Source organism: Oryza sativa, chromosome 4, assembly GCF_034140825.1.
Source record: "Oryza sativa Japonica Group chromosome 4, ASM3414082v1".
Classification (NCBI taxonomy): domain Eukaryota; kingdom Viridiplantae; phylum Streptophyta; class Magnoliopsida; order Poales; family Poaceae; genus Oryza; species Oryza sativa.
Window position 1 is genome coordinate 10,530,179 of NC_089038.1, and position 72,089 is coordinate 10,602,267.

Consider the following 72,089-nt stretch of genomic DNA (forward strand, 5'->3'; position numbering starts at 1 on the left):
CCCGGCACGCCTGGGCTTCGGGCACTTGTCAGCAAAGTGGCCATGCTCGCCACAGTTGAAGCAGGACCATGGCTTTGTCCCAGTCTCCTTCTTGGCTTGGGCTGATGGAGCTGACTGTGCTGGTGCCATTGGTAGGCGCGGAGCTGCACTGCGGTTTGTAATGACCTCCCGGGTGGTTCTGGCTGCCACTAGCGCCCTGGCGGACAATCATGTAGTAGGTCCACCCTGCTGTCTGGGAGTGAAGCGCGGTCGCGGGTGACTTCCTTGGTTGGACCGGAACTTAGCTGCCTTTCTCTTCCTGTCCATTTTGTTTTGCTGATCCTCCTGACGGATGGCCTTGTCAACTAGCTTCTTAAAGTCGGTGTAGTCTCTAGAGATCAGCTGGTTGGTAAGCTCGTCATCCAGGCCGGCTAGGAACTTCTCCTGTTTCTCTGCGCCAGTGCGGACATCCTCCGGTGCATATCGCGCTAGGCGATTGAACTCATGCAGGTACTCAGTTACTGTCCGGTTGCCCTGGTGGAGTGCTCGGAATTCTCTCTTCTTTTGTGCCATGACCCCGTCTGGCACCTGCGCCTTCCTGAAGCTGCGACAGAACTCCGCCCAAGTGACCTCCATACCTGGCGGATGGGTAGCCATGTGATTGTCCCACCAAGCTGACGCGGGACCCTGGAGCTGGTGTGTGGCGAAGGCGACCTTCTCCTGATCATTACACTGTAGAATATTGAGCTTCTTCTCTATGGCATGGAGCCAGTCATTTGCCTCCATGGGGTTGGTGGTGCTAGAGAAGGTGGGTGGCCTGACGCGTAGAAATTCCGGCAGCTTGGACTGAGGGGGAGGGGGACCAAAATGCTGCTGCTGCTGCTCGGCTTGCTATTGCATCCTCTGGTGCATCTGCTGGTGCTGCTGCTGCATCTGCTGCATCATGGCCACCATCATCTGAGTCTGATGGGCCATCACTTGTGCAAGAGTCGGGTTCTCGGGGAGCAGTGGCAGACCATTGCCAGAGGCGTTGTTGGGAAATCCACCATCGGTACGTTCTTCGCCGTTGCTGCCCTCACCTGCTGTGCGGCTGCCGTTCCTGGTGTTGACCATCTGAAGGAAGAGCAGACGGAGGGGGTGGAAAAGAAGAAAAACAGATGCTCAGGAACTAAGCTTTATTATATAGGAATTTAAACTGCAATTGTTCTGATCTGAAATAAAACACTTAAAACATCAAACATATCCTTATTAAGACAGCCACATCATAGGCACATGATGTCAACCGTCGACTGACCCTCAAGCGAACAAACCTAGACACACAAACTAACAGGCGAATAGTAAGCAGTCGATAAACTAAGGGAAAACGAGCCTAATGCTCGGAATGGCTCCTACGGTCGGTGGAGTCGAAGGCGTCCTCCTGCTCGTCGCTAGGTCCCTCTGAGCGGCTGCTGGAGTCTGGCAGATACGTCTCACCGCTGCCCGGCTCTGAGCCACTGGAACTGCTATTGCTGTGGTCGCGGCTGCCACTGGGAGTAGCAGGCAACCAACCTTCGTTGCCACTGGCTGAACCCTTGGCGGCTGACGCTGGAGCAAAGGAGAGAGCAGACGCGCGAGCTGACACTGGAACAGGAGCTGGCACTGGAGCTGGAGCTGCGGGTGCTGCGGGAACTGCGGGAGATGCTGGAGGAGCTGCGGGAGGAGCTGGGTTCCTGGGCGCAAGCTGAATGCGCACGGGAGTAGTCGTAGCCTTGCGGGGCGTGGTGCGGATCCGAACTCCTCCTGGCGCTGGGAGACCCTTCAACTGAGCGTTCTCCTTCTTCAGGCGTGCTATCTCATCCTTCAGAGCTATGATCCTCACAAGCTTCCCATCATTCAAGGCCTTGGATGCCTTGTGCAGGTCAGAGTGCATTCTGTCCATTCCCCTCATCACGGCGCACATGTGGCCGAAGGTGGTGTCGTTCTCGCCGGCTGTAGGGCGGAAGGTGCTGGCATCGTTGCCACTTGCTCGACAAGGGTGGAAGTGGTACGCCGTGTTGCAGAAGATGTAGTTGTGGCGATCGCGGTGCCTCCAGATGCCTCAACCACCATGTTAGCGAGGCAGGTGCCCACATAGCCATGAACCTCCAGACGAACATGGTGGGTAAGCTCGCCACTGAGTGGCGGAACGGTCGAGTACTCCGTCGCGTTGGGGTAGCCCACCACCAGGGTCATGCGAGCCAACTTTGCCACAAAATCGTCCATGCCTATTCCGCGGTGGTTAGGAGGGTGGTCGGCCATCTAGAGAAGACAAAGCGGTAGGATCAATGCATGCTCAAATCCAATTTAAATAAAGCAATAAAGGACTCAATTAAAATGAACAAATGAAAGCAGAATTTTGTGCATAGATCATTTTTGCATGAGAGCGAATAAATAAGACGGACTTACATAGCGACAAAATAATGAGAAATTAGATACATACTAACAATAATAATAAGAGCATAAATACCTTGCAACCCATATCCCTGAGTTAGGACCTAATGCATTCCTCCCATCAAATCCCGACTGACTGTCGAATAAATCTCAAATAATTTTACTAAAACCCTAGACTGACCTAATTTGACAAATCCCACTTAAACGAGCGACCAAGATTTTTCACTTGAACCACAAGAACAAATCCCAATTTTCCCGGAACAAATCCAATTGCAAAGATCATATGCAATGAAAAGGATTCAGAGGGCTCTTAGGTTTCCATTTGGCTTGTCCTACGGTCAAGGTCGGCTCTGATACCAACTTGTCACGCCTAGAAATTCCCGAATAGAATTCCAAGCAGAATGTGCATTAAAACCCCCGTTCAAACATTATAAAAGTCTTACATAAATGCAGCGGAAAATTAAAAGATAACTGGAGCTAAGCCTTGACTTGGACCGCAACGGGAACACCACTCCACAGGCATCCTCGACGACACGGACGAAGCCTACTCCTTGGAGAAACCACCATCTGACACGTACTCAAACTCTGGGGTTTTGGGGAAAATAGAGCAAGACTGAGTACAACCACCGTACTCAGCAAGTCATACCTGAATAGACGGTATGATGCAGGATATAATCAAAGGATAGCTAGAGAGGTTCTTTTGCATAAAGCGAGCATTTATAAACAGTAGTTGAAAGCAGTAAAACAGTTGTATTAATTACCCAATATTATCCATCCACAATCTAACGCAACACCACGTTGCAACAGGCCCAACCATCCACCTGAACTAATCAATTCCATTAGACTAGACTAGGGTGAGACTAATCACGGTGAATCTGGTTGACCACCCATAACCGCGGGCACGGCTATTCGAATAGTTTTACTCTGATCAGAGGTGTACAACTGTACCCACAAGACACAGCCCCACGACAAGTTCCCATGCGCCGACATGCCACCACGACATACCGGATAGAGGCCGCGACAGGACCCTTCGCATAATCCCCTCTAACCAAGCACACCACACCTCAGGTTTCACCCCCACTCCTCGCAAGGCAGCGGGCAGTCCCCTCTCGTGCCTAGGTGAATTCGGAAGCCGCATAGGCCATCGCAGGGCCCATCCAAACTCCATCACGCCCACCCTTGCCTGGATGCGTCAGCTAGAGGAAAGCTACACTACAAGCCCAGCCGTTGCCCACGCTGGCTTGTGGCAAGTACGAGGAATTCTTCCAGGGTTTCCCACGAACCGGTCCTTAAGTGCCATGGGCGCGATCATCAAAACCATGCACCCACAGCCCGCCATATGGTATATTTTAATTGACTAACACCAGGACGGTGGCTTTACTCCAACACCAACACTAGAACCTGAAGTCTAAGCATTAATGTGATTTCCCCCCCCCCCCATTGTGTGCTAGTTGAACTAAGCAAGGCTAAGCAAACCCTAGTCCAATCTCTAGTCATGTTATAACCCAAGCTAACAACGGAGCATATTACAAAATAGCATGGCTATAACAGTAGGTAAACATCCCATAGTAACATTATAAAACACCTATCGACAGGTGGGCTCCACCTGTCGGCGACCCCCGGAGAGAGGAGGGGCTCAGGCGGGCGGCTGGGCCTTGGCCTTCGGCCGTCCCAGCAAGGAGGGGGAGGAGGAAGGGAATGGGCCGGCGGCCCATTCGAAAAAGAAAAAGGGGAAAAAGAAAAAGAAAAGGTAGGAAATGGATTTTCCTAGGATTAAATATTGCTTTTGCTCATTTTTAATTGGTTAAAATTAGTTCTAGAGCTCTGAAAATTCCACTATAATCTTGTTAGCATATTTCGACATGTAGAACTCAAGAAAAATTCCACATGCCAAATCCGATTATTATATGCATTAATTTATTAGGGTTTCTCTCTTGCTTTTACGCTGATATTTTCTTTAGGTGATTTATAAATTCAATTTAGGTTGGGAAAGAACTTCAGGGTGTGACACCCATGTCATTCAACATTTAATGGGTGAAGACTTCTGGGCTCCTATTACACCAGGAAACGGGAGCCTAGCTTTGACTATAGCGGGATGACCGACTCCGGCTGGGATAAGAGGATGAGAACCTCTTACCATCATTATTTGAGGGGACATGTCAGGCTGCACGCCGCCTAACACACGAGCAGCGCACAGGCGCACTACCCAGTCCCATCGGTCATTCGACCGGTCACAGACCGGTTGAGTACACTGCACACCGCATTAAATGCGGCGTGGCGCGACCGCTCGGGTCGCCATAAATGCGGGTAGGTGGGCACCTGTAGGCGGACACCTAACCCACCGTACGTGGTGACCTAGAGAGGGGATCGGGGGAGCCCGACCCCTAGTCACAGGAGGGGATGGTCGCCGCCCGACCTCGGGCTCGATCCCTCCTCGGGGGAGGGCCACGTGGCGCCTGGGCAACCTTCTCCATCTACTCTCGGCCAGGGAGTGGCCGCTGCCCTACCTCGGGCCCGACTCCGCTCGGGGAGGGCCACGTGGCATTGGGGGGCAGCCTCCTCTGACGGAGTGGCTGCCACCCCACCTCGGGCCTGACTCCCCTCGGGGAGTCCCTCTAAACATGATACCACCGGACCCATATCACCGATAGTAGTCATCCATATATCAAATATTTATGTGGATTGGAGATATTTTTGCAAAAAACGGAACCTACATGATGTGAGCATTCCATTTTTGAGGTGATCTAATTCAAGTTTTACACTTCGCATTTGAGTCCCTGTAATATTCATATTTACATTTGAGTCCTTCGAGGCCAGTGGTTCAGTTCTTGTTGAAAAAAAAGTAAAAAAAAAGATAGAAAAGGCAGAAAGGTGCAAAAAAAAAGAAAGAAAAAAATGCCGCACCTAACAAAAAGAAAAAAAAGGCAGAAAGGTGCTTAAAAAAAGCTGCACCAAGAAAGAAAAAAAAATCATTCATCCTTTGAGTATGTTTTGAGAGTGCAGATTTGTGCATTGATTCATATCTAGTCCTTAGTGTTGTCGGGTGCTTGCTTGAGCTAGAGTTGAGTCTAGGCTAGGCCAGCACATTGACTAGTACTTTGAACTATTATTCAACTTTGCATTTTCTAATTAGCACAATTGCGTCCCTTTGCTACTATATATTGTGCCTCCCAAGGTTCACATAAATACTTCTGGTCAGCGCCGCTTTGATCCTTGCAATCGCCACATCACGTCCTTCAAGGTGTCATGAACTAGCCACCAGTTGTTCCATCCTTAGCTTTGCTGGTAAGACACTTGTAAGAGCTTGGTAAGGTGCTCCATTTGGCTGAGTTGTTGAGGAGCACCACTACACCGCGTAGTAGATTATTAGGCATAACCTTCATTGTTTGCGGTTGTTTTTGTGTTTGCAATAACAGGTATGAGTGGCGCTCAAAATCAGTGATACCAACAAGGTGCACGTGCTGACAGTACTTTGGTGCAACAAGTGCTAAGTTCTCAAATGGAGAAAGCGGAGCAATGGCAGTACCATGAATTATTTGAAACAAAGTTTGTGGTTAAGGATAGAGCATGTCGTACTATAAACGATAGTGAGAGTTGCAATAACTTTGTGAGTTCAGATTTGGTTGAGAAACTTGAGTTGCCTACACAACTGCATTCTCATCCATATTATATCAAATGGTTCAACTCTTGTGGTAAGTTCAAGGTAAATAGAATTGTGAGAATAAACTTTTCGATTGGAAATTACCATAATACTGGCAATTTTGATCTTGTTCCTATGCAAGCATGTTCTTTGTTGTTTGGTCAACCATGGGTATATACTAATAATGGATCGCATAATTTTGTTGCTAATACATACACTTTTAGACATAATGGTCGGAAAATGAAATTGGTACCCATGAGTTTTACTGAAATTTTCAAAGATAGTATTGAAAGGACGAAAAATAGAATCGATGAGATTTTCAGAGATACCAGGAAACATAATATTGCGATGTCTTCAACTAAGTCTGAGTTATTACAAAATGAATGTAATGTTGTGCGTATTGTTTTGGATACTAATGTTTTGCAAGCATCTGAGAATAACGAAGGTAATGAGAAAGAGAAGAAAGACGAAGAGGAAAAAGACCTATCTATAGCTCCATGCATGCTTGAAGAATGTTCAATTGACCAAGCGCCGATAATTTCTGAAGATGAGAAAAAAGGTAAAGATAATGGTGCTACAACTACTCAAGGTATGCATAGTTATGATGTGCCAACTATGTCTACTACTTATACTACGTTAGAGCAACCCATAGTGGAAACAATTGTTGAAATACCTTTGTCACAAAACAAATTGCTTGATGTCTCTTGTTATAAAGAATAGTTGTGCGATGCTTCACTTATATCGATGCCACAACTAGTGAATGAACATGTTAGTTCTATAGTTGAGCCACCATGTGTTGAGTTTAAACATGTTATTCACATTGCTAGCGAGAATGAAGAGCTTAAATTGCTATCTTCTTTAAATACTTGGGGTTATATTCAATTTGATGATCTTTGTCCACTCAACTGTTTAGAGAAAAAAACTATTTGCTAGATTGGAATTGCCATGCCCTTCTGATGTGATTTTTCATATTATTGGCAATTATGATAGTAAAGGAGAATATAATGTGCATCAAGTATATATTTGTTCAAATTTGACTATACCTCCTTTTCATGATGAAATGTATTGTCTAGAGGACCGCATGCATATAAGTAATCATCTATCTAGTTCCTCTAGTTGTTTAAATGAGTTACAGGTTGGTTTGCAAGAAGGGGAGTGTTGTGGTTTTTTGACTACATAGATTTTAGGATCCAATCATATTGCCACCAAGAAATGTTCCGCACAGGATGTTGTGATAGATAAAGATAAGTACAATACGCTCTATGACAAGGTGAAACCGAGGACGGTTTCCAATCAAGAAGGGGAGGATGATGAGGACATAACTAGCTCGGATATAACCATGACTACTTTATGTATTAATCAAATAAAGGTGCATATGTTCTACATTAGATTTACTTGTCATATATTTGAACAAACGTTGCTACACAATGAGTTTTATGTGTTTTCGTTTGCAGAGGTACTTTCTTGGGCGAAGGAAAAGAGACCGAGCGTAACTAATGCATGGATGACTAAAGAAGTTGATTGGGGACCAAACCAATACCTTCTCCAAGTCTACTTCTACCTCAGCACGTCACTTTTGGCCCATAGAAGACAAGAGATCAAGTTGTACACGTTATGGATTCGGATTCGGATTCAAGTTGTACACTAACAGCATCAACTTCAAACGGACCTAGCCGCCGTTCTAGAAGGAATTTCGGGGCCCATGAGTACTTTTTGGAAAGCTTATGGAGTCTAATTTCAGATGGATTTGGTTCCACGTCAAAATTCCTACCGAGCTGCCAGGAAACTGCAAAACAAGCCACTTATCTCATCCAGTCCGAATCTGATTTGCATTTTGGGCCTTGTAATTGTGTCGTGGGCTTAGCCCAAGGGGGTGTGCGCCCTAGGGCAACCCTAGGACGTCCTTAATCATATTTATTCTGTAGCCGTTCTCGTTTAGAGTCGGGTTTTGCTTATATTATTCTGTCAAGAACAGTTTCACCGCGAGATCGGTTTGTGTAACCCCAAATTCGAGTGCTTAATCATTCATATGCAATTTGGTTGCAATCTATCTTGTTCTTGCTTGTGTTATTCGATTCGCATGCAGGGATTAGCCTTCTCGGCGAGGTCAACCGGGTTTCGGCACGGTTGATAACCAGAGGAGACGTGGTGCTGCGATTGCGGGGCTCAGTAGCGTGTTCGTTCAGAAGCCGGATCGAGTTGTGTCGGGACTCCGCCCAAATCGACTGTTTATCAATACCTATCGGAAGATCGGGATCTAACATCCCTCATTACCTTTTCCAAGTAAAACTAGGGAAACCAAAATGGATACAATCAGAGTAATCCTTGTCGTTTTCATGTAGAACTCTATTTATCTTACCTTATCCGGAATTCCTTCTATACCCGAAGGTTGTTTCCATATAAAACATGGTATGTGCTGGGTCCTGCCGAGATTTAGTCAACTACTATTAGGTATGTAGTATCCATAACCCTGACAGTTGGAGACTCCATATCACTGCAAAGCATTAGGTGTCCTGATAGTGACTGTCTTCTTGTTGAAAATGTTGTCAACACGATTTTTGGTGACTCCATTAGGGATCGACTACACCGACATCATGACCAAGCACGAGGTAGCCTGAAGCAACATCATATCCTTCACCATGGAGGTTATCTCTAAGGATGTGATTTTGTTAACATACAAGAAGACCCGCCAAGGTGTTTTTGAAAACACTGGTTCTCTTCCCCGAATCATCTTCGATGAGGTAAATTGCGATGATGTTGCTCTCCCTATTTAAAAGCTCGTAGTGAGTACTATAGATGAAACTATCAGTGCTACTTTTAATAATAAACTTGAGGCTGTTCTGAGTTCCTTTTTTTTATTGGAGGGTTGAATCTGTTATGGATACCAAAATCGGCTCTCTTACGGCCGGTTTGTCATCATTTAGTTCTATTCTAAGTAGTAGCCAAGCCCTTGTTCATCACAACAAAACCGATAGAGTGGCTGCGCAATATGTCGGGAGTGAGGCAAGCCCTAGCTCTGTAGCCAGTTAGACTGGCCATCTTGCTTCTGGTCAGACCGGGCTCCAAGCTGGTCTGACTCTGCCGCCTGCCACTAGTCGGATCGGCCATGCCCGGTCCGACTGCACCTTTGGCCTTCGGTCCAATCGGGTCCTGGGTCGGTCGAACTGGTGCAATTGTCCCTGTGCATAAAGTTGATCCAGTACCTAATCCGCCAATACCCCCTTTGTTTATGCTAATCCACCTATTCCTCCATTTGTTCCTAATATGTACAATGATCATAATCATGTTTATGGTGTGTATCCACAAGATATTTGATATGGCAAATATAATCATATTGTGTCGTCACTCCCTCTTAGGCCACAAAATACACAACCAAGGCATGAGAATATGGAAGAACATGTGAGGAATATAATTAGAGAAGCACTCGGAATTGAGCCAAGGAATCGGGCTAAGGTTTACCAAAAGCCATATCCCTATCATTTCGACAATATCCCATATCCTCATAGTTTTAGAGTTCCTAAGTTTACTAAGATCAATGGTGACAATAGTAGAACTACATGGGAACATATAGGCCAATTCTTAGCACAATGTGGAGAAGCTAGTGTTAATATTTATTAACGACATTACTAGAAATATAATTCCCAGCGATGACGCCCGAAATATTACTCGTTATTCTTTACGGTTACAGATATAATACACAAGCGCACGGATATACCGCTATAACATTTCACCTGGAAATATTTCCAAGGTATCGTATTTATTTAATCTCAAAGGAAGATATGATAAGAGATTACTATGCTAATAATTTATGTCACTTATATAGATCAAAGCCTAATGTAGGGGTTAATCATTTCATGGATAAGAATGGGTTGACATAGAAGGAACTAACCATAATACTCTCACTAAAATAATAATCTAAGCTATATGGAGAAAGAATAAGAAAAGCAGCATTTATGTTCTTCTAGTATATAGTCATTTTAGCATACACTTGCTATTGTACAGCCAACACCCTAACTATGCACTCCTGGTATATTGAGAAACCACCGCTGATTGCCGAGTTCCTTACGACAATCCATCATGGCCATCCAACCGGTAATAGATACGGAGGAGTACCCACATCATGAAAATCTCTTAGCCCAATATACACACGTGGAGGAATACACGTACTGAGCTATCACCATTAGCGGCCTACCTCTACAGATCCGTTGCATATAGCACCATTTAATGGTGTCTAATAATCTAAGCACCGTGCTTATATTACTAAATACTATTGTACACTCTGCAGATGGCATAGAGCAATCAAATTATTCAACACCAAACCAATACCATTGCATATCTCTAGTAAGCTAGTTACATAATTATTACGATACAAATATGAACTAAAGTCGGCACTCAAAAAATTATATAAGTGAAGTAAAGTATCAAAACTATATAAAGAAAAATATTTCATTACTGAATAAAGTCTTACAAGAGAGAGATGAGCTACTAGAGCCATACTCGAAATCTCCAGAAGGCATGAAGAACTAATAGAACTATTCTAATTCTATTCGACTAGCAGTGGAACAAAAATAAACTAGAGAGCTTCTTAATTGATCCTCCTTGGTGAGTGTTGAAATGGAGAGGGAGAGGTCCTTAAATAGCCTTCCAATGACGGTTATGGCAGTTGGAATTATCGGAAATGCCCCGCAACCATCATTGAGAAGCAATCCTGGACATCTACGTGGAAGGCTGGGATGAGAGGGCTTGATGACCCCATCTCCTAGCCAATCCTGATAAGGACATCAACACCATCGATACATCCACGTCCCTACAAGTACAACTTGATGGTCCTATAACCCGCACTCGTGCACGTCAACTCAACTATCAGGTAAGTTCTTTCTTGAGTTCATGTTCCTCTTCTTTATACCCCGGAGGCGCGTGCACTCTTGTTTTACTCAGGAATGATGGAGAGGATCCAAAGGGGAGAGGATTCGCGCGGGGGTGGATTTGGACTGCATGACAGCGCCAACTTCTAAGGGCCGCCACGAGTTCAAGCGAACTCTAATTTGGGTGCGCAAGTACTTCATGGAAAGGTTATAAAGTCTACATTCAAATGGATCTAGCCACATGTTCATATCTGTTCTTGAGCGGCCTCTGTTGTTGTTTTACTCCCGACTGTTTTCTGTCCATGATGCTGCATCACCTGTTTTGGCCCAATGGGCTGTGTATTAAGTTGGGGCCATTAGGGGCGCGTCCTAGGGTTGGAGCACAACCCTGTGGTCGTTCTTCCCCTCTTCTTATACCTCTAGTCGCCGCCAAGAACACTCGGGTTTTGATGATAGAGTTAGCTACTTGCTACCGTCTCGCATCGCGCATGTTGGCTAAATCGCTCGTCTGCCTATAATCGGAACCCCGCCATATTGTGTTTTTGATAGTGAAAATTTCATATTCATCTGGCAATTCAGTGCTTGTTCTACTTGTTCTTGCTTGTTCTTCGATTGCTTATGGGACAAGTGCCCTCATGGCCAGGTTGACGCGCACCACAAGTTTGCGGCGACCATTGGAGACGGTGTATCGGTTGCTAAGGTGTAGTGTCTTTGGACGGTTATAGTCGGGCCGTGAACGTCGTCTTTATCCAATCGAGTTATCCCCTACCTCTCACCGAAAGATCGGGCACAAACCCTAGCGGGTTCACATAAGGTGGTATCAAAGCGTGGTTGATCAGTGAGAGATTTTACCCTTCCCTTCGTTATTAATTTTTTTTCCTAAAGTCCTGAAAAAGCCAAAAAAATAGTACATTAGTTTTCCATGATCCTATAAACCCTTGAGCCTTTTTGGTACTACTGCTTAGTTAAAGCTTGTTGAGTTTTCGATTGCATCGGTTGTGTTAATTTGCTAGACTTAGTGTGTAGGCGATTGGAGTTTCGAGTTCTTGCCACCGCATATCGCCATCCTCATCACTTTTGCCATCCATCACCACCATCACAGTCACCCACCAAATCACTTTCCATTTATGTTTGATTTGTGGCCGATAGCGTTTGTGAGTTGCCTTTGATCCTGCCGCCACTAGAAAGGAAATAGAACCCTGATTCGAGTGACATTCCTTAAAAGTCATACAATATATCCATGGACATCTATAGAAAATGTTACATCCGATTGCAAAATTTAAAATCACCAAATTCCGCTTGCAAAATTCTATTTTCATGGCGAGAAGCTTCAGGACCTATTCGGATAGAACCTTGGAAAAAAATTTTGTATGCTTCATATTGTGTCTGTTTGAGCTAAGATTTTCTGTGCTTGGTTCTAGTGTGCTCCTGGTTGTGAAAATAAAATAAAATAAAATAAAATAAAAATAAAAAAAGTCGCATCTCTCTCCTCAGCACTAGAGAGAGAAAGCAAAAAAAAGGAGCCGACTTGTAAACACACCCCACCATTCCCCTTTGTCACCACCTTCCACCGTTCCGTGTTATCACCACCTTTTTCTTGTTATCGTTGCTGTTTGCGTTTGTGTTTTGTGGCATCCTTTGTGGTTAGGCTCGCTGTCACGACCGGAAATAACCCAACGGGCGTTCCTTACGTGCGTGCATAATAATTCAGAGTTTAACAAGCGGAAGCATAATTAATTAATTTATTACATGGGCGGCGAAGGCCCAGCACACACAAAGACAAACGGGAAACAGCGGAAGACTAGGGCGACGACCACAGGCGCTTGACGGCAGGCACGAGCTAGACACCAAAGCCTTCATCTTCCAGGAACTCCTCTTCTGAGGTTGGGAAAAATTGAGCAAGACTGAGTACAACCACCGTACTCAACAAGACACACCCACAAGTGCAGAATAAATGCAAGGGAGTACAAGGGAGTTATAATATAAAGGGTTAGGGTTTGCAATAAACAGCATTAAAAGTCACTTAGTTGCTCAAAGCTATTTTGTAAACACGGTCCTAGGGCTATACAATATTATTAATCAAGGCCGTGAACCCACACGAACCTGCCTTAACCCAAGGCCTACGATGATTCAGACCGAACTGGCAACCCGACCCTGGGTCCCAGCTCGTCCCAAGCCAACCCAGGCCAACCATTCCACATTTTAGTTGTTAAGCAGGTTTTAAGAATTAAAACATTAACTTGGGTACATTGCTCGGCTTGCCCATAACCGAGGGCGCGGCTATTCGAATAGATTATACTCTGATCAGAGGTGTACATCTTTACCCACAAGACACATCTTCCTCACGTGTAACCACGTGCCACATACCACCACGGTATACGGACGGAAGACGTGACATAGTTTCCAACCCATCCTAGCCATAGACAAGAGTACCGACCCAACCCCACCTACGGCCGGAACCTCCGGGACAGGTAGGCAGGACTGAGCCCCTAGCAGCAGGACACCGGCCCTGTGCCATGACATCTCGACTACCGGGCCGCAGCTCGTGTAGCCTTCATTTGCCCTAGAGATGTCCATCGACCCCCGACTTCGTCCATCTCCATCCGTGTACTTTTGTTTATAACCAGACTAAGCCACAAACTAAGCCTTACCCACTAGACATGTGGAAGTACGGTAGTGCTTTGCAACAGAGGCCCGAAGACCGGTCCTTATATGGCCGAGGTGCTACTATCAAAACCATGCACCTTGAGCCCAGCCTAAAACCATTTTGAGGATTTTGAATAGAGGGGGAGGTGTGAATCCAATTCCACAATAATCCAACAATTCCATAGTGTCCAGGTGATGAGAATATCCCCAAGGTCTAGAGTTGTAAAACCACCTAATGTTGCCTAATTAACCAGCGAAGCATCTACCTAAAATCATACTAGTGGTACCATGAGTAGAGTGTCCACTAGTTGGGGTTTTGTTTAATCTAGGGTGAACAAGGTAATAATATCAATAACAATAATAATAAGGTCATAACAAAGGTAAATAGGCATGGCTAAATAAAATAGTGATAACGCGGGAATTTAAATAAAGCGGTAATGCAATAATTTAAATCAAAATAATTTTATAAACTGGGATTTAATATGTTCAAGGATGATGTGACTTGCCTTGCTCGCTTTCCCAAACGTCGGCTTCAACCTCCACGAAGAGCGGATCTTCCGAAGCTGCAGCGTCTACACGACCAACGGAAAAGAAAAGGCTTTTACTCTAATAAACTCCATATAACAAGCAGGAACAAAGCATAAAAATGGGTTCTTGACTTCTTAAGGAAAAATTAGAGACTTGAACAGTCCAATTCCGAGTTCAAATGGCCAAGTTATGGTCATTTGAAGTTTATATGCTCTTTAAATGAATATTTGCGAATTTCTTCATTTAAATAGAGCCGGGTCGAGAGAGGGTGGCCGGGGAAGGGAGGAAACCGGCGCGGGAGGTCCGGCCGCCATCAATGGCGCCGGCGAGATTTGCGGGGGCAAATCCGCCCGTTTGAACGCGAGAGAGAGAGAGAGAAAAATGGGGGGAAAGGGAGAGGGGATCACAGGGAGTGATTTCCCCCTCTTTATTGCACGCAGAGACGGCGGGAGGCGGCGGGATTCGCGGCGGCGGCAGCGCTAGGGCGCGGGCGAGGCGGCGGGAGCGGCGGGAGGAAGGGGATGACGGGTGGGCCCCACCCGTCAGCGAGGGTGGCGGGCGGGCCCGCCCGTCAGTGGCGCGCGCGCGGGGAGAGGCCGGATGGGCCGTGGGTCGAGGAGAGGGAGGGGGAGGGAGATGGGCCGAGCCGGCCCAAGAAGGAGAGGGAGGGAAAGGGGACTTTTTAGAGTTTTTCTTTTTATAAAACCATTTTAACTTTGTTTATTTCTTAATAATTATTATTTGTGCTCTGAAAATTCCACTAAAATTTATTTACGCATTTTAGGCTTTTAGGAAATATACAAAAATCCTCCAAGCCTTATTTGACTTTTAACTTTGCACATTTTAATTGTTGGAGGCTTTCACACGGATTTTAATTATTCTAGGCATAATTTAGAGGATGTATTTTAGAGTCGTTTTGGGACGTGACACTCGCGTCTCTACTTCGACTAGCCTAGGACAAACACTGTACACTATACCCTTGAGCGGTTGCTAACTTGTGGGTTGCCGTCCCCTCTTGTGGGCAAGGTAAGAGTTGGAAAGAGCTTGTGAGACAGGCTGCGAGTGAACTGAGAGTGAGCGTCTTGCAAATGCTACATCCTAATAGTTGTAGGGCTTATATTACATCATCTATTGTTTTGTTGTCCTTGTTTTCTAAACCATGGCAGGTCTAGAGGATAAAGACGAGGAGGGTGCATCTCATTAACCACACACCAAAGGCATCATCCAATATTTTACAAGGCAAGTGAAGCAGCACACAGAAAAGACTTGATACAAATTTGTAGGTGACAAACAAGAAGATTGGACAATTGGAGTCCATGCAGATCGCCACCAACACCAAGCTTACATGGTTGATGGTCGTTATCGATCAGTTTCGACCATCAATATTACCAAAATAGAGGAGAACTATTATCAGGTATACTAATCTTTTGCAGAGAATGACCATAAAGTGGAGGAGAATCGACATCAACACAAACGATAAATCAATCGGGCGATGTCGAGAATCAGACTTATGTATGAATGGGCCAAGAAATCAGAATTGACACAACAAACTGGGCCAAAATTCACAAGTCTACATAAAGGAGCAATAGAGGAGGCTACCAGCCGAAAGGTGGGCTGGTTGGGCCGGCCCCTGGTTTGGCCGAACTAGGGGGTTCGGCCGAACCTCCCGTGGCACCGATGGATGCAGGGTTTGGATGGACGGCTGGGATTGATCCCCAATGATGGTTGGAGGGTATTACCGACCATTCCAACCATCACAACCGTCATTACCTGCCTATAAAAGGAGCTCCTCTTCTCACTTCACACACACACCTCAAGCAAAGCTCTCTCATATTCTCTCAAGTTTAGTTTAGTAGTATCAAGCTAGTGGAATAGGAATATAGTAGAAATCGGGAGTCCGGAAGCCTTCGGAAGAGTTTGGATATGGCTCTAGTAGCTTTCCTTTACTCTTTTGTAAGCTTTGTACTTTTATTAGAATACTCTTCTTTATACATTTATGGTATTGAAATACTTTCCGAGCATATGAATGCCTACTTTACATTATGTTCATGTTATACTGAATATGCTGCTAGCTTATTTGGGAGATGCTTTGGTGTAGGTATATTATTTGCTTGTGCAATTACTCTATGTCATGACGATGATATTAGAGTAGTATCTGGTAGTTTAGACATGGTGTCTAGATTACGGGATATCATTATTTGGGGTTATATGCTGTGGATGAGAGGTGGGCCGCTGATGGTGACAGCTCAGTACGGGTATTCCTCAGCGCGTGTATATAGTTCTAACTTAATTCCCTGGGGAGGGTGCTCCTCCGTATTTAGCCTCGGTTGTATGGTCATGACGAGCTATCGTAAGAAACTCGGTAGTCAGGGGTGGCTTCTCGAAGTACCAGGAGGGCATCGGATAGAGGGTATTAGCTGGTATGTCGGTTAACTAGAATGTATGTATACTATGTATATTAGAAGTATTGGAATAGATTGTCTTTCTCTTTTTTTTCTATTTAGCTTAGATATTATATTATGAGAATGAGTAGCTACTTGTGTGTCACTCTACCCTGGAATATCTTAACCCCTACTTAGGATATGATTATCACAAGTAATATATAAATTATTAGTCAAGTTCTCTCTACATGATCTTACCACGGGATAAAATAAATACGATACCCTTGGAATACTCTTAGGTTAAATGCTATAATGGTATATCCGTGCGCTTGCGGATGACTCTATAACCATAATATACCAGGAGTATTTCTGCGCCATTGCTGGGAATTATATTTCTAGTAATGTTGTTAAGAAATACCAACAGAGGCAATGGTGGGCGTAATGAAGATGACATTGACGGAGAGTACGTCGAGGATAATTTGGAGGATGAATATATTGCTGACACTGAACAAGATGATCGAGATGCTCGTGATCGACGACGGCTACATAACAATCGTAGAGGTATGGGTGGTCACCCCGACGCGAGGTATGCAACAATGATGATGCTTTTTCTAAAATTAAATTTAAGATTCCTCCTTTTGATGGAAAATATGATCCTGATGCGTACCTTTCTTGGGAGATTGTTGTTGACCAAAAGTTTGCATGCCATGAGTTTCCTGAGAACACTAGAGTTAGAGCTGTTACTAGTGAGTTCACTAATTTTTACTTCGGTTTGGTGGATAGAACATGCCACAAACTTGGGATGCTTTGAAACGGGTCATGCGGGCTAGATTTGTTCCTTCTTACAATGCATGTGACTTGCTGAATAGGTTGCAACAATTGAGACAGGGTGCAAAAAGTGTAGAGGAATATTATCAGGAATTACAAAATGGGCTTGCTTCGTTGTAATTTAGAGGAAACTGAGGACGCTGCCATAGCTAGATTTTTGGGTGGTTTAAACCGCGAGATTTATGACATCGTAGACTACAAAGATTACAATAATATGACCCGATTGTTTTATCTTGCTTGTAAGGCCGAAAGGGAAGTGCAGGGACGACGTGCTAGTGCCAAGGCTAATTTTTCTGCAGGTAAAACTACATCATGGCATACACGCACTTCTCCTCCGGCCGGCCGTACTGCTTCCCCATCTTCCACACCCACATCTAGTCGAGCAGCACCTCCTCCATCCTATGACAAGTCACGTGGCCCTGCTGTTACCTCAGCGTCAAAGGCTGCTCAGCCAGCAGCGAGTGCTTCTTCAATGGCATCCACGGCAGAACAAGAGATGTTCGGTGCCACCGTTGCAAGGGCTTTGGGCATGTGTAGCGTGACTACCCTAGCAAGTGAGTTTTGGTAAAAATGATGGTGAGTACTCCTCTGCTAGTGGTTTCTATGAGGATACACTTGCTTTGCTTGCGGTTGACCATGCAGATAATGAGCCACTGGAAGAGCATATTGGGGCTGAAGATGCGGATCGCTATGAGGGCCTCATTGTGCAGCGTGTCCTTAGCGCACAAATAGAAAAGGCTGAGCAAAATCAGCGACACATTTTGTTCCAAACAAAGTGTGTCATCAAAGAGCGTTCTTGCCGCATGATCATTGAGGGAGGTAGCTACAACAACTTGGCTAGCAGCGAGATAGTGCAGAAGCTTGCACTTACAACCAAACCACACCCACATCCATACTACATCCAATGGCTGAACAACAGTGGTAAGGCAAAGGTCGCCTATGCTTTGGTATGCAAAGATGCTTTGATTTCACTTCACGATATGCAGCACTCTTTGCCCCCCTGCTGTTGCTAACATTTTGCAGGAGTACTCTGATGTGTTTCCCAAGGAAGTACCACCGGGGCTGCCACTGGTGCGTGGAATTGAGCATCAAATCGACTTGATCCTAGGTGCTTCCCTACCAAACCGTGCGCCATACCGAACCAACCCAGAGGAAACTAAGGGATTCAGCGTCAAGTTCAGGAATTACTTGATAAAGGGTATGTACGCGAGTCTCTTAGTCCAAGTGCGGTTCCGGTAATTTTGGTACCAAAGAGAGATGGATCATGGTGTACGTGTGTGTTGATGCGAAAACACGAGGCCTGGGAGATCTGCTTAACTCCAGTGCAGGTCCAAAAGCTTGTCTTTAGGAGTGTGAGCGTGCCAGTTGATTTGATCCTGCAATCAACAAGAAATGAAGACAAAGGAACCGTGGTTAAATCCATAAACGATAGCCGATCGGCTAGTTGTCGATGACATATCATTTATCTCTGAGCCGATGTCATACGTAGATCGATCGGCAGTCAGGAATGAGTAAGAAAGAACTAAATCTACTCGATCGGCTGTAGATATTAACAATATAAAATCCTTATGTCAATATATACTTAAATCAAGTGATTGGGATAAATTGGTCGCCATGCCGAGACAGTATAAATCACTTAGATCGAAATATATATTAACAACAAGATAATAGATGTTCATAGCATAGCCGATCAGATAGATCTAGCATGTATCGGCTAGTACTCCGATACTACTCTATATTAAAATATTAAAGCAAGTAAAATATATCAACCAGAAGCCTAACATACTTTATTGTAATGAGATCTTAACATAAAGGGCAGATCTAGCATGTCAATTAAGCACATGAAATATAAAGCTAAATCAGGTAAGATCGGCTGAAACCCCGACACAACCCTACTCGGCAACCAAGAAGCAGGCTAGAGATTGAGATTCTAATCACGACTTATAAGATCAAACCGAACTGATGCAGCTATAAGTACGAAAAGAAAGACAATATCTAGACAATGAAGCCGTTGGATGCTTCATAGTGGTAGATACCCCATATAGTCTAGGTCAACGTTGATATTTAACTTGATCGGTTGCCTTCTAGCAATAGATGTTAGCTGATTGTAGGTTAGATAACAATATTGCCAAAGATTATATAGAATATATGATAACTCGACGAATTACATAAACAATATTAGATTATCATAAAGATGGAAGCACTAATCCCGATAACGCAAGCCGCCATAACAAGTTTTACCTCTTAGTTGAAGATCGAAACCGATGCAGCTCAACCCGAAAGCAAGAACTCGTCGAAACAAAACAAAAGTAAAAGGGTGGCGATGCGCCGAGATTATATTGAACGTGTGTTGTTGTATTACATAGAGCTCGGGGTCTATTTATACCCGAGATTACAAAACAAGTCCATGTCGGACACGACTCTTATCTCTAACAAACTCTAAGATACCATAAGTCTTTGTGGCAGACTTTTGCCCAAACATATCTCTAAGGAAATTACATAAAATATCCTAATTAACAGATACAATTGCCTTCTCAAGACTCAATCGGTGCACGGCAATCTTCACGAAGCACATTAACTTACAATTGCCTTCTCAAGACTCAATCGGTGCACGGCAATCTTCACGAAGCACATTAACTCAACCTGACAACGTATACCATGTCACATTGTCGGATTCGGCTCAATCGGCTAACCTTGTCCGACTCGAACTATGCCAATTAAAGCCACAGCCGATTCGGACTTAGCCAATTCCTGCTCTGTTTCCAGGACGATCTTTGTTTTGGATTCCGATTCAGTCTAATCTCCATCTCCAATGACGATTACCAAATTTGGTCGCTAACACATGCCCCCCAAGTCCGGAATATTTGATAATGTTCCGGATTTGCCTTATCTCATCTCCGAGAGAATATCGCACTTGCCACTTTTCCGACCATTATCGCTCTACTTTAAATACTAACTGTCGTCCCCGAAAAATTTCACACCGTTAGCTCCTTTTTCACCGCTTAAGCCAACTCTATCCTCTCTCTCTCCGGTGATCCCCTCGGCGCACCAGGCGACCCCAAGACGATTTCCTCTCCGACCAAGCTTCCACCCGCAAAGATGTCGTCCTCCGCCAGCCCATCCATCACGCCATCAGCCGAATACGCAGAGGTAAGTACCCATCGGCTAGATCCTCTTCTTTCGCAATAGATTGGTTCTTCTTTGCCTCATCTTTGTTTTTTTCTTCTCTATCTGTAGCACTTGTCCAATCTGGTGGTGATCCCGAGTCTGTCACATGAGCATCACTATTTCCTCAATTTGATCGGCAATCTCGACCCCACTGAATTCATCATCGTTGAAACCAATAGAATCCCCTTTACATTGGCCAACCCTAATCTAGGTCACTGGAAAACACCTTCAAGTCTTGGCCATCTCTTGAGAAAACCTCCCCTGAGAAAAAGTTGGGCTGTGTGGTATAAGTGCGTATCAGCTAGCAAGCAGGTTCACTGGGACAAAATCGGCATCAGCCAGGCACTCGCCCTTACCATAGCAAATTCAGCTAAAGATGAACCCCTGATAGCTGCTGCCACATATTTTTGGTCCAACACCATCAACGCTTTCTTGTTCAACCATGATCACTGGTTTGGATGTGACCTCATCGGCTAACCCCATGAGTTTGAACACCAAGAACCAATTTGACTTCAGAACTAAGCGCATAGGTGGCTGGTCTAGCTATGTAGAAGCATATATGGGTAAAGGACCTGTCACTTCCCGAGAACATGTGGCCTTCCTACTAATGTGGCTCGAGAAATTCCTTTTTTGTGGATCAAGTTACGACCCCACAACCAACTGGTAGTTCTTAGCTGAAGCCCTAGAAACAAAGAGGCAATTTCCTTTAGGCAAGAGCCTCCTCGGCTACTTGTATCAGATGCTGAACAATGCATCGGCCAAGATTGTTGTCGGCTCAGTCGTTAGTGCTGGCGGGCCATGGTGGTTGCTGCAAACTTGGCTAAACCTGGTAGCCATGAAAGCTGTCAATCGGCCAACTGTAGCAGAAGCTGAGTTTCCAAGATTAGAGCCGATTACAGATGACGATGGAGAAGAACGCACCCATCGCAGGTGTATGTCCAATGGGGAATATGCATCCACACCAGCCGATGCTGGAGCAAAATATCGGCTGAGTTACTGAAGGATTGGTTCTTCAGTTTTTATGATGAATTTCAGAAAGATGCTCGCGTTTGGTTCCCTTATGAGGATTCAGTAAATTTGGATCTCCCAGCAGACTTCAGATTTGAAGATCTCAACTCCGAAAAATTTGATAAGTCTAGAGAAGTCTTCTCGGCTGCTATTAGTCCGTGCATCCTTCCTGTCGGCATTCATCAAGGAGGAAACATACAAGTTTCTTATGAGTTTTACCACCCAATGAGCTCTGCCAGACAGTTTGGAATGGGACAGCTACCAATCGGCTTGTTCTTTGCTGATAAAATCCAATGCCAAGGAGAGATTTCATCAGCCCTGATGATGGATCGGCTACTCAACATCCCAGGACCTCCTTTGGGCAGTATCGAGAGCATAGAGCTGGCAAGACCTAGGAGCAGAAACTTGGACAAATGGTGGGGAGAATGGAACCAACATATTTTCCATCAGTCGGCTTCTATGTATATGACAGATCTATTTCCTGATGTTGTCCCTCAGGTACATCTTTACTTTGTCAATTTTGATTGACTAATTGTTAGCCAACTTGAATCTTGACTAATTTCTCTCTTTACCTTGTAGACAACAGAATCTTCTCCTCCATGCAAGACCAACAATGGCAGAGACATAGAATATGCTCCGGGCCTTCTGCCAAACGGTGGTGTATTAACTCCTCCTGTCATCGGCTACCATGCCCCCAAGACCTCAAGTCTGATCCAAGGGCAGATGAGAGAACCGGCCGATGTTGGTAGGAAGAGAAAGACCAAGGCACCGGCAATTGATCCATCGACTCTGGCTCCCAAGAAGAAGGCCAAGAAGCAGAAACCCAAGCCAGCCGATGACTTGCCCACCTTAGATCCATCCATCGAGCAAGCTCTGGATGAAGAAGAAATCGAAGAAGATGTCGATCAAGCAGCAGCCGAATTGAGTGATATAGGAGAAAAAACACCGTCGGCTTCGCCCAAGCAAACTTCCCCAACTCCTGCTGCTCCAGCTCATTTTTCAAGGGTAAACATTTCTCCTTGATTCCCTTCTGTAGTTATTTTATTTACAGCCGATCACTTGTAAATCTTGTTTTTGTAGAAAAAGAAGACTGCTGTGAGAAAGAAATCGGCAGCAACAACATTTAAACCAGCTCCACCGGTAAGATTTTCCTATACAAATTCTTTCATTAATCTGATCATAGCTAATATTTACTCAACACTTGTCTTTTTGCAGCCTCCTCCTCCTCCTTCACCTCCTGTACAACAAACATTAAGCGATCGAACTCCATCAGCTACAGGAAGTCATAACATCGAGGAAGAAGAACAACCAGCTGTTCCTGCTATCCCAGTAAGTCTCTCTTTAACACAAGGTCTTAGATCGGCTATATCTATTTGATATTTAACTGTCTTCGAATTTCTCTCTTGCAGGCCTTAGCCGATCTAATATCAAGGATTACTTTGATGAGACAGAGGAAGAAACCACAAGCAAGGCTCTAGCCCCTCTGGATGAAACTAGAGTCATCATTGGATAATCTGGTGGCCGATTGTGGTTCAATTCGAGCACGATTTGCAGAAATCCAAGCCCTAATCCCAGACGATCTGGCAAACACCATTACTCCACCAGTATTCCTCGAGCAATACCAATTCAAGCTGGAAAAGGCTAAGCAACAGATAGCCGATCGGCAAAAACGGAAAGACATTGAAGCCACCATGCAAGCCAATTCGCAACTCATGCATGAGGAGAAAGCCAAGCTTGATCAACTCTCTGTTGGGCCGATTCAGTCGAACATAGATCGGCTTTAAGCTCGCAAGATTGATCTTATAGCTCAACTTGAAGAATGCAATGCCGAGTTGGATCTTGAAAAGCAAAAGCTAGCCAATCTTCGAAGTGCTATTGAAGAACATAAGTCTAGATTGAGATCGGCTATCAAAAATGTGGCTAACATGATCAAGTCCCTCAAAGTCATCTCTTGAACCGACGCCCAAGACATCCAAGCCATCGAAGAAGTAGATCAAATTAGACAATGGGCTGTGTCGGCTATCCAGCGTTACTTGTCTGGATGATTGGTCTTGTAATAGGATAGCTCATTTTGTAATCGGCTAAGATACTTTGATACTCCTTTTGTTATTGAACTACTATGCCGATTAATAGATCTTCTTAATTTACTAAGTTGCTCAAAAATGTGCAACTTTTGCATCTTTTTCATATATATGTGCCCCCCTAATTTTACAATGACGAAGGCATTGAAAAAATTATAATTCGAACTAAGGGTGATATAATCATATCGGCCATTGTACATCGGCAAAACTCAACCGATTACAATACAAAAACAACTAAGGGCGATATAACAACGGCCATTTCAAGGCGATGTAAACACATCGGCTATCATGTATCGGCAACACCAGCCGATCATGCATTAACCCAAACGCTTGGGTAATATTTCTTCAAATATTTGCCATTTAGCGCTCGTCCATAAACTTCTCCATCAAGTCCTTGCAACATGTAAGCTTCTTTAGATACAACTTTATGGATTTGAAATGGTCCTTCCCAATTCGGTGACCACTTGCCGAATTTGTTATCTCGAGTCCCTATCGGCAAAATCAATTTCCACACGAGCTCACCTTCAGAAAAAGTCTTGGGCACCACTTTCTTGTTGTAATGTCGAGCAACGTGTTCCTTATCCTTAGTAACTTTTGCAAGGGCTCTCAATCTTGATTGAACCAAGTCTTCCCTTTCATCGGCCATGAGATTATAATACTCATCGGCTGTCAACTCATTTTGCAACTCCGTTCTCCTTGAGCCGATTCTAACTTCCCATGGTAAAACAGCCTCATGTCCATAAACAAGTTTATAAGGAGGAACTTGGATCGAACCATGACAAGCCATCCGATAGGACCACAATGCTACGGCCAATCTAGTATGCCATTGCTGAGGATAATCGGAAATATTCCTCTTAATCAATTTGATCAAACTCTTGTTAGATGCCTCGGCCTGCCCATTAGCTTGTGCATAATATGGTGAAGAATTCAACAATTTGATACCCATGCTATTGGCAAACTGAACAAACTCATCGGACCCAAAGATCAAGCCTTGATCGGTTGTAATGGTTTGAGGAATACCAAATCGATATATAATATGCTCTTGAACAAATTGTATAGCATCCCCAGAATCAACCTTCTTCAAAGAAATCACCTCTACCCACTTGGTAAAGTAATCGGTTGCCACCAATATAATCTTATGTCCTTTGCTCGATGGTGGATTAATCATACCGATCATATCAATTCCCCAACCTTTGAATGGCCATGGCTTGATGATAGGATTCATAGCTGATGCTAGTGCTCTTTCAATTGCTCCAAACTTTTGACAATCCTGACAGCCCTTGTAATATTTAAAGCAAACCTCCAACATTGTCAGCCAAAAGCACCCTGCACGTCTAAGCAACCACTTCATCTTATGAGCCGATTGATGAGTTCCACAAATTCCTTCATGTACCTCTTCTATCACAACCTTAGCGTGATCGGCACTCAAACATTTAAGCAATACCCCATCAATCGTCCGATAATACAACTCATTATCCAACAAGGTGTATTTCAAAGCTTCATAGCGCAATTTTCGTGAAGCCTCAATCGTCCGATAATACAACTCATTATCCAACAAGGTGTATTTCAAAGTTTTATAGCGCAATTTTCGTGAAGCCGATTGAGATGGATTCTGCAAATATTGAAAAACATCATATCTCCAATCATCGGCTGTTACCGTAGCAATTTCTACATTGACATCCTTCACCATCGGCTTGTACCCTGATGCCCCTTGGGCCAAGTCAATAGCTTCGACATTCTGTTCTCGAGATACATGCTTCAAAGTCACCAGCAGATATCCTTTCATTAACTCTCGGCACTTCTCATTGTAGACGATCAATGTATCATCTTTGCACTCAAATTCCCCTGCCAATTGGCTGATCACCAACAAGGAATCGCCCATAATCTCAATAGCATCGGCTTCAACTTCCTTGAATAATTGCAACCCTTTGAGAACCGCTTCGTACTCAGCCTGATTATTGGTTGCATAGGGCTTAATAGTGTAGGCAAACTCGAAACTTGCCCCCCTAGGAGAAATTATAAGCAAGCCGATACCGCAACCATGAGTGCACACTGATCCATCAAAAAACAAAGTCCAAGGCACAATGTCAACCGAGCCGATTGAATCATCACGATAATCAACAATAAAATCGGCTATAGCTTGCCCCTTAATCGCCTTCGATGATTCATACCGAAGATCAAATTCCGTCAAGGCAAATATCCACTTTCCAACCCTTCCTTTCAGAATTGGAGCCGATAGCATATACTTAACTACATCGGCTTTACATATCACAGTGCATTCATTGGACAATAGATAATGCCGCAACCTTGTGCAAGAGAAATATAAGCACAAACACAACTTTTCCACAGGAGAATACCTTGTTTCTGCATCCAAAAAAGCCGACGACTCAAATAGAACACAACTCTTTCTTTCCCCTCAAGCTCTTGAATCAAGACTGAACCGATTGACTTCTCACCGGTCGATAGATATAATCTAAAAGGTATTCCCTTTTGTGGAGGAATCAAAACTAGAGGAGAGCTAAGATATTTTTTAATATTATCCAAGGCTTTCTGCTGCTCTGCCCCCCAAGTAAATTTTTGATCGGCTTTCAATCTCAACAATGGTGTAAAAGGTCCTAATCTTCCAGACAAATTAGAGATAAACCTTCTAACAAAATTTATCTTGCTGATCATCTCCTGCAACTCTGTCTTGTCCTCCGGAGGTTGAATCATCTTGATTGCATTAATACTTCTCTGAGTTATCTCAATCCCCCTTTCATGAACAAGAAATCCTACAGACTGACAAGCCGTTACACCAAAAGCACACTTTGTTGGATTCATCTTCAGGCCATATTTCCTAGTTCTCTCAAAAACCTTCCGCAAATCGGCTAAGTGGTCCTCTATTTCCTTTGACTTAACAACCACATCATCAATATAGACTTCCACCAACCAGCCGATTAGATCATGATATATGTAGTTCATAGCCCGTTGATATGTAGCTCCAGCACTTTTCAAGCCGAAAGTCATCACAACCCACTCAAACAAACCGATTGCTCTAGGACATCTAAAAGCTGTTTTATGAATATCTTCCTCTGCCATAAAGATTTGATTGTAACCAGCATTACCATCCACAAAACTCAATATCTTATGTCCTGAGGCAGCATCGACCAACTGATCGGCAACCGGCATTGGGTACTTGTCCTTTGGGGTAGCCTTGTTTAAGTCTCGGAAATCAATACACACTTTGACTTTACCATTTTTCTTGATAACTGGAACTATGTTGGAAACCCACTCAGCATATCATCATATAAACGTTTGACCTCAACCTTGATGGGCTCGAGCATATCGGCTTTGCATCTCCTCGGCGGCTGCTGGTATGGTCTAACCCCCAGTTTGATAGGTAACCGATGTTCAATAATCGATCGGCTGAGTCCTAGCATCTTATAATACTCCCAAGCAAAGCAATCTCTATATTCTTTTAAAAGCTCTATCAACTTGGTTCTGAATTCAGGAGATTAGTTCTTACTGATGAATGTCGGCCTTGGTCTATCACCTAGACCTATATCAACTTCTTCCAAATCATCAGCCGACATGAAACCCTGTCCTTGCTTGTCATCGAGATTATCTACTGTGTCCTTGGTGTAGACGTTTGAACCCTCCATGACGCCCTCAAAATAATAACTTGGGCTCTCCATCTTCAATTGGTTGTATATCATAATCGGACACTTTTAGAAAATCTCCATCCCAAATCTTTCCAGACAAGCAATCAATACCGTCCATCTCCCAAAAAGCTAAATCGGCACTGGCAACATTAACTGACCTGTAGGCTGGCACGATCTCAATCTTGTCGCCTTGCCATTGAAACAAGCATTGATGCATGGTTGAAGGAATACAACAATTAGCATGAATCCAATCCCTTCCAAGCAACAAGCTGTAGGAACCCTTCCCATCGATGATAAAAAATGTTGTAGGGACGGTTTTGCTGCCGACTGTCAGCTCCACGTTCAAAACTCCTTTTGTTTCTGATGGATTGCCACCAAAGTCCTTGAGAACCATATTTTTCTTGATGAGATCTTCAGCATTTTTGCCCAGCTTCCTGAATGTAGCATATGGCATCAAATTCACAGCAGCCCCACCATCAACCATCATTTTGGACATCGGCTTCCTATTGACATAGCCATTAATGTACAATGGCTTAAGATGTTGATTCTCTATCCCTTCTGGCTTCTCAAAAATTGCTTGTTCTGGTGACAAAACCAATCTTGCCGAAGCTTCCTCAACTTCATCAACATCAGCTTGTTTAGCTCCAAATTCCGCAGGTAACGCGAAAACCATGTTAACCGATGCAGTCACAACACTCTTCCCCTTAGCCAACCTTTTTGCTTCATGGGCTTTGGCTTCATCGGCTATGGCATCTTTGTTCTTAATACGCCACTCTTGCCTCAGCTTTGCCTTCTTCAGCCGATGGTTGATCTCTTGCTCAACCTCCTGAAAGCGCTCCCTGTTCCTCAACCTTTGAACTCTTCTCTTCTGATTCTTTGTAAAAATACCAGAAGGACACCATTGAGTTTTCCTGCCCTCATCGTCCTCTTGGTCATGATCTTGGTTTACTGGGCCCAATCTTTGATGAACAGGAACCCTTGTTTGCCTCAGCCGATTGCTTCTATTGTAAGATCGGCTTGAACTTTCTGCAACACCACTACATCCAGGACAATCTTCCATAGATGGCAGCCTCATACCTTCGTTCCAGCAAAATCTGAAAAACTCACAGTCCCATTGAGGATCAAAACCACCATCATCTTCTTCATAATGCCTTTCCTATTGCTTATCATACTTTCTCTGTTATTTGTTAATAATCTTAGCCGAATTTATTTGAAAGCCTCGAGCTTTTCCTCCATCAGCTGTTCGGCCAGCTGTATGTACCATATTGATAGGAAAAGGATTGCCATCGACCTTCGTCGGCTTCTTGGAGTCGTCAAACTTTATTTTTCCTCCCTCAATAGCCGCCTGAATCTGCTGTCTGAAGACTTTGCAATTGTTAGTAGTATGAGACCCAGACTTATGCCACTTGCAATACCTTCTCTTTCCTAGCTCTTGAGCCGATGGGACTGTATGACCGGCAGGAAGTTGAATATGCTTCTTTCGAAGTAACAAATCAAAAATCTTATCAGCCTTGGTGATGTCAAAGTCATACCTCTCTTCTTTTCCAGAACTTTTCACCCATTAGCATTGTATAACTTTCTTGCTTCTGACCCACTCGGATGCTGCTACCTCAGAATCATCTTCGTCGTCAGAATCATACATGTAAGGATACACATGATTGATCTTCTTGAAATTCTTCTTAGCCTCTCCAAAACTCTATTGATGCAGAGTTACCTTCTGTGCAAGATGCGATAAACTATCAAACTCTTGGGATGAGAATTTCTCCATGATTGGAGCTATCAAACCCTGAAAAGCCAAATCGGCTAACTGGGAATCAGTCAAACTCAAACTGTAGCACCTATTCCTCATCTCTCTAAATCTCTGAATATAATCCTGCACAGATTCATCATGCCTTTGTCTAATCACTGTTACATCTCTCTGAATCTCTTAATATAATCATGCACAGATTCATCATGCCTTTATCTAATCGCTGTTAGATCAGACAATTTCATCTCATGAACTCCACTATAAAAGTAGCTATGGAATTGTTTCTCCAAATCGGCCCAACTATTGATTCAATTGTATGGTAAAGAAGAAAACCAAGTAAATGTCGATCCGGATAAAGACAAAGGAAACAACCTAACCCTCAAGGCGTCAACAGCCGATGCCTCACCACATTGAGCTAAGAATCGGCTGACATGTTCATAGGTTGAGACATTGTCTTGTCCTGAGAATTTTGAAAAATCTGGAACTTTATATCAGTTAGGCAATTGAAATCTCTCGAACCACTCAAGGTACGGATGCCGATACAAGTTTCCAGTGTCCTTTGGTTTAAGCCCAAATTGCTCTCTCATCACATCTGCAATCCTATCGGCCCATGGTCTCTGCTGAGGCACCCCTTGCACTTGTTGTGGAACAGGCTCGAATTGATTGAACTGAGCAGCAAACTGAGGCTGAGCTGATCCCCCTGATACTGAACATGTGGCGATGGAGGCTGTTATTGGTAATTCAAATTGCCCCCTTGATAATTCTAAAAGATTGTCTGTATGTTGCGCATTAAATGTTTGGGAATAACTTGAGGTATCACCGATTGATCTGGTCGCACATTATGAACCAAATGCTCAGGGACAACTTGAGTTGCGACATGCTGCCTTGGCTGATTATCAGGTGTCCTCCACCTAGCCGATGCATTTAGCAAACTTTGCTATTAAATCGGCTGAGTAATCTGCTGCCTTGGTGGCGTCTGCTGAATCGACAATTGCTGTACTGGATCAAAAAAGTAGTACAGCATAAACTCGTCGAAAAAAGTAGAAAAGTAAAAAGGGTGGCGATGCACCGAATTTGTATTGATCGTGGAGATAATTTACAATGACCCCGGGTGTACATATTTATACGCATGGGTAGATTCTAGTCCTTGTCGGGTAAGGAAAAAACTTTCCTAAAGATAAAAGGAAAACATAAAGTACTTATCGGACACAAAACATGCTTTTCCAAAGATAAAAGGAAACTAACAAACTACTCCTAATTAATAGTTAACTTGCCATGCCGCATCCTCCTTGAACTCGGTCTCTTCTAGATAAGCTTCCTTGAATAGATTGATTTCCTTAACCGAATCCTCCATGAATCCAACTGCTGGCAACTTGATAACTACCATCGACCGATTCTAGAACTCTGAAGCCGATACTGACTCTAGGCCGATGATGACTTCGGGGTTTACCAAATTTCACATTTAACACTACTCCACCATCTTCGACACCTCTTCATCAGCATCGCACACGTACGGGTCGGCTCCAACTTCTCCTTCTAAAAGATTTAATTAAGCATGGGTGAGTACGAACTGTACTCAGTAAGCCACCACTACATAATGCATATAGTGCTCATAGGGGTTTAAGGATGGCTTGGTTCATTTGCATAAAGCTAGATTTTACAAACCTATGACTTAGCGGTTTTAACTTGAAACAGTGTTATTGTTGAAGTTGTCATTAATCTGCGAGGGTTCATCCACCTTCCCCAACCCTTGCTTGGTCCGATTTACCCTCACAACTAGTTTTCCACAACTTCCATCATTATGACATTCTCGCTCATCGGGCTTGGTCAGACCTCTTTTCCTAATCTAAGCAGGATTAAAATCTATAAGGCTAGTCAAGAGTAGTTGATGAACCCTGAGTTCCTCTCGACACTCAAGGCTGTTGTTGGCCCGATCTTTCGGTGAGTTGTGATAACTACGATTTGGGAGAAACGTTGACGATCCGACTACAACCGTACGAGACGTTGTGTTGCGCCTTAGCGATCGATACACCTCTCCGTGGGTTGCTGATCTTGCCGGTGCAGATCAACCCTATTCCTGCAAGCAAATCGAAGAAACAAGCAAGAACAAGATAAAAGCAATCTGATATTGCAAATAGGAATTTAATACAAATGATAAGTTGGGGTTCCGAAGAACAAGCAGACGGACGGTCTAGCCGACACGCGCGCTGCAAGCAAGTAGCAATGGCTAAACTTTAATCTAACAAAACCCCCGAGAAACCCTGAAGGGGTAACTAGCTATATATAGGGGTGGGAGGACGACCTAGGGGTGCCTAGGGTCGTGCTCCACCAGCTTGGGGCGAAACCCCACATGGGCCCCACCTGGGCCGGGGTCCCAAATGAAGTTACAAGCCCATAGGCCCATTACAGGTGTCGCAGCACCTTTTTTCTTCAGTTGCTGCCGACTGAGATGGAATTTGGCAATGAGGCTTGATGCATTGGAAAGAGGACTCCGAGAGCTTTCCATCAAGTACTCACGGGCTGAAAACGGAGGTCGTATGGAGCTTCGGCGGCCGTTTGAAGTCAGCAGTGTAGCAGGTGGCCGAATTGGATTTTGGCACTTGGAGGACTCGAACTTGATATCTTGTTGTTCATCCATGATGTGAGCAACGGATGTATCCGTAGTAGCCATGGTCACATCATCCTCCCCTTCTTCACGGAAAACCGTCCTCGGTTTTTCCATATGGTGTTCTTCACATAGTCCATTCAAAATAACCTGTTTCATCCAATCAAAACTAGAGAAACTCGAAGTAGTGTGATTAGCAATAACATGTTTCTCTAAATCCGAACAAATGAAAACTCTATGCACCAAATATATTCCTCTATCATTATATTTGCCAAAGATATGAAAAATAGCATTAATTGGACATAGCAAATCAGACTTAGCAAATAATTTCTCCTTCAAATTATCAAGCTCACAAAAATCATCAAACTGAACATAGCCCAAAGTATTTAAAGAAGATAGCAATTTACGTTCCTCAACTTCATTAGCAATGTGAACAGCATGCTTAAAATCAGCACACAAAGAAACACTAGGAATAGCATGTTCATTCACTAGTTGTGGCATGGATATAAGTGAAGCATTATCACACAACTCTTCTTTATCACAAGGAACAGCGAGTAAATCAACTTGTGACAAAGGAATTCCAGCATTTGGTTCCACTAACGGTTGCTCTACTTTTGCATGAAAAGTGGACAAATTTACTTCGTTAACAATGCACTCACCTTGATTAATTTCAGTACCATTTACTTTACCTTGGATGTCCTCTTTAGATGATGGAGGTGTCTCGAACTTGAGTGTGAACAATGGAATTGGTGGCTCTTTCATGTCTCTCTCCTCCTTTTCGTGATTACGCACTTCCTGCAAATAGTTAGTAATTGGAGGCAAAGACATAGCGTGTTTCTTTTTCATATCCTCCTCTATTTTACTTTCAGCATTGCAAGCAAGTTGTAACAAATGAGAAAGAGATGTATATCTTTGACAATCAAGCATGTCCTGAATTTCTTTGTTAAGCCCACATAAAAACCTCAATTCTTTAGCTTCTTCGCATTCATCTAAACCACAACGTAATAAACAAGCTTGCATATCATGATAGTATGAAGTAACAGTTCTGGTATCTTGTTTTAAACATTGCAGTTTGTTGAACAAAATGTCAGCATAATACATGGGAACATGAACATCTCTGAAATATCGTTTCAGGTCTTTCCAAGATTGTGATATTTTGTTATACCTACAAAGATGTTTCCAATCATTAGAAGCATGTTTAATTAAAACACTACAGGCACACATAACCTTTTGTTTCTCCGACAAGACATGCTTTTGAAATTCACTATCAACCGCTAGCTCCCAATTAATGTAAGCACGAGGATCATAGTTTCCCTCGAAATAAGGCAGTGCAGATTTGATCTTACCTAGAACATCATCACTTACCTCATAATGGTCATGTTGATCCCTCCTCATGTCTCGACAAAGATGTCGATGTTGAGCACAGCTATCCCTAATTATCTTGCGTATCCCTGCCATTGTTAGTAGAAAACAAGAAACATACACAAAAAATATGCGCGTTCCTATTAACTACTAGGTAGTGGCAGCTCAAAAATCGCACACACTCAAGCTTTTAACCAAGCTCTTACAAGATCTTACCAATGCAAGTGGAATGGTGACATACACCGACTCAACCAAGCACCCCAATGAAGGTTGGATGTATCGATGCCTTGGCAAACACTTGCGGTACGGCTGTAATCAAATATGTGGAGCTCTGGGTAGGCTTAAATATGTAGCAAAGGAATAGCAAATGCTCAAATCAGATAATGCAAAGTTGAATAATTGTTCAAAGTCAAGTACCGTGCTGGTCCTAGGCTAGAACGTACTAGAGACGCGAGCCTAGACACAAACGATACCACAAGATAGCACTAGGAACAACTCATGCACAACTCTGATATATGAAGTTCAGCTCAAACATAACAGTATTTTCTCTTTTCTTTCTTTCTTCTTTCTTCTTTTCTTTTTTTTTCTTTCCTTTTCTTTTCTGTTTTTTTTTGTACGGCTTTTTTTTTCTCTTTTTTTTTTGCACCTTTATGCCTTTTTTTTTCTCACTTTTTTTCTTGATTTTTTTTAACAAAAACTGACTCAAGGACCTTAATGTAAGATTACAGGGACTCAAACATAAATATAAATTTTACAGGGACTCAAATGTAAAAGTCTAAACCCAAAATGAAAATTATACAAAAAATGGAATGCTGAATTTATGCCGGTTCCGTTTTTCCAAACAGATCTCGAAACCGACACCAAACAAAAATTCGCCAAGGTGTTTGACACAACTCGGAACCGTGGAAGAGAGGGAGGGAGCCGGACTCGGCCAAAGGGGCGAGTGGGACTCGGCAAGGAGGTGGAGTGGATGGCAGCCGAATTTGGTGTATGGGATAAAAAGGAAACTGATTTTTAACCAATCCAATCTACTACATCTTTCCAAAACAAACTTGACTACTTCCAAAATCAGATATGGTAATTCACCTTCCTCCTCTCGTGCACGTGTCGTAGACTCTCCGGACCTTCCATTATATTTGAGATGAAGTGAATAATTCAAGTCATCAAACAAGCATAATGAAACATCCGACGCCTCGAGAGAGGAATATTGGAGACATTGCTGGGCCCTTAGCCTGCCAGTCAACTTCAGCCTGAGATGTGCCCGTCAAACCACTCGAAGGCGGCGACCAGATGTGTTACACATTCAGGAGACTTGACAAAAATGGCTAAAGATCTACAACCTCTCAAATATTCCTAACTCATACTCATGTGAATCTAGTTCCCAGGATGTGCACTAGATTCACACTTTCATCTCAAGCATGATTACACATAGCAAACACAACTAAGATGAAAGAAACTTAAGACTTACAACAACTTAATAATTACATGGCCGACCGGCCAAATAGACTTATTAGAGAACAGCGGAAGCTTGACTACCCAATCACAAGCACACCGACTAGGGGTATACCCCATTAAGTTCTCATCCTAGAAGAAGCAATCGGAACCCGCATCACTCAAAGACTAAGACTAAACCTGCAAACAAAAGGTTATATCAACAGCAAGAGTCGGTACATTAAACAAGTTAATGTACTGGCAAGCACAAGTCAATCCTACTATACTACATGTAAGGCATATATTCAAAGGAAGGCAATATGTAGTTCAATTTCAGCATAAAGCAAGTTTTGTTTTGCAATTCTTTTGTAAAGGAGTTGATGCTTCAATTAACAAAGACAAGTTTTAAGTTTCATTATTAACTTCTTCATAATTCCATCATAAACAATCTCTTATTGCCATACTTAACAATAAGTCATAATGTATCACCACATACACAACTCAACACATTTATCAATTTCAAACCAATGTCACATGATCACATTTTTAAAACATAGTCTATACTCATGACACATCACCAAAGCGCTCATGACCGTGAGCACGGCTAATCGATTAGTTTAAAGAACTCTGCAGAGTTTGTACAGCTTTACCCACATGATATGAACTCTCTAGTTTGTTTTGAGTTTGCAAGACTCCACCACACTCTTCATGTTGAATGTGATCTAGAGGTCATAACGAAGCCTTTACACTACTTAGAGCCTAGCCTTGCACCAGCACGATACGTGTTCCTCCATCCTAGGCATACTTGGAATATACCTAGAACCGTTAAGTGGCGGGCCCACGCCTTAAACTTAACGCCGTGGTGGCGGACACGATGGGAACCCACCACGTGGCACAATACCGTTGTATTGGACAGACTTAGTCACCTAAACTACCACGTCGAGGCAAATAGGAAGTTCCTCTGAATCATCGACTAATTCCTCAGAATTATCGACTAACTCATACACACCGGCCTACCAGAATGCAAGGCTAGTCCTAAATAGATTAATCAGCTTAGGCCATCCCATACTAGCACATGTGGATGTACGGATAACTTTAAATGGGTGACACAAGTTCGGTCCTTATGGGCTTGGGCAAACACTTCCCCTATCGGTATGCAACTAACACCATATGCACACCACTTGCCGCCCAAGTATAAAATCACATTTTACACATTTTAGTTCGCAAATACCCATCATATTCATTTTATTCCAGCAAGGGTTCATGTATCAAAATTCACATTTTAATTATAGATGGAATGAGCATTTGCATATTTCTAAGCATGGCTAAGCAAGTAGTTGCACATAGAGCATATATAAACCCATTTGAGCACAATGAATGTACTCTAATCATTTCTAGGGGTTCAAACAGCAAGAGGATCAATTATTCAAGGTGGAATATGCAGCAAATAGGTCATAACTACCTTAACCCAATTTCAAATACCGATATAGTCTAAGTTCACATGCAACTTTGCAAACAAATATTTTCATTCCTCAAATCATGGGATTCAATGTGTTCAAAGGATGGGAGGAGAAAACTTGCCTTGATTAGAGAATTGTTAGCACCTAATCCACTTCTTCACCGATTATGCAATTATCTAGATAAAGGACACGATATGCAATTAAACACCGAAAGAGCTGAAAATCCAAAATGCTCTAAAATGCATGATTTATGCACAGTGGGTTGGAAATGATCTAAAATGAATTTAGGTGAAATAATTCCTATTTTATTTTATTCCATTTGGGAGTTATGAATTTTAGAAGTTTTATCGGTTTACAATAGTATAGTCTTAGGTAGTGTTATGAAATACTTTTGTAAAGTGATTTTTATTAGATTAGACTTCACAGGGGTGTGGAGATGTGTTTTCTAAGACTAACACATTTGGTTTCACAATTTTTGGAATTATAATGATTTTCTTATAGATTTTACAAGTTACAACGTGTTTTAGGCATATAGTGTTTTATATGTTCATGACTTTTGAGTTATAGGTTCAGAACATGCTACTTCCTGTTTAAGTTGAATAAAAGGAATAATTCGCTTAACTAAAATATTTTTAGTTCACATGTTTATGGTCTTTACTACTATGGTTCATATTTTATAAACTAGAGATGCTCTAATCTAAACTAGCAATATATTATATTAACCTAGAAATTGTTATATGAGCTAAGTTCTTCTAATTTTAGTGGATGGGAATGGAACTATGGCTTCACTGGTCAATCAAGTTTTTATTTAGGTTTAATTAGACCTAAAGTGTATATATATACTTATACATGTTTATGTATTACTTAAACAACCCTATGTGTTTAAATTCTTATTTCACTAAGTTAAGGTTTTGATCAATGTTCTCTACAAAAGGTGACAAATTTTATTTTACTATGTTGAAGATAACTATTTGCTGGTTCTATAGAAACTTTGTTCATTTCATTTGGACTAAAAATAAATTTTCTACAAGTTTTACAAATTAATGGCTGCTCTATGTTAGTAAATCCTTATATGAATATTTAGAGACTTTTACTACACAGCAAGTATATAATCTTATTTCATAACTTGGAAATACATGTTTTAGTGATCCTACATAACTTAAGTTTATTCAAATTGAAGCTAAATTGGGTTCTACATGAATTTCTAAAGTTTAGCTTATCTAAAACTAATCATTATAGAGATAATAGTTTTAGAGGCATTTGATGCAAAGTAAGTCATTACTTTTATTTAACCTAATCAGAGAGTGTCTGATGATGAATCTGCAGTTTTTGAGTTTGTTTCAAAATGAGTTGAAATGAATTTTCTATGTATTTTATAAGTTTGTACATGTTTTATGCATGACTTATCTTAGATAAATCTTAGAGACATTATTTGTACAGTGAGTGTCAAGTTTTATATTCCTGGAATAAAGTTCATAACTTCAAGAATCTACAGCAACTGGAATCACTTCAAAATGAGCTATATTTGATTTTATATAGATTTTACAACTTTGTGCATTTTTCTGTTAAACATATATTTGTTTGGGCATTTTCCTAATTTTTCTTCAGATTTTAAAGGATGGGTCCACATGGCTGTGAGGGACCAATATGCACAAAGGCCCTTGAGTTTTCTAGGAATCAACCCGCAGTCCTAGGCCCATATGTCAGTTACTAACATTTTGCGCAAAAACCCCTGGTTTCTCGGGAAATAGATCCCGTAGTCCCCTAGTTTTAGGTTTGTATGCAAAACGATGCTTGAGTTTTAGTTTATTTACAGATTATTACTGGTCCTACTTGTAAGTGACTGTTCCAGTTGTTAATACATCCCTGGGAGTCTTTAAATTTCAAAAGCCATGCCCTTGCTCTGGACAGAGCAGAGCAGCAGCACAGCCGCGAGCTTCACAGCATCACCAGTGGCGAACAACGGCGATTCAGCTTAAGCTCCCAAAACAAAAAGTGTAGAGAACAACCGTGCGAACCTATTGGTGGCTTTCTGGCAAGATTTGGTGCTCTATAGCGGCTGTTAGGGTGTTAGAGGCGGTGGCTCAGCTCGGCTTGCACATGCATGTGGGTTTTGAGGCTCGATTTAATCGTGCATGCGTACGATAAGGACTCTAGGGACTACTAGGAGGCTCACCAAGAATCAAACGCGGCTCGGCGAAGTCTTGGCGACGGTGTACTGGTTCGGCGACGGCGCAACTGCTACGGTCGTCGTCGACGGTGTACTCCCGGGCTTCTACTGCATATAGAGGGTGCATGCTTCGGTTTAGATCAGCACAAGGTAGCTCTAGGCGAAAAAGATTGCGCCGAAGCTCACCAGAGAAGGAGAAAGAAAGGAATGGCGTCGGCGGCCAGAGTTGGAAGAAAAAGAAGAGGATCTCCCACCGTGGTCCACCTCGCGTCGATTCCTTCGGGATTCTTGATCTACAGAGGTTGATGAAGCTCGTGGCGAAGTGGCTCAGCTTGTCACGAACCGTGGAAGCTGGGCGACGAGCAAAGGCGAAGCAGCGGCGTCCAGAGCGCGACGGTGTTCCGAGTTGATGCGGTCGCGTTCCCGGAGATTGGCTGCACCAAAAGAGGCGTTCTTGGTGGCGTTAGAGACGGCATTGAGAGGGAAATACAGAACGCTTATTGAACGGAAATGGAGCTCACCGGATTGCGACGGCGTCGAGGACTTCTCTCACCGGCGCCGGAGTTGGCACCCCCGTTCCCGGCGAATCCGAGGCGGGGTACCTCGGTTCTTCCGCGAAACGAGACAGGGGCGAGAGAGAGTGAGAGTTGGTCGGCCGGTCGGGTTAAGTACGGTCGCCGGCGGAGATGGGGAGGAGGAGCTCGCCCTCTTCCGCGCTCAACGCGTGCTCACACGCGTGGCGCGCGGGGTCTGAGTCGTGGGCCCGTGTGGAGAGGGATGTGAGGCTGACAATGGGGTCCCACTAGGCAAGAGAGAGGTGTAGAAGGAGGAAGTGTTGGACAGGGCTGAACCTAGCCTAAGGCACTGACAAGTGGGGCCAACTCGATGGAAACTAGGCCAGGGAGAGAGATATGGGTAGAAGACTGGTAAACTTGATTTTTAGATTAATTTTCGGAATTATTTTCTCCTCTAACTTTGTAACTACATAACTTAATGTGTAGACCAGAAGAATTAGTGTAGATTTTACTGGTGGTAGATGATTACACCTAGATTCCATTTTCTTTGGTTGCACTCAAAAATAATGGGTGGACTGCTCACAGAAATTAAACAAAGATGGGCTATTAGAAAGCTAGATTGAATTTTTAGGAGGCTTAAACAGAGGAGGAAAAATCTAGAAAAATTACATTTATTCATGATAACTAATCTAGTATTTGAATAAATTATTTCCCATGTTCACTTATGTGCAGTTAAATGTACTTTTGGATGAAATATGGTTTTAGCCGATTAAATTTAATTTGATTTCTTTTAGTTGTCTGCTTCGACCGATTAATTTGAGATTTCAACTTGAGTGTTAACATGTTACCAAAATTACAGAGGATAAGTTTGTGCTAATCACTGTCCACATAAATTTTTCCATGATTTTATCTTGCACAAAATATTTTAGAGAATTAGGATGACCTTTGTTTGTATATGTATTCCCACTTCATAATTGCATCTAATATTATTATAGGGATTACATTAAATTTCTTTTAGACTGAGAAGATGATATTTGAGTTTAATATTAAGTCCACATGTTATCACCCAAGATTAACAGATTAACTATAGGTTTGTTTAGTGAAGTAATTCTTTTAGATTATGCTCATGGGATCTATTATGGAATGCAAGACCAAAACTCCAAATGCACAAAGAACTCGAGCCTAGGCATGCATTATGTACATGTATGCTTGGTGACATTTCTAGTCTAATGTTGGGAATGAAAAGATTTTATTTTGTTCTCAAATTTTAATCATGCAATGGTTTAAGTTGATCTTCACCTAAATTAAAATGGAAATTTTTGGCTCTCTCTCAAAATTGGAGAAGTTAACCTCTAACTATTTTGACAAGAAATTTTAAGTCCTAAAATTTCGGGTATGTTACAGTCTATCCCCCTTAAAATAAATCTCGTCCCCGAGATTTGGGTAGGGTTGGCTTAAGTTATGACTATCTCCTGAGGATTGACAGATTGACAACTGTTAGTGTCTTTGTTAGTGTCTTTCTTTAAGTTGTATGATAGACTTTCTACCATAAAACATTTGGAAACTTTTATTTCGCGGGTGAGTGGCAAGTTCTACTCAGTTGTGGGTTTATGGAAGCTTAGATAGTTAGTTAAAAATGACACTAGATAAGTTAGTTCTAACAAGATAAATGTTGGTTCATATTAACAGGAGCTTATAACCAGATTTCTAACTTAGATGAACTTATGTTTACAGATTTTCCAAAGTTCTGAACAGCAAGCACAGAGGTTACTAAATTAAGGACAAACGAGTTCTTAGTTACTATTACATCCATCCAACAAGTTCTTATATAAATGGAGTACATGGCAGCCATATTACATATATTACATACCATGATTTTCTTCCAAAATGGGCCACCATATACCTAGCGTATTCCTTAAGCTTGTCCTTAAGTCATACCATCGTGGCAGTAGAGGTTAGATAGGACTATTGCTTAGTCTCTCATCCTCAGCTTGAAGACTCGACCATACCATTGAACATACTCTGGCGGTCCATACGGTCCAGTAGTTCCAAGTGGAGGATAAGCAGTCCTGACATCGACGCGCGAAGGTGGGTTTCTTTCAATATACATTCCAACAGGTGGTGGAATATCTTCTGCTGGTGCAAGCATGGCATCCTCACCAAACATGAACTCCGGTGTATAATGTCCCTGGCGATACCTTGGCATAATGCTTCTTTCTAAAGTGGCTACCCTGGTGCGGACGCGTTGCAGCTCAGCAAAGGTTGAGTGATAAAGCATATCTAGTGAGCGCACAAAGTTTGCAAGTTGGAGGTATGGGGTATGTAGTCCTACACCTATTTCAGCTAACCCTGGGTAGGTAGTGTGTTGAGCTCCCTCAGTTAAGGATGGAACGTAGCAGTAAAATTCTTCTATCTCAGGTAGCTCATAGCGAAGGCGGATGATAGCAACATAAGCACAGTTTTGCAAAGCGGACTTAATATCCCACCCATAACCAGTATATTGAAGGTCTTTCTCTAGTGGAGTTCTACCCCGAATGCTTACACGAACCATGACTGCGGTTTGGGATGTTCCAATAGGTTTCTTGAGGATATGATACTCAGGTGGATAGGTGAATCGGGCGTACTGAAGCATAAGCCATAGCACATGCTGAGTTGAGTTCCAGGTGAACCCACGGCAATAGCAGTACGGTGTGTACATGGTAGGCATCTATAAGAATAAAATTTTGAACAGGGATTAGCCAAAAAAACCTCTAAAAATTAAGCACTTACAAATTAAAGGTTTTCCTTACTGTTATTATTAAGGTCGACACACATTTTTTAACAACCTATGGTTATATAGACCTCTAATCATTAATTCTGGTCATATTAACGGTACAGGGCTTACTAGAATGGGATTTCTATTTTAGGTCTAAGAAGAATTATGCAAGGTTAAAAATTTTATCTTTGGTTTTGATACAAATATGGCTTACTATCCCCCTTAAATTAAAATAAAAAAAATTTTTTTGCACTAGGTTTTTTTTTTTTAACAAATTTCAGAAGGTAGGAGCTAATCTGACATGAGTGCTAGGTGCTGGAATTCATCACTTTACTGTCTTAATCAAATTTTTAGGTCTAGCTCTAAAGATACAAAAATTTTGACAAAAATCAGAGAGATAGATGGGTTAGATTAGGAACTACCCTGAAGGAATCATGACTTTATCATTTGTAGTTTAGGCTACACAAATTTGTGAAACTGACAACCTACAGATTTCAGGACAGAACTATACAGTATTATATGAATTTTTATGCCATGATGCAATGACTCAAAAATTCAACCAAAATTCGTGGAGCCTACAGGTTATGTATGAAAACTACTGTAAAAAGATGCATATTTAATCAATTATGGTTTGGGCTACATGAAAAGATGAATGCAGCTACTACCAATTTCCAGAATATGATTATACTAACTATCTAGATTGTTTCACTATGATGCAGGGGTCTAAAAATTATGCCAAAATTCATGATGCTTACTGGGTTAGTCTACATGATGCATGTAAAAATTCTCAGGTTTATCACCTACGGTTTAGTCTAGACAAAATTAACAAGCAGACTGACTCAAGATTCCAGAAAAAGAACAACCGGCACAAAATGAAACTTTAATCAAGTTTTAGGTTGTATAAATTTTATCACCATTTTAGTCATATTATGTTAGGGTGGTCCAGAGGCTAGATAAATTTTGGGTGGTCCATCTAAGCAAACAATCTAGAGGGTTAAGCACAGCAAATTCTATTCTATACCCAACTGCACGCTTTAGGTCATACCGGTAAAATTTTGAAATATCGGGAGAGGAAAGTACAAAATCCCACCAAATTCATTTTGGTTCAGAGATAACATAGGGAGATGGAATTCCTATATTGTCTAGCAAGTTTTAAGTTTTATCGACTCACTTTCAAAACCCATTTTCTAGGGGCTATGTTTAACCCGATATTTTAGAAATCCATGCTAATACATAGGAGTAGTTTGCAAAAGGATTTCAAAACTTTTCAAAACACTATGTTACTGTTTTGCTGTGATTATTAAGTGATTTCAAATAAAATTCAACAAGAGTAGTATTTCCAAAATGTTTCGGTCCTATAGAGCAAGATAAGAGTTTTAAAATCAAAACATGAGACATAAAGTAAAATAATCTCTAAAGAGGGATGAGATATAAGATTGAACATGATTTTTGCAAATAATTTGTAACTGAGAGCATAGCACTCAAAATAATTTTTAAGAAGCAATTCTAAGTGACAACTTAAGGGGCTCCTGTAGTCGGTATTTGCTCTGATACCATGCTGTCGTAGACTCTCCGGACCTTCCATTATATTTGAGATGAAGTGAATAATTCAAGTCATCAAACAAGCATAATGAAACATCCGACGCCTCGAGAGAGGAATATTGGAGACATTGCTGGTCCCTTAGCCTGCCAGTCAACTTCAGCCTGAGATGTGCCCGTCAAACCACTCGAAGGCGGCGACCAGATGTGTTACACATTCAGGAGACTTGACAAAAATGGCTAAAGATCTACAACCTCTCAAATATTCCTAACTCATACTCATGTGAATCTAGTTCCCAGGATGTGCACTAGATTCACACTTTCATCTCAAGCATGATTACACATAGCAAACACAACTAAGATGAAAGAAACTTAAGACTTACAACAACTTAATAATTACATGGCCGACCGGCCAAATAGACTTATTAGAGAACAGCGGAAGCTTGACTACCCAATCACAAGCACACCGACTAGGGGTATACCCCATTAAGTTCTCATCCTAGAAGAAGCAATCGGAACCCGCATCACTCAAAGACTAAGACTAAACCTGCAAACAAAAGGTTATATCAACAGCAAGAGTCAGTACATTAAACAAGTTAATGTACTGGCAAGCACAAGTCAATCCTACTATACTACATGTAAAGCATATATTCAAAGGAAGGCAATATGTAGTTCAATTTCAGCATAAAGCAAGTTTTGTTTTGCAATTCTTTTGTAAAGGAGTTGATGCTTCAATTAACAAAGACAAGTTTTAAGTTTCATTATTAACTTCTTCATAATTCCATCATAAACAATCTCTTATTGCCATACTTAACAATAAGTCATAATGTATCACCACATACACAACTCAACACATTTATCAATTTCAAACCAATGTCACATGATCACATTTTTAAAACATAGTCTATACTCATGACACATCACCAAAGCGCTCATGACCGTGAGCACGGCTAATCGATTAGTTTAAAGAACTCTGCAGAGTTTGTACAGCTTTACCCACATGATATGAACTCTCTAGTTTGTTTTGAGTTTGCAAGACTCCACCACACTCTTCATGTTGCATGTGATCTAGAGGTCATAACGAAGCCTTTACACTACTTAGAGCCTAGCCTTGCACCAGCACGATACGTGTTCCTCCATCCTAGGCATACTTGGAATATACCTAGAACCGTTAAGTGGCGGGCCCACGCCTTAAACTTAACGCCGTGGTGGCGGACACGATGGGAACCCACCACGTGGCACAATACCGTTGTATTGGACAGACTTAGTCACCTAAACTACCACGTCGGGGCAAATAGGAAGTTCCTCTGAATCATCGACTAATTCCTCAGAATTATCGACTAACTCATACACACCGGCCTACCAGAATGTAAGGCTAGTCCTAAATAGATTAATCAGCTTAGGCCATCCCATACTAGCACATGTGGATGTACGGATAACTTTAAATGGGTGACACAAGTTCGGTCCTTATGGGCTTGGGCAAACACTTCCCCTATCGGTATGCAACTAACACCATATGCACACCACTTGCCGCCCAAGTATAAAATCACATTTTACACATTTTAGTTCGCAAATACCCATCATATTCATTTTATTCCAGCAAGGGTTCATGTATCAAAATTCACATTTTAATTATAGATGGAATGAGCATTTGCATATTTCTAAGCATGGCTAAGCAAGTAGTTGCACATAGAGCATATATAAACCCATTTGAGCACAATGAATGTACTCTAATCATTTCTAGGGGTTCAAACAGCAAGAGGATCAATTATTCAAGGTGGAATATGCAGCAAATAGGTCATAACTACCTTAACCCAATTTCAAATACCGATATAGTCTAAGTTCACATGCAACTTTGCAAACAAATATTTTCATTCCTCAAATCATGGGATTCAATGTGTTCAAAGGATGGGAGGAGAAAACTTGCCTTGATTAGAGAATTGTTAGCACCTAATCCACTTCTTCACCGATTATGCAATTATCTAGATAAAGGACACGATATGCAATTAAACACCGAAAGAGCTGAAAATCCAAAATGCTCTAAAATGCATGATTTATGCACAGTGGGTTGGAAATGATCTAAAATGAATTTAGGTGAAATAATTCCTATTTTATTTTATTCCATTTGGGAGTTATGAATTTTAGAAGTTTTATCGGTTTACAATAGTATAGTCTTAGGTAGTGTTATGAAATACTTTTGTAAAGTGATTTTTATTAGATTAGACTTCACAGGGGTGTGGAGATGTGTTTTCTAAGACTAACACATTTGGTTTCACAATTTTTGGAATTATAATGATTTTCTTATAGATTTTACAAGTTACAACGTGTTTTAGGCATATAGTGTTTTATATGTTCATGACTTTTGAGTTATAGGTTCAGAACATGCTACTTCCTGTTTAAGTTGAATAAAAGGAATAATTCGCTTAACTAAAATATTTTTAGTTCACATGTTTATGGTCTTTACTACTATGGTTCATATTTTATAAACTAGAGATGCTCTAATCTAAACTAGCAATATATTATATTAACCTAGAAATTGTTATATGAGCTAAGTTCTTCTAATTTTAGTGGATGGGAATGGAACTATGGCTTCACTGGTCAATCAAGTTTTTATTTAGGTTTAATTAGACCTAAAGTGTATATATATACTTATACATGTTTATGTATTACTTAAACAACCCTATGTGTTTAAATTCTTATTTCACTAAGTTAAGGTTTTGATCAATGTTCTCTACAAAAGGTGACAAATTTTATTTTACTATGTTGAAGATAACTATTTGCTGGTTCTATAGAAACTTTGTTCATTTCATTTGGACTAAAAATAAATTTTCTACAAGTTTTACAAATTAATGGCTGCTCTATGTTAGTAAATCCTTATATGAATATTTAGAGACTTTTACTACACAGCAAGTATATAATCTTATTTCATAACTTGGAAATACATGTTTTAGTGATCCTACATAACTTAAGTTTATTCAAATTGAAGCTAAATTGGGTTCTACATGAATTTCTAAAGTTTAGCTTATCTAAAACTAATCATTATAGAGATAATAGTTTTAGAGGCATTTGATGCAAAGTAAGTCATTACTTTTATTTAACCTAATCAGAGAGTGTCTGATGATGAATCTGCAGTTTTTGAGTTTGTTTCAAAATGAGTTGAAATGAATTTTCTATGTATTTTATAAGTTTGTACATGTTTTATGCATGACTTATCTTAGATAAATCTTAGAGACATTATTTGTACAGTGAGTGTCAAGTTTTATATTCCTGGAATAAAGTTCATAACTTCAAGAATCTACAGCAACTGGAATCACTTCAAAATGAGCTATATTTGATTTTATATAGATTTTACAACTTTGTGCATTTTTCTGTTAAACATATATTTGTTTGGGCATTTTCCTAATTTTTCTTCAGATTTTAAAGGATGGGTCCACATGGCTGTGAGGGACCAATATGCACAAAGGCCCTTGAGTTTTCTAGGAATCAACCCGCAGTCCTAGGCCCATATGTCAGTTACTAACATTTTGCGCAAAAACCCCTGGTTTCTCGGGAAATAGATCCCGTAGTCCCCTAGTTTTAGGTTTGTATGCAAAACGATGCTTGAGTTTTAGTTTATTTACAGATTATTACTGGTCCTACTTGTAAGTGACTATTCCAGTTGTTAATACATCCCTGGGAGTCTTTAAATTTCAAAAGCCATGCCCTTGCTTTGGACAGAGCAGAGCAGCAGCACAGCCGCGAGCTTCACAGCATCACCAGTGGCGAACAACGGCGATTCAGCTTAAGCTCCCAAAACAAAAAGTGTAGAGAACAACCGTGCGAACCTATTGGTGGCTTTCTGGCAAGATTTGGTGCTCTATAGCGGCTGTTAGGGTGTTAGAGGCGGTGGCTCAGCTCGGCTTGCACATGCATGTGGGTTTTGAGGCTCGATTTAATCGTGCATGCGTACGATAAGGACTCTAGGGACTACTAGGAGGCTCACCAAGAATCAAACGCGGCTCGGCGAAGTCTTGGCGACGGTGTACTGGTTCGGCGACGGCGCAACTGCTACGGTCGTCGTCGACGGTGTACTCCCGGGCTTCTACTGCATATAGAGGGTGCATGCTTCGGTTTAGATCAGCACAAGGTAGCTCTAGGCGAAAAAGATTGCGCCGAAGCTCACCAGAGAAGGAGAAAGAAAGGAATGGCGTCGGCGGCCAGAGTTGGAAGAAAAAGAAGAGGATCTCCCACCGTGGTCCACCTCGCGTCGATTCCTTCGGGATTCTTGATCTACAGAGGTTGATGAAGCTCGTGGCGAAGTGGCTCAGCTTGTCACGAACCGTGGAAGCTGGGCGACGAGCAAAGGCGAAGCAGCGGCGTCCAGAGCGCGACGGTGTTCCGAGTTGATGCGGTCGCGTTCCCGGAGATTGGCTGCACCAAAAGAGGCGTTCTTGGTGGCGTTAGAGACGGCATTGAGAGGGAAATACAGAACGCTTATTGAACGGAAATGGAGCTCACCGGATTGCGACGGCGTCGAGGACTTCTCTCACCGGCGCCAGAGTTGGCACCCCCGTTCCCGGCGAATCCGAGGCGGGGTACCTCGGTTCTTCCGCGAAACGAGACAGGGGCGAGAGAGAGTGAGAGTTGGTCGGCCGGTCGGGTTAAGTACGGTCGCCGGCGGAGATGGGGAGGAGGAGCTCGCCCTCTTCCGCGCTCAACGCGTGCTCACACGCGTGGCGCGCGGGGTCTGAGTCGTGGGCCCGTGTGGAGAGGGATGTGAGGCTGACAATGGGGTCCCACTAGGCAAGAGAGAGGTGTAGAAGGAGGAAGTGTTGGACAGGGCTGAACCTAGCCTAAGGCACTGACAAGTGGGGCCAACTCGATGGAAACTAGGCCAGGGAGAGAGATATGGGTAGAAGACTGGTAAACTTGATTTTTAGATTAATTTTCGGAATTATTTTCTCCTCTAACTTTGTAACTACATAACTTAATGTGTAGACCAGAAGAATTAGTGTAGATTTTACTGGTGGTAGATGATTACACCTAGATTCCATTTTCTTTGGTTGCACTCAAAAATAATGGGTGGACTGCTCACAGAAATTAAACAAAGATGGGCTATTAGAAAGTTAGATTGAATTTTTAGGAGGCATAAACAGAGGAGGAAAAATCTAGAAAAAATACATTTATTCATGATAACTAATCTAGTATTTGAATAAATTATTTCCCATGTTCACTTATGTGCAGTTAAATGTACTTTTGGATGAAATATGGTTTTAGCCGATTAAATTTAATTTGATTTCTTTTAGTTGTCTGCTTCGACCGATTAATTTGAGATTTCAACTTGAGTGTTAACATGTTACCAAAATTACAGAGGATAAGTTTGTGCTAATCACTGTCCACATAAATTTTTCCATGATTTTATCTTGCACAAAATATTTTAGAGAATTAGGATGACCTTTGTTTGTATATGTATTCCCACTTCATAATTGCATCTAATATTATTATAGGGATTACATTAAATTTCTTTTAGACTGAGAAGATGATATTTGAGTTTAATATTAAGTCCACATGTTATCACCCAAGATTAACAGATTAACTATAGGTTTGTTTAGTGAAGTAATTCTTTTAGATTATGCTCATGGGATCTATTATGGAATGCAAGACCAAAACTCCAAATGCACAAAGAACTCGAGCCTAGGCATGCATTATGTACATGTATGCTTGGTGACATTTCTAGTCTAATGTTGGGAATGAAAAGATTTTATTTTGTTCTCAAATTTTAATCATGCAATGGTTTAAGTTGATCTTCACCTAAATTAAAATGGAAATTTTTGGCTCTCTCTCAAAATTGGAGAAGTTAACCTCTAACTATTTTGACAAGAAATTTTAAGTCCTAAAATTTCGGGTATGTTACAGCACGACACAGGCACGGCCAAAACAAACACACACAAGGATCGGCAAACTCTAGATGCAACTCAAGAACTCCAAAACTAATCGACAGAAACTTCTGAAAACTACAAAAATAGAACCGTGGCAGCGAGCCGATTCCGTTTTCGTAGGTCCCGACAACAACAGAGACACGGTGGCAGCGACGACTGTGGTACAAAACGTTACCAGAACTCGAAACTCTAAACGAACTAGCCGCTAAGACCAGCAACACGACATGACGATGCAACACAAAATTCAACAAAGCAAAAACTGAAAAGAACAATGCAATGGCACAATATGGCTAGGTAAATGATACGAATTTTTTTGTATGGCTATTTTCTGGTTATAGGAAGATAAAAAACTCACCGAGCAACGAAAGCTCTGATACCACCTGATGAACCCTGAGTTCCTCTCGACACTCAAGGCTGTTGTTGGCCCGATCTTTCGGTGAGTTGTGATAACTACGATTTAGGAGAAACGTTGACGATCCGACTACAACCGTACGAGACGTTGTGTTGCGCCTTAGCGATCGATACACCTCTCCGTGGGTTGCTGATCTTGCCGGTGCAGATCAACCCTATTCCTGCAAGCAAATCGAAGAAACAAGCAAGAACAAGATAAAAGCAATCTGATATTGCAAATAGGAATTTAATACAAATGATAAGTTGGGGTTCCGAAGAACAAGCAGACGGACGGTCTAGCCGACACGCGCGCTGCAAGCAAGTAGCAATGGCTAAACTTTAATCTAACAAAACCCCCGAGAAACCCTGAAGGGGTAACTAGCTATATATAGGGGTGGGAGGACGACCTAGGGGTGCCTAGGGTCGTGCTCCACCAGCTTGGGGCGCACCCCACATGGGCCCCACCTGGGCCGGGGTCCCAAATGAAGTTACAAGCCCACAGGCCCATTACAGGTGTCGCAGCACCTTTTTTCTTCAGTTGCTGCCGACTGAGATGGAATTTGGCAATGAGGCTTGATGCATTGGAAAGAGGACTCCGAGAGCTTTCCATCAAGTACTCACGGGCTGAAAACGGAGGTCGTATGGAGCTTCGGCGGCCGTTTGAAGTCAGCAGTGTAGCAGGTGGCCGAATTGGATTTTGGCACTTGGAGGACTCGAACTTGATATCTTGTTGTTCATCCATGATGTGAGCAACGGATGTATCCGTAGTAGCCATGGTCACATCAGTAGTACAAGTCCTGGTGCTCATTAGCTGCGAGCACGACTATTCGAATAGATTAGTTTTACTCACACTACAGTGGATATACGCTTTTAATCCCGCACTCCGTGGCGTACTCAACACGTGAGACCTGCCACGACCTGGTTTTTCAGTCACCATCGCATTGCGGCACATGCTCCAAGGACTATGGATCACCATTGCACCTCAGCACACCAACCCTACTGTCACGCCTAGCAATTACCTAACCCAAATTTAAGGCATAATGTGTATAATAAATCCCTGTCCAGTGTTGGTATTTCTTAACGACAATACTAGAAATATAATTTCCAACAATGGCGCATAAATAATCCTGGTATATTATGGTTACAGATGTAATCTGCAAGAGTACGAATATACAATTATAGCATTTCACCCAGAAGTATCCCAAGGTATCGTATTTATTTAATCCCAAGGGAAGATTGGCAAGAGAGAACCATGCTAATAATTTATATATTACTTGTATATATTAAATTCTAAGCAGGGGTTAATTCATTTATATGGGGTAGAATGATATGAAGTAAGAAGAACTCAGATTCTCTCAATAAATAAACATAGGCTATGTGGGGGAAAGAATAAGAAAAGAATTTATTCCAATACTTCTAGTATACATGTATCTTTAGTTTACACTTGCTAATATACATGCATCTTTAGTTTGCACTTGCTAGTATACAGCTATGCAACCAATACCCCCTAACAGTGCCCTCTTGGTGTTTCGAGATACCACCCCTGATTGCCGAGTTCCTTAATTATGACAACCTGTCATGGGCATCCAACCGGGAATGAATACGGAGGAGTACCCACACCACGAAAGCGTCTTAGGAATATATAATAACGTGGAGGAATACCCGTACTGAGCTGTCACCATCAGCGGCCCACCTCTACTGTCCTGCAGCATATATGCCCAGATAATGATACTTGATAATCTAAGCACCATGCTTACATGATTAAATACTACATGCTTACATGACATAGAGCAATCATTTGCATGAACATTAAATCCACACCATTGCACCTCTCTGGTAAGTTAGGAACACAATTATATAGAGACAAATATAAAGTAATGCCGGTACTCAAATAATATAAATGAAGTAAAATACCGAAGATGTATAAAGAATAATATTCTATTAATTTGATAAGTCTTACAAAAGAAGAGAGAAAAGCTGCTAGAGCCATACCCGAAATCTCCTGAAGACTCGAGGACTAAGCAAACTTTTCTATTCTACTCCACTAGCTCTAGACTACTAAACTAAACTTGAGAGAGAGATCAAAAGCTTCTTGCTTGAGTGTGTGAAGGAGTGGAGGAGGTGAAGCCTATTTATAGCTTGAGTATGACGATGATGGTAGATGGAATGGTCGGAAATGCCCCGTAACCGTCATTGAGGAGCAATCCTGGACGCCCACGTGGAGAGCCGAGCTGAGCCGACGCAGCCAGGGTTCGGCCGAACCTAGGCTGGCCCAGCCGACCTCCATACTTGGCCTAGTTCCTCCTTGTTGGGCTTTATTCCTCGTGGCTTGGTAGTTGGGCTTGTTTACACATGTTAACTTGGTTTTGTAAGCCCATCAATCCAAAATGTTGCCACTCGACGGACGATGATTGATCATTTGATTATTTTCCATCGATTCTCCTCCATTTGTGTAGAAATCTCTACGAACGAATATAATTCCAAGTACAAGAAATCTCTACATTGAAAGCATAGCTAGTTCTCCTTTATTTTGATTATATTGACGGTGTGTTGACGACCAAATTTGGTAAGATATGAACAAGGTTCGGCATTGGGATCTGTTAACGACCAAATTTGGTAATCCAAGGATCGGATGTGAAGGAGGAATCGTGTCACGACCGGAAATAACCCAACGGGCATTCCTTACGTGCGTGCATTAATCCTTGTCCCAGGAGGCAAGGTACACCAAAAGTTGATACAAATCAGAGTTTAACAAGCGGAAGCGTAAATAGAATTATTACACGGGCAACGAAGGCCCAGCACACTCAAAGACAACGAAAAACAGCGGAAGACTAGGGCGAAGACCACAGGCACTTGACGGCAGGCACGAGCTAGACACCAAAGCCTTCATCTTCAGGGAACTCCTCATCTGGGCTTGGGAAAATTAAGCAAGACTGAGTACAACCACCGTACTCAACAAGACACACCCACAGATGCAGAATAAATGCAAGGGAGTACAAGGGAATTATAATATAAAGGGTTAGGGTTGCAGTAAACAGCATTTAAAGACATTTAGTTGCTCAAGGCCATTTTGTAAACACGATCCTAGAACTATCCAATATTATTAATCAAGGCCGTGAACCCACACGAACCTGCCTTAACCCAAGGCCTATGATGATTCAGACCGAACTGGCAACCCGACCCTGGGTCCCAGCTCGTCCTAAGCCAACCCAGGCCAACCATTCCATATTTTAGTTGTTAAGCAGGTTTTAAGAATTAAAACACTAACTTGGGTACATTGCTCGGCTTGCCCATATCCGAGGGCTCGGCTATTCGAATAGATTATACTCTGATCAGAGGTGTACATCTTTACCCACAAGACACATCTTTCTCACGTGTAACCACGTGCCACATACCACCACGGTATACAGACGAAAGACGTGACACAGTTTCCAACCCATCCTAGCCTTAGACAAGAGTACCGACCCAATTCCGCCTACGGCCGGAACCCCCGGGACAGGCAGACGGAACTGAGCCCCTCGCAGCAGGGCACCAACCCTGTGCTTTTTGACATCTCGACTACCGGGCCGCAGCTCGTGTAGCCTTCATTTGCCCTGGAGAATGTCCACCGACCCCGACTTCATCCATCTCCAATCCGTGTACTTTTGTTTATGACTAGACTGAGCCACAAACTAAGCCTTACCCACTAGACATGTGGAAGTACGGTAGTGCTTTGCAACAGAGGCCCGAAGACCGGTCCTTAAACGGCCGAGGTGCTACCATCAAAACCACGCACCCCGAGCCCAGCCTAAAACCATTTTAGGGGATTTTGAATAGAGGGGGCGGTGTGAAGCCAATTCCACAATAAACCAGCAATTCCAGAGTATCCAGGTGATATGAAATAATTCCCAAGTCTAAAGTTGTAAAACCACCTAATGTTACCTAATTAAAGCGAAGCATCTACCTAAAATTATACTAGGGATACCATGAGTAAAGTGTCCACTAGTTGGGGTTTTGTTTGTCTAGGGTGAACAAGGTAATAATAATAACAATAACAATAATAATATGGTCATAACAAAGGTAAATAGGCATGGCTAAGTAAAACAGTGATAACGCGGGAATTTAAATAAAGCGATAATGCAATAATTTAAATCAACATAATTTTATAAACTGGGATTCAATATGATCAAGATGATGTGTCTTGCCTTGCTCATTTTCCCAATCGACGGCTTCGACTTCAACGAAGAGCGGATCTTCCGAAGCTGCAGCGTCTACACGACCAACGGAAAAGAAAAAGGCTTTAACACTAAATAACTCCACATAACAGCAGAAACAAAGCACAAAAATGGGTTCTTTACATCTTAAGGAAAAATTAGAGACTTGAACGGTCCAATTCCGAGTTCAAATGGCCAAGATATGGCCATTTGAAGTTTATATGCTCTTTAAATGGATATTTGCGAATTTCTTCATTTAATTTTCAATTAAAAAATCGGATTATTGCGTCAGCCGAGGGGCGGGCGCGCGGACCGGGTCCACGGGAAGTGGGGCCCACGCGTCAGCCGCTCGGTCCACGGTGGACCGGGCGCACGCGGCTGGCGGCGGTCGGCGCCGTGGGTCCCGCGCGTCAGCCGCACCCGCGGGCGCGGGCGGCTGACGGCCGGGCCCACTTGGCAGCCGCGAGGGCGCGCCCGAGGGCGGCCTCGCCGGCGCGGCCGACGGGAGGAGGACGCGCACCCGCGCCCCGATGGTCGCCGCCGGCGACCAACGGCGCGGCGAAGTGGCACCCGAGAGAGAGGAGGAAAGGGGGAAGGCGAACGGCGGTCTTCGGCTCACCCCGAGAGAGCGAAGGCGGCGGAAACGGCGGACGGAGCGGAGGAAGACGGCGGCGCGGTTCGGGAAGACGATGACGACGGTGCTCCGGCGGTCGGCGGGCGAAGCGGAGCGGCGGACGGGGTCGGCGGCGATGCGGCGATGCCGAGGGAGGTGGCGCCGAGCCGGGAGGAAGACCGGAGCGACGGCGGCGGCGAACCGAAGGTCGACGGCGACGGCGGAGAGAGAGGAGCACGGCGCTAGCACGATTCCGACGGCGAGAGCGAGCGGTGAGCGGCGGAAACGAAAGAGCGGAGCTCGGGCAACGTTTAAATAGCGCCGGGGGAAGGAAAGAGCGGCCGGAGAGAGAGGAAACGGGCGCGGGGATCTCGGCTCCATTGAATACGCCGGCGAGGTTTGCGGGATTGATTCCGAGCGAATCCGAGGGAGAGAGAGAGGGGAAAGAGGGGGAAACGGGGGAGGGGATCGCGGGGATTAATTCCCCCCTCTTGATTGCATGCGGGGCGGACGGGAGCGGCGGGATTCGCGGCGGCGGCGGCGCTAGGGCACGGACGCGGCGGCGGGCGCGGCGGGAGGAGGGCGATGACAGGTGGGTCCCACCCGTCAGCGAGAGCGGCGGGCGGGCCCGCCTGTCAGCGGCGCGCGCGCGCGGGGAGCCGATGGGCCGCGGGGAGGAGAGAGAGAGAGGGAGGGAGAAGTGGGCCGAGCCGGCCCAAGAAGGGAGGAGGAGGGGGAAAAGACTTCTTTTAGGATTTTTCTTTTTATAAAACCTTTTCCACTTTGTTTATTTCTTTTCACTTATTATTTGTGCTCTGAAAATTCCACTAAAATTTGTTTAAGCATTTTAGGCTTTTAGGAAATATACAAAAATCCTCCAAGCCTCATTTGACTTTTATCTTTGCACATTTTAATTGTTGGAGGCTTTCACATTGAATTTTACTTATTCTTTTGCACAATTTTGAGGATGAATTTTAGAGTCGATTTGGGACGCGACAAATCGAGACGGAGTTCGAGATAGAGATTGTCCCGGAAACAGAGTGAGGATCGGTTGGAGTCCGAATCGGCTATGACTAAGATCGGCAGAGTTCGAGTCGGACAGGGTTAGCCGATTGAGCCGAATCCGACAATATGACACGGCATATGTTGTCGGGTTAGGATGACGTGCTTCATGATGATTGCCACACATGGATAGAGTTCTGAGAAGGCAATTGTATCTATTAAGTAGGATATTTTATGTAATTTCCTTAGAGATATTTTTGGGCAAAAGTCTGCCCCAAAGACTTATGGTTTCTTAGAGTTTGTTAGAGATAAGAAACGCGTCCGATATGGACATATTTTGTAATTTTTGGGTATAAATAAGACCTGAGCCCCATGTAATCAAACTAACACACGTTCAAGACAATCTCGGCGCATCGCCACCCTTTTTACTTTCGTTTTGTTTCGACGAGTTCTTACTTTCGGGTTGAGCTGCATCGGATTCGATCTTCAACTAGAGGTAAAACTTGTTATGGCGGCTTGCGTTCTCGGGATTAGTGCTTCCATCTTTATGATACTCTAATCTTGTTTATGTAATTCATTGAGTTATCATATATCTTATATAATCTCTGGCAATATCGCTATCTAACCTCTAATCGGCTAACGTCTGTAACTAGAAGGCAGCCGATTAGGTTAAATATCAATGCTGACTTTGATTATATAGGATATCTACCACTCTATGAAACAATCAACGGCTTGATTGCCTAGATATTGTCCTTCTTTTCATACTTATAGCTGCATCAGTTGAGTTTGATCTTATGAGTCGTGATTAGAATCTCAATCTCTAGCCTGCCTTTGGTTGCCGATTAGGGTAGAGTCGGGGTTTCAGCCGATCTTACATGATTTAACTACCTTTTTCTCATATGCTTAAATGACATGTTAAATCTGCCCTTTATATTAAGATCTTGTTGCATTTAAGTATATTAGGCTTTTGTTTGGTGTATTCTACTTGCCTTAATATCTTGATATAGAGTGGTATCGGAGTATTAGCCGATACATGCTAGATCTATCTGATCGGCTATGCTATGAACATATATAGTCTCGCTGTTAACATATACTTTGTTCTAAGTGATTTATACTATCTCGGCATGGCGACCGATCTATCCCGATCACTTGATTTAAGTATATATCGACATAAGGATTATATATTGTTAATATCTACAGCCGATCGAGTAGATTTAGTTCTTTCTTATATATTCATGATTGCCGATCGATCCACATATGACATCGGCTCCGAGATAAATGATACGTCATCGGCAATTAGCCGATCGGCTATCGTTTATGGATTTAACCGTGGTTTCTTTGTCTTTGTTTCTTGTTGATTGCAGGATCAAATCAACTGGCACGCTCATACACCTAAAGGCAAGCTTCTGGACCGGCACTGGAGTTAAGCAGATCTCCCAGGCCTCGTGTTTTTACATCAACACGCTTTTGGCACGCCCAGTGGGATTGATTAAAAATCAGAATCACAACAGCGTTCTCTCATGGTTGAGAAACTACCAGCATCACCGTCCTCAGCTGGCAAAGAGGGTCCTCCCAAATCTAGGATCCCTAAGCTTGGTGGGTCTGAAGTTAATGAGAGCAACATCGTGCCCTTCACTTTGGACAAGATGACACCCGAACAGAAGAACGATCTTGAGGTAATGATGTAGCAGACACAGAGCCAATTCTTGAACTCATTTATGTATACTCGCCAAGGAACAATCGTTCAGAGGTACAAGATGAAACTTGTTGCTGATGTTCCTGGGACAAGTTCTTCCAAGGATGGAGAAGTACAACAGGTCTCAGATAGCATGACTCAATCAGGTGATAAAGGTGCTGTAGATGGTTCTCAAGGAGTTCAATGTGATGGTTCTCAAAGAGCTCAAGGTGATGGTTCTCAGGGATTTCAAGGTGAGAATCTTAATCAAGATGGTAACATGGCACAGCTACAGTTTAACAACTTCCAGGATCGGAATGACTATGCCGTGCAACATGCTTTAATTAATCAATCTGGGGTGTTAGTCAATACTTTGTCAAACATGGTGAAGTCGATGGTTGATGGCTCGATAGCTGAGTATCAGGCTACAGGACTGGTTTATTTTCCAGGAGGTGTTTTCCCAAACTATCGGCCCTTGATCACTAATAATCAGCCAGCTGTTCAGCCAATTCCTCCCAGTGCACCATCGGCTCAACCGACAGCACCAGTCTCGGCTCCTGCACCGGCTGCATTGTCATTGGCACCAGGTCAACTAATTAATCCTCGGTTGTTGGTGAGAGAATAGCCACAACATAGTGGACAAAATGTGAATAGGCTAACTCAAGACCAAGTTGCAGCTACGTTCTTACCAGCTCAGCCTACTATTGACCCAATCCAGCAACAGCCGATTCAGCTAATGCCACCAAGACAGCAGGTTGTGCAGCCGATTCAGCAGACGCCACCGAGGCAACAGGTTGTTCAGCCGATTCAGCAGCTAGGTTTGATGAATGCATCGGCTAGGTTCGGAACACCTGACAATCAGCTAAGGCAGCACGCTGCGAATCAAGTTGTCCCAGAGCATTTGGTTAATAATGTGCAACCAGATCAAATGGTGGTACCTCAAGTTATTTCCGAACATTTGGTGCGCAATATATGGCCAAACTTTCAGAATTATCAAGGGGGCAATTTGAATTATCAGTATCAGCCTACATTACCGCAAGTTCAATATCAGCAAGGGGGATCGGCTCAGCCCCAGTTCGCTCCTCAATACAATCAATTCGAGCCAATGCCACAACAAGCGCAGGGAGTGCCTCAGCAAAGACCATGGGCCGATATGACTGTAGATGTGATGAGAGAGCAGTTTGAGCTCAAGCCGAAGGATGCTGGAAACCTGTATCAGCATCCGTATCCTGAGTGGTTTGAGAGGGTTCCATTGCCTAACCAATTCAAGGTTCCAGATTTTTCAAAATTCTCAGGACAGGACAACGTTTCAACCTATGAGCACTTTAGCCGATTCTTAGCTCAGTGTGGTGAAGCATCGGCTATGGATGCTCTGAGGGTTAGGTTGTTTCCATTATCTTTGTCTGGATCGGCTTTTACTTGGTTTTATTCTTTGCCATGTGGATCAATCAATAGTTGGGCCAATTTGGAGAAGCATTTTTATAGCTATTTTTATAGTGGGGTTCATGAGATGAAATTGTTTGATTTAATAGTGATTCGGCAAAGGCATGATGAGCCTGTGCAGGACTACATTTAGAGGTTCAGAGAGATGAGGAATAAGTGCTACAGCTTGAGCTTAACTGATGCTCAGTTAGCCGATTTGGATTTTCAGGGCGTGATAGCTCCAATCAGGGAAAAGTTCTCATCCCAGGACTTTGATAGTTTGTCACGTCTTGCACAGAAGGTAACCTTGCATGAGCAGAGGTTTGCAGTAGCTAGGAAAAGCTTTAAGAAGGTCAATCATGTTTGTCCCTACATGTATGGATCTGAAGACAATGATGATGATGATTCTGAGATAGCAGCAGCCGAATGGGTTAGAAGCAAGAAGGTTATACCATGCCAATGGGTGAAGAGTTCTGGAAAAGAACAGATGTATGACTTTGATATCACCAAGGCTGATAAGATATTTGATTTGCTACTTCGGGAGAAACAGATTCAGCTTCCTGCTGGGCACACAACCCCATCGGCTGAGGAGTTAGGCAAGAGGAGGTATTGCAAGTGGCATAATTCTGGGTCTCATTCTACCAATGAGTGTAAAGTCTTCAGACAGTAGATCCAGGTGGCTATTGAAGGAGGCAAAATCAAGTTTGATGACACCAAGAGGCCGATGAAGGTCGATGTCAATCCTTTTCTCGTCAATATGGTACACACTGCTGGCCGAACAGCCGACGGAGGAAGAGCTTGATGTTTTCAGGTGAATTCGGCTAAGATTATCGATAAGTGTCAGAAGAAATATGACAAGCAGCAGGAGAGGCGTTATTAAGAAGATGATGGCGGTTTTGATCCTCATTGGGGTTGTGAGTTCTTTAGATTTTGCTGGAATGAAGGTATGAGGCTGCCATCTATTGAAGACTGTCCTGGGTGCAGCAATGTTGCAGAAAGTTCAAGCCGATCGTATAATAGAGGCAATCGGCTAAGGCAAACAAGAGTTCCTATTCATCAAAGATTGGGCCCAGTGCACCAAGACAGTGACAAAGAGGACAGTGAAGACAAAAGACTCAATGGTGTCCTTCTGGTATTTTTACAAAGAATCAGAAGAGAAGGGTTCAAAGGTTGAGGAACGTGGAACGCTTGCAGGAGGTTGAGCAAGAGATCAACCATCGGCTGAATTAAACGAAGCCGAAGTAGGAATGGCGCATTAAGAATCAAGTTCCTACAACCGATGAAGCCATAGCCGATGAAGTAAAGAGATTGGCTAGAGGAAAAAGTGTTGTGACTACCTCGGTTAACATGGTTTTTACACTACTTGCGGAATTTGGGATCAAGCAAGCCGATGTTGATGAAATTGAGGAAGAATCGGCTAGATTGATTTTATCACCAGAATAAGCAGTCTTTGAGAAATCGGAAGGGACAGAGAATCGGCATCTTAAGCCATTGTATGTAAACGGCTATGTCAATGGGAAGCCGATGTCTAAAATGATGGTCGATGGTGGGGCTGTAGTGAATTTGATGCTTTATGCTACATTTAGGAAGCTAGGCAGGAATGCTGAGGATCTCATCAAGACAAACATGGTGCTCAAAGACTTTGGTGACAATCCATTAGAAACCAAAGGAGTTTTGAATGTAGAGCTGACGGTCGGCAACAAGACTATCCCTACAACATTTTTTGTCATCGATGGGAAGGGTTCCTACAGCTTGTTGCTTGGAAGGGATAGGATTCATGCCAATTGTTGTATTCCTTCAACCATGCATCAATGCTTGATTCAATGGCAAGGCGACAAGATTGAAATCGTGCCAGCCGATAGGTCAGTCAACGTTGCCAGTGCCGATTTAGCTCTTTGGGAGATGGATGGTCTCGATTGCTTATCTGGAAAAGTTTGGGATGGAGATTTTCTAAAAGTGTCCAATTGTGATATACAACCAATTGAAGATGGAGAGCCCAAGTTATTATTTTGAGGGCATCGTCGAGGGTTCAAATGTCTAAACCAAGGACACAGTAGATGATCTCGATGACAAGCAAGGACCGGGTTTCATGTTGGCTAATGATTTGGAAGAAGTTGATATTGGTCCAGGTGATCGACCAAGGCCGACATTTATCAGTAAGAACATATCTCCAGAATTTAGAACCAAGTTGATAGAGCTCTTGAAGGAATTCAGAGATTGCTTTGCTTGGGAGTATTATAAGATACCAGGACTTAGCCGATCGATTGTTGAACATCGGCTACCTATCAAACCAGGGGTTAGACCACATCAACAACCTCCGAGAAGACGTAAAGCCAATATGTTCGAACCTGTCAAGGCCAAGATTAAACATTTATATGATGCTGGTTTTATTCGTCCTTGCCGATATGCTGAGTGGGTTTCTAGTATAGTTCCTGTTATCAAGAAAAATGGCAAGGTTAGCGTATGCATTGATTTCAGGGATTAAAACAAGGCTACCCCAAAGGATGAGTATCCAATGCAAGTAGCCGATCAACTGGTTGATGCTGCTTCAGGGCATAAGATATTGAGTTTCATGGATGGAAATGCACGATACAATCAGATCTTCATGGCCGAAGAAGATATCCATAAGACAGCTTTTAGGTGTCCTGGTGCAATCGGCTTGTTTAAGTGGGTTTTAATGACTTTTGGCTTGAAAAGTGCTGGAGCTACATATTAACGGGCTACGAATTATATATACCATGATCTGATCGGCTGGATGGTTGAGGTCTACATTGACGATGTGGTTGTTAAGTCTAAACAAATAGAGGACCACATAGCCGATTTGAGGAAGGTTTTCGAGAGAACTAGGAAATATGGCCTAAATATGAACCCAACAAAGTGTGCTTTCAGTGTATCGGCTGGCCAGTTTTTGGGATTTCTTGTTCATGAGAGGGGAATTGAGATAACTTAAAGGAGTGTTAATGCAATCAAGAAAATTCAGCCTCCAGAGAACAAGACAGAGTTACAGGAGATGATCGGCAAGATAAATTTTGTTAGAAGATTTATATCTAATTTGTCTGGAAGATTAGAGCCTTTTACGCCATTGTTAAGATTGAAAGCTGATCAAAAGTTTACTTGGGGGGCAGAGCAACAGAAGGCTTTGCATAGTATTAAGGAATATCTTAGCTCTCCTCCAGTTTTGATTCCTCCACAAAAGGGGATACCTTTTAGATTATATCTATCGGCCGGTGAGAAGTCAATCGGCTCAGTCTTGATTCAGGAGCTTGAAGGGCTTCCTCCACAAAAGGGGATACCTTTTAGATTATATCTATCGGCCGGTGAGAAGTCAATCGGCTCAGTCTTGATTCAGGAGCTTGAAGGGAAAGAAAGAGTTGTATTTTACCTAAGTCGTCGGCTCTTGGATGCAGAAACAAGATATTCCCCTGTGGAGAAGTTATGCTTGTGCTTGTATTTTTCCTGTACAAGGTTAAGGCATTATCTATTGTCCAACGAATGTACTATTATATGCAAGGCCGATGTCGTTAAGTACATGTTATCGGCTCCAATTTTGAAAGGAAGGGTTGGAAAGTGGATATTTTCCTTAACAGAATTTGATCTTCGGTACGAGTCACCGAAGGCAATCAAGGGGCAAGCTATAGCCGATTTTATTGTTGATCATCGTGATGATTCAATCGGTTCGGTTGAGATTGTACCATGGACTTTGTTCTTTGATAGATCAGTATGCACTCATGGTTGTGGTATCGGCTTAGTTATAATTTCTCCTCTGGGGGCATGTTTTGAGTTTGCCTATACTATTAAACCTTATGCAACTAACAATCAAGCTGAGTATGAGGCAGTTCTCAAAGGGTTGCAATTACTCAAGGAAGTTGAAGCCGATGCTATTGAGATTATGGGGAATTCTTTGCTAGTGATCAGTCAATTGGCAAGAGAGTATGAGTGCAAAAATGATACATTAATAGTTTACAATGAGAAGTGCCGAGAGTTAATGAAAGAGTTTAGGCTGGTAACCTTGAAGCATGTATCTCGAGAGCAGAATATTGAAGCTAATGATTTGGCCCAAGGGGCGTCGGGATATAAGCCAATGATCAAAGATGTCAAGGTTGAGGTTGCCGCATTAACAGCCGATGATCGGAGATATGATGTACATCAATATTTACAGAATCCATCTCAATCGGCTTCTAGGAAATTGCGCTATAAAGCTTTGAACTACACCTTGTTGGATGATGAGCTATATTATCGGACGATTGATGGGGTGTTGCTCAAGTGTTTGAGTACTAATCAGGCTAAGGTTGCAATCGGTGAGGTACATGAAGGAATTTGTGGCACTCATCAATAGGCTCATAAGATGAAGTGGTTGCTTCGACGTGCAGGATATTTTTGGCCAACAATGCTGGAGGATTGTTTCAAATATTACATGGGATGTCAAGATTGTCAAAAATTTGGAGCGATTCAAAGGGCACCGGCGTCGGCTATGAATCCTATCATTAAACATGGCCATTTAGAGGTTTGGGAATTGATATGATCGGTATGATTAATCCACCATCAATCAAAGGGCATAAGTTTATATTGGTGGCAACCGATTATTTTACCAAGTGGGTAGAAGCAATTCCTTTGAAGAAAGTTGATTCTGGGGATGCTATACAATTTGTTCAAGAGGATATAATCTATCGATTTGGTATTCCTCAAACTATTACAACCGATCAAGGTTCAATCTTCATGTCCGATGAGTTTGTTCAGTTTGCCGATAGCATGGGTCTCAAATTGTTGAATTCTTCACCATATTATGCACAGGCTAATGGGCAAGCCGAGGCATCTAACAAGAGTTTGATCAAATTGATTAAGCGAAAGATTTCCGATTATCCTCGGCAATGGCATACTCGATTGGCCGAAGCATTATGGTCTTATCGGATGGCTTGTCATGGATCGATCCAAGTCCCTCCTTATAAGCTTGCTTATGGACATGAGGCTGTTTTACCATGGAAGTTAGAATCGGCTCAAGAAGAACGGAGTTGCAAAATGATTTGACAGCCGATGAGTATTATAATCTCATGGCCGATGAAAGGGAAGATTTGGTTCAATCAAGATTAAGAGCCCTTGCAAAGGTTACTGAGGATAAGGAACGAGTTGCTCGACATTACAACAAGAAAGTGGTGCCCAAGTCCTTTTCGGAAGGAGAACTTGTATGGAAATTGATTTTGCCGATTGAAACTCGGGATAACAAAATTGGCAAGTGGTCGCCCGAATTGGGAAGGACCATTTCAAATCTATAAGGTTGTGTCTAAGGGAGCTTACGTGTTGCAAGGACTCGATGGAGAAGTTTATGGACGAGCGCTAAATGGCAAATACTTGAAGAAATATTACCCAAGTGTTTGGGTTAATGCATGATCGGCTGGTGTTGCCGATGCATGATAGCCGATGTGTTCACATCGCCTTGAGATGGCCGATATTGTTCTATCGCCCTTAGTTGTTTTTCATATTGTAATCGGTTATGGTTTTCTGATGTACGGCGGCCGATATTGTGATATCGCCCTTAGTTCAACTTATAATTTTAGCAATGTCTTCGTCATTGTAAAATTAGGGGGGCATATATGTGCAAATGTTGTAAAATTTTTGAGCAAAAACATGGAGTTATATTAATTGGCACATTAAGACGAGTTAAACAAAGAGCCAGAGTTTCTTAGCCGATTACAAAAATTCCTAGAGTCTATTACACAAAATGTCACTGAGACAAGTAGTGCTGGATAGCTGATATAGCTCTTTGCCTAATTTGTTCTATTTCTTCGATGGCTTGGGCATCTTGAGCATCGGTCCCAGAGATGATTTTTAGGGACTTGGTCATATCAGCAACATTTTTGATGGCCGATTTCAGCATTGCCTTTTGTTCTTCGACAGCTTGTGGGAGATCAGCTAACTTTTTGTGTTCCAGATCTAGCTCGGCGTTGCATTCTTGAAGTTGTGCCAAGAGTTCAATCTTGCGAGCTTCGAGCTGATCAATATTAGACTTGATTGTGCCCTCAGATAGCTTATCAAGCTTGGACTTTTCTTCATGCACGAGTTGTCGATTGGCCTGGATGGTAGCTTCAATCTCTTTGCGTTCTTGGCGTTCGACTAGTCTTTGCTTGGCTTTCTCCAGTTTGAATTGATGATGTTTAAGATAAGCAGCTGGAGTGAGGACATCGGCTAGTTCTTTAGGAATCAGAGCTTGAACTTGAACTTAGTGTAGCCGAGTCCTAATTGATCCACAATCTACCACCAAGCTGTCTAGAGAAGATGCCTCTAGCCGATGAGAAATATCTTCAAGAGTCTTCTTCACATCATCGGATAAGGGAGCTAAGGCTTTGCTTGTGGTGTCCTCTTCTGTCTCATCAAAGTAGTCCTTGATATCAAAAGAGAACAAATCGGCTAAGGCCTGCAAAAATAATTCAAAGAGAATTAGATGCCAAATAGATATAGCCGATCTAAATCCTTGTGTCAAAAGGAAACTTACTGGGATAGCAGGAGCGGCTGGTTGTTCTGCTTCCTCAATATTGTGGCTTCCTACAGCTGATGGAGTTCGTTCACTTGACATATGATGTACAGAAGATGAAGGAGGAGGAGGAGGCTAAAGAAAATAGATGTTAGTCCACATGGAGTATGATTGGAACTGAAATATTTTCAGAAGAATCTTACCAGTGGAGCTGGTTTGGATTCGGTTGCTGCCGATTTCTTCTTCACAGCGAACTTCTTCTTCTGCAAAAGACAAGATTTATGAGTAATCGTCTATGAATAAAACAATTGGAAGAAGGAATTAAACAGAGCTGTTTACCCTAGAGAAGTGAGCTGGAGCAGAAGGAGTCGGAGGAGTTTGTTTAGCTGTAACGCCCGGAATTTCTATCCAAAATTCCAAACGCTTACATGTGTGTGAACCCTCGTCCAGGAATCAGCCGAGGCACACAATAACAAATTGATAATAGAGTACAATTATTACTCTAATTAATAAGCGAATAAAATGTCATTACAGAGGTAGATAGTTCCTCTCAATCAATAAAGATCTAAGCAGCGGAAAATAAGATAAACGGCGCAGATGACTCCACTCCACAGGCAGCTTGACCAGGGCTACACCTAATCCTCCACACCATCAGCTTCACTGTAGAACTCCTCCTCTGATGAATGATTGCAAGGTGAGTATATGACATACTCAGCAAGCCACGCAACAAATATGCAAGTGCACAAGGATACCAAAGGATGGCATAGTAGGGTTTCATTTGCAAAAGCAGCATTTAGCAAACATTTAAGATTTTAATAAAACAGTTAAGTAATAATTAATCAATATTAATCCAACGCTATACAACATACCCTGTTGCATAGGCCCAACCATTCTGAACAACCATCCCGGCTGCACAGTTCTATCTCCAAACCAGGAATATACCATTCCAAACCAGGAGCTAAACAAATTATTACCAGTTAAAGCATCTTTTATTATGATGAGAGGTGTGAGACTAATCACGAAAAACATTGTTAGACCCGCCCATAACTGCGGGCACGGCTATTCGAATAGTTTTACTCTGATCAGAGGTGTACCACTGTACCCACAAGACACAGCCCCACATCATGTCACCATGTGCCTCAATACCACCACGGTACCTCGGAAAGGAGCTGTGACAATACCCCTCGCACAACACAATCCACTACAGCGCACCTTTCCTGGATCATAATCACCCCCTTATAAACAAGGCATGGACTCCCCAGCGACCCCCGTGGGCTTATCTCAGCCACTTCTCAGTCTGGTGCCCCGCAATGAACCATGCTATACAAAAGGTAAAGCCGTTGCCCACGCTGGCTTGTGGTTGGCACGGTTAATGTTTCACAACAGAAGCTCGCGAACCGGTCCTTAATTGCCATGAGCACGACTCTCAAAACCATGTGCTCACAACCCACCATTATCAAGTTTTAGTTGGCACATAAATTAATTAACCAATCACGATTGACCATCGTGAGCTATCATTAAGCCATCATTAAATAATTAATAGTAAATCATAAGTTATCCCAATAGTGTGCTAATGTTTCTAGACATGGCTAAGCAATCACATCTAATATATAGTCGAACCAATATATATATAGCCCAACTAGTCAAGTTAAAATAACCCAAGGTATCAAGGAATAAAGCAATCAATGCAAACAGGCCATAACAAAGGAATAGTTTCACACCACCCAGTGACATTCGAAAATAAATGCACAGTTGAATTAAATAGAGAATTTAAATATAGGATCAACACGCTCAAAGGATTGTGTTTAGGATCTGTGTGACTTGCCTTGCTGGCCTTGGAACTCTTCAAATTCTTCTCCAGCGAGAACGGACTCTCTGGAAACGTCGGAATCTAAACAGAAAAGAGCAAAAACACCAAAACAGCACATAAACAAGCATGAACAGTACATGTAGATATTTTTAACATATAGATCTCAATTTTAGAAAAAATTAGAGACTTGAACCAACTAAAACCGAGCTAAGATGAATTAGTTATGAATTTTTAAAGATTAAATCGATTTAAATCACTTTTATGGATTTTAATTGAATTATGACGCAATAATGAATTATTTTTGAAAAGGAAAAAGAGATTTATTGCGTCAGCGGCTAGGGTTTGCGGTGGACCGGGCGCACGACAGCGGTTCACGGGAACGGACGGCCGAGATCGATCCTATCCAAAACGGACGGCCGAGATCGATCGGTCCACGTCCGGCTCACAGCAGAAGGCCACGATGACGTCAGCGGTGACGTCATCGCCGGCGGCGGCAGCGGCTCGGCGGCTTGGCGGCTCGGGCGCGCAAGCTTGCCGGCGAACGACGGCGCGGCGGCACGAACGGAGAGCACCCACGGGTAGCGGACGGCGCGGCGAACTCACCGGTGACCAAAGAAACGGCGGAGGAGCAGCGGACGGTGACGGCGACAAGGTTGAAGCGGCGGAGACCTTCGGCTTGACGACGGCGACGGTGCTCCGGCGGTCTTCAGCGACGGCGAAGGGGCGGACGAGGACGGCGACGCGACGGCGACCACGAAGGCGACCTCCCCGAGCGACGGCGGCAACTGGAGCGACGGCGGCGCACGGCTGGAGCGGCGGCAACGACGGCGGCGCGAGGTCCCACGGCGCTAAGGCTCTTCCGACGGCGAGAGACGAAGGCGAGGGTGGCGACGGGTAGAGGAGACACCGGGGATCCTTTTAAAGGGGCTAGGAGGCGGCGGCGAAGGCCCACGGCGACCGGCGACGGGATGGAAAGCTCGGGCTCGGAGAGAGAGAGAGACCGATCCGAATCGACCTCGAATCGAACACTTTCCAAGCGATTTTAGCCGATGATTCCATAAGAGAAAAGGTAGAGGAGATCCCGAAGATTGTTTCCCCTCAATCGATTTCACCGGATCGGGAAAGGAGCGGCCGGATTTGGAAGGAAACGGCGGCGGCGCGGCACTAGGGTTTCGGGCGGCGGCGACGCGAGGAAGACGACGGGTCCGACAGATGGGCCCCACCTGTCAGCGACCGGGCACGCGCGCGGCTGCGGACTGGGCCGACTTGGGCCGGGGAGAGAGAGAGAGGGTTTTGGGCCGACTTTCGGCCCAAAGCCAAAAGAGACTTTTAAAAACCTTTTTCAATTAAAATTATTCATGAAATGCAATTCCATTTATTAAAAATACTTCCTTAGCTCAAATAAATCCCAGAAAAATCTAGGAATTATAGAATTAAGCAAAGTATTTAATGAAATTTTATCTGGCCCCATTTTATATTGGAATTTATTAATTAAAATTAGATCTTCTCTTCTAGGCTTTTAAAATAAATTCTAATAATTCCAATTGTGACAAACCTACCCCCCTTAAACAGAATCTCGTCCTCGAGATTCGGAAGAACTGGCGAACAAATGCGGATGAGCTGACTTCAATTCATCTTCTCGTTCCCAAGTTGATTCTTCTTCCGAATGATTACTCCATCGGACTTTGCAAAAACGGATAACTCGATTTCTGGTTCTTCTCTCATCTATTTCCAAGATACGGATTTGTCTCTCAACATAGGTCAGATCCTCTTGGACTTCTATTTGTTCAAGATTAGCTTCTTCGGTAGGTACCCTTAAACACTTTTTCAATTGCGACACATGGAACACATTATGGACTCCTGCCAAAGATTGAGGTAACTCTAACTGATAAGCAACCTCTCCTCTTCTACTAACAATCTTATAAGGTCCCACAAAACGCGGTGCCAACTTTCCTTTAGTGTGAAAACGATGAACTCCTCGAAGAGGCGTGACACGAAGATACACATAATCTCCTTCGTCAAAACTCAAATCTCTGCGGCGATTATCGGCATAACTCTTATGACGAGACTGGGCCACACGCAATCTTTCTCGAATGATTTTCACCTTTTCTTCTGCTTCCCTCAGGATATCCGTCCCGAAAACCTGACGTTCTCCCGTTTGATCCCACAAAAGCAGAGTGCGGCACTTCCGACCATACAATGCTTCGTAAGGAGCCATCTGAAGACTAGCTTGATAACTGTTGTTGTACGAAAATTCTGCATAAGGTAGATTCTTATCCCAACTTCCACCGAAATCTAAAGCACAAGCTCTCAACATGTCTTCCAAAATCTGGTTCACCCTTTCGGTTTGTCCGTCTGTCTGCGGATGATAAGCAGTACTAAAGTTCAGCTTAGAACCCATCTCTTCCTGAAGCTTCTTCCAAAAATTTGAAGTAAACTGACTGCCTCGATCAGACACTATTTTCTTAGGGACGCCATGCAAACACACAATCCCTGCCATGTACAATTCCGCCAACCGACTTCCAGAATAAGTTGTCTTTACTGGGATGAAATGAGCCACTTTGGTAAGTCTGTCGACTATCACCCAAATAGAGTCATGGCCTGATGACGTTCTGGGTAGACCAGTGATGAAATCCATACCGATTTCCTCCCATTTCCATTCAGGAATCTTCAAAGGCTGCAACAAACCGGCGGGTTTCTGATGTTCTGCCTTGACTCGCTGACAAACATCACATACTACTACGTATTCTGCGATTTCACGCTTCATACTTGCCCACCAAAACCTTTCCTTGAGATCCTGGTACATTTTGGTACTACCAGGGTGAATGGAGTATAAAGTATCATGAGTTTCTTTTAGAATTGCATCTTTTAAATCTTTGTTGTCGGGAACGCAGATTCTCTCGCCCAACCATACAGTTCCTTGCTCATCTTCCAAGAAACCGATAGCCTTTCCTCTTCTCATATTCTTCTTAATTTCTTGAATATCCGGATCATTAATTTGGGCTTCTCTAACTTGATCAATTAAAGTGGGCTTCGCTTCTAAGGCTGCAACGAAACCACTACTGACAATTCCCAAATTTAATCTTTCAAATTCCTTGCATAACTCCAATGGCAACTGTCGTCCTTCCGTAGCATTGCAATAGCCTTTCCTACTAAGAGCGTCTGCTACAACATTAGCCTTTCCTGGGTGATAATGAATTCCCATGTCATAATCCTTAATTAATTCCAACCATCTCCGTTGTCTCATGTTCAGATCTGGCTGAGTAAAGATATACTTTAAACTCTTGTGATCGGTATATACCTCTCTACGAGTACCAAAAAGATAATGACGCCAAATTTTCAACGCATGAACCACTGCAGCTAACTCAAGATCATGAGTAGGGTAGTTCTTCTCATGCGGATGTAACTGACGAGATGCATAGGCAACCACCTTCCCATCTTGCATCAGAACACATCCTAACCCAAGTTTGGATGCATCACAATACACTTGGAAACCCTTCTTTGGATCAGGCAAAATCAAAATAGGAGCTGATATTAAGCGATTCTTCAACTCTTGAAAACTCTGCTCACATTCTTCTGACCACTTGTACTTCACATCTTTCTGAAGCAGCCGTGTCATGGGCTTAGCAATCTTGGAAAAATTCTCTATAAACCTCTGATAATATCCTGCGAGGCCTAAGAAACTGCGAATCTCTGAAACTGTCTTTGGTTGTTTCCAGTTGGTTACGGATTCCACATTACTAGGATCGACGGCAACTCCTCCTGCTGAGATGACGTGACCAAGAAACTTCACTTCAGACAACCAAAATTCACACTTGCTAAACTTAGCATACAGTTGATGTTCTCATAGCTTCTCTAGTGCAAGGCGAAGATGTTCTTCATGCTCTTCTTTGGTTCGGGAGTAGATAAGAATGTCATCAATAAAGACCACCACGAACTTGTCTAGGTATTCCATAAACACCTTATTCATCAAATTCATGAAGAAAGCAGGGGCATTGGTAAGTCCAAAAGACATAACAGTACATTCAAACAACCCATACCTAGTGGTAAAAGCTGTCTTAGGTATATCTTCCTCTTTGATTCTCAACTGGTGATATCCTGATCGAAGATCTATCTTGGAGAAAACGGTGGCACCTTTAAGCTGATCAAACAAATCATCAATTCTGGGTAGCGGATACTTATTCTTGATAGTCACATCATTTAGTGCATGATAGTCCACACACATCCTCTGGGTATGATCTTTCTTTTCCACAAAAATAACCGGAGCTCCCTATGGAGATGAACTCGGTCTGATGTATCCTTTCTGAAGCAAATCGTCTACTTGCCTCTTGACTTCTGCCAATTCATTGGCTGCCATTCTATAAGGTCTCTTATGGATCGGAGTTGTTCCTGGTACCAAATCTATTCTGAACTCTATATCTCTTTTAGGCGGCATTCCAGGTAAATCGTCTGGGAACACATCGGGATAATCCCGGACTATAGGAATCTCTTCCAAAGTTATTTGGTTCAGACTTGGCCTTAAAGACTCAGATGACAATGCATGAACAGTTACAACTCGACCATCATTGCTGGTGAGAGTTACTTTTCTGTTGGCACAGTCTATCACACCTTTATGTCTGGCTAACCAGTCCATCCCTAGGATGACATCAAGGTCTTTGGATTCTAACAGGATAAGATTGGCCAGAAATGGTACTTCTTGAATTTCTATTCTGACAGAGGGGCTACGTTGCAAAGAGAGTGCTTGATTACTTGGGGTACTAACCATCAAAGGACGTCTAAGATCTTCTACTTCCATCCCATGATTTCCCGCAAAACTCATAGATAAGAATGAATGTGTAGCACCAGAATCGAAAAGCACTGTTGCAGGAACTGAGTTAACAAAGAACGTACCCAAAATCACATCTGGAGCATCTTTAGCTTCTGCAGCAGCAACATGATTGACACGAGCCTTGGATGCTGGTGCGGTAGAGTTGCTCTGGGCAGGGACAACTTTCACGCGTCGGGGCTTCGGACACTTGTTAGCATAATGTCCTGGGTCTCCACAGTTGAAACACACTACGGGCTTGCTGCCTTGCTCCTTCTTGGCAGGTTGTTGCTGTGTCGAAGCTGCAACAGGGCGTGGAGCTTGATTACGGATGTTGTTGCCAGCATTGTTGTTGAAGAACTGACGCTGCGGACGAACAACAGACGAAGAACCTCCCTGTGGCATGGACTGGGGTCCTAAAGTAAGACGCGGCCTCTGACTATTCCCCTGTTGTGCCTTGAAGTGAGCAATCCGGAGTTTCTTTTGTTCCATGCGATTGTACTTGTCCTCCTGACGAATAGCCTTATCCACCAACTTCTGGAAATCAGGATAATCTCCAGTCATGAGGGGGTAAGAAAGCTCATCATTAAGTCCTTCCAAGAACTTCTCCTGGCGCTCTTCATCATTGCGCACATCTTCTGGAGCATAACGAGCCAGACGATTGAACTCGTGCAGATACTCGGTGACAGAGCGAGATCCCTGGGTGAGCGACCTGAATTCCTTCTTCTTGAGAGACACCACTCCCGATGGTATATGCGTCTTCCGGAAAGCAGCGGTGAACTCAAGCCAAGTGATAGGTTCAGCAGTAGTCCTATTAAGGCGGAAGTGATCCCACCATTCAGAGGCAGGGCCATGCAGCTGGTGTGATGCAAATGAGACCTTCTCCTGATCAGTGCATTGGAGCAAATCCAATTTCTTCTCTATGGCATGCAGCCAATCACCAGCTTCAACAGGATTAGTGGTGCTAGAGAAAATAGGCGGCCTCACACGAAGAAATTCTGCTAACTTGTTCTGCGGCGGTGGAGCATTGTTGTTCCC

The 72,089-nt window shown here is 43.0% G+C and overlaps 1 protein-coding gene and 2 long non-coding RNA genes across 3 annotated transcripts; all 3 read right to left on the minus strand.

Annotated features, from left to right (window-relative positions):
* Window positions 1-207: 207 nt before the first annotated feature.
* LOC136356167 (uncharacterized) lies at window positions 208-765 on the minus strand. Its single transcript, XM_066309748.1, has one exon. The coding sequence runs from the start codon at window positions 763-765 to the stop codon at window positions 208-210; it is 558 nt and encodes a 185-aa protein (XP_066165845.1).
* Window positions 766-35,900: 35,135 nt separating this feature from the next.
* LOC112938788 (uncharacterized) lies at window positions 35,901-38,276 on the minus strand. The gene is made up of 3 exons (XR_003242109.2): window positions 38,136-38,276; window positions 37,956-38,057; window positions 35,901-35,955 (listed from the first exon to the last, which is right to left on the minus strand). It is a non-coding gene; the product is annotated as an uncharacterized lncRNA (long non-coding RNA).
* Window positions 38,277-44,685: 6,409 nt separating this feature from the next.
* Window positions 44,686-47,061, minus strand: LOC112938794 (uncharacterized). Its single transcript, XR_003242117.2, has 3 exons — window positions 46,921-47,061; window positions 46,741-46,842; window positions 44,686-44,740 (listed from the first exon to the last, which is right to left on the minus strand). It is a non-coding gene; the product is annotated as an uncharacterized lncRNA (long non-coding RNA).
* Between the last annotated feature and the right edge of the window lie 25,028 nt (window positions 47,062-72,089).

What these genes read in the sequence shown, in the direction of transcription:
- LOC136356167 (XM_066309748.1), bottom strand. Translation starts at nt 765, where the DNA reads ATGGAGGCAAATGACTGGCTCCATGCCATAGAGAAGAAGCTCAATATT.